At 37.8% G+C, this 72089-nt stretch overlaps 1 protein-coding gene and 1 pseudogene across 1 annotated transcript; both read right to left on the reverse strand.

Annotated features, from left to right (window-relative positions):
• Window positions 1-27028: 27028 nt before the first annotated feature.
• Window positions 27029-30915, reverse strand: LOC115714524 (MLP-like protein 28). Its single transcript, XM_061113439.1, has 2 exons — window positions 30669-30915; window positions 27029-27464 (listed from the first exon to the last, which is right to left on the reverse strand). Exons 1-2 carry the CDS (start codon window positions 30853-30855, stop codon window positions 27193-27195), a joined length of 459 nt encoding a protein of 152 aa, XP_060969422.1. The 5' UTR covers window positions 30856-30915; the 3' UTR covers window positions 27029-27192.
• A 14655-nt stretch (window positions 30916-45570) lies between these two features.
• On the reverse strand, window positions 45571-46030 carry LOC133036477 (chlorophyll a-b binding protein CP24 10A, chloroplastic-like; annotated as a pseudogene).
• Between the last annotated feature and the right edge of the window lie 26059 nt (window positions 46031-72089).

The raw sequence follows: 72089 nt of genomic DNA on the forward strand, positions 1-72089 counted from the left end.
ACACAAACTTCTTTGGCATCTCGACCAATGAAATGGCATCAAAACAAAGGGTGAGTCAGTAAAACTGCTAGGCGGACTTTTCTTTATTGGTTTTGGAACCCCTAGGATACGTTGGATCATTACTTGCATCCCTTCAAACCTCCGAGCGATCGCTTGTTCAATCAAATCCTCCTGAGTTAGAGTACGAATGGTTGTATGACTTACATCAACAAAAGATGGAATCAGATTGGAGTTTAGCATAACCTGTGAGGCAGTTACATGTGATAGTGGGAGTCCTTCAAAAGGAGACGTTGTTGGAGGATCAGATGTTGTATGTAACACCCTAAGTAGCATAGGCGTATTACGTGATTTTTAAACATGCTGTGCAGCTCGTTGCTAATCAACGAGGTTTATGGAAAACGTGATTAATTAAAATTTTTACTTTTTAATTAAACTTGTAAAATATTTATACAAAAGACTCGGGATCCCGATTACAAAATCATTTACAAAAGTTTACTGTTCATACAAAATAATTGTCGCCTAGCGACTAGTTACAAAAATAGCCTTGTTGTCCCGAGGATCGTACGCTCCAGGCCTAACCGCCCCGACATGTACAATCTTCATAGGCTCGTTCACGGTCCATCAGCTCTAGCCTTGCCTTTACCTACACATAAACATAGCACTGTGAGTCGACAGACTCAGTAAGAAAAGAATAATAATATTCATACATAAAACCCCGGTCATGATCAGACGCCCATACCCCTGATCATAACCCTAACTGCAGTGTCCAACACGATACTGAGTCCCCCTAACTGCCGTGTCCAACACGGTACTGAGTTCTGAACGTTCATAGGGACGGTACTATTGACAAGTAACAGCCTGATCGGTCGAACCGGTCATACTCCGGCTGCTGGTAATACTCCAGCCTGTACCGACGTGTTACAGTATCAGCCTCATCGGTCGAACCGGTCATACTCCGGCTGCTGGTCATACTCCAGCCTGTACCGACGTGATACGTCAATAGTACGGAACCACCAACCTAAGTGTCAGCCTGATCGGTCGAACCGGTCATACTCCGGCTGCTGGTCATACTCCAGCCTATACCGATGTGACACAGTTGGATGGTTCGAAACCAACATACATAACTAATGTAATCTAATAGGCTTCCTACATCCACGCTAAACATGTAATCTACATATGCATACTGTTATACTAATCTTACCTGGATTCCGAATTCAGGTGTGCCGGTCAACCTGAATGGAACTATCTGCGCGGCGGATTACAAGCTCCTAAACCATAAAAATCACAACACTATAAGTGATACGCTAAATCACTTCCCGGGGACTTAAACTAGGAACTAAAAGTTTCCCTATCGATAAAAAAGCATGGCAATACCCCCGAAAACATAAAATTGAGGAAAACTAGGGTTCCTAAATTTTCCCCAACTGGTAGACCGGTTGCCCAACTGGAATTCCGGTTCTGGGAAATTTCAAAACCCCATCTGGAATTCCGGATGCACAACCGGAATTCCGGTTCCTCGCAGGCAGATTTTCAAAATTTCACACTTTGCTCAAATCAACTCCAAACCATACCAAAACTTCCACACCTGTTCTATATAACCCCTAGAACATTTCTAAAGCATCAAACTCACCCAGATTGCACATAAACAAAAATCACCATTAAAGTTTCAAGCTTTGAGTTCTAAACTCAAACTTGATCAAACACTATCAACATGCAATCAAACCAGTACAAACCTACTTAAACATGCATAAAATAGCCTCTGAAAACAACTACAAACTTCAACAACATCACAGCAACAGATTTTAACCATTTCTCTATGAAAACCATAGTTTTGAGCTAAAAACTACCAAGCTTAAAATCAAAGCAAATAACATGCATTCACTAGCCCTAAGCAGCTTAAAATAACAAGATTAATCCACTGAAAATAACAACAATTCACAGCAGCAAGAACATATTAAAAATCAAGCATGCATCATCATCTTTTCAAACATTTTCTAAAAATTACAAAAGGAAAAGGGTTAGAAACTTTACCAAGGATTGAAGAACACTTAGAATGAAGGAAAAATAGCTTGAAAATCAGAAATTCCAGCCCTAGAAACACCCTACCAGCCGAGAGAGAAAGAGAGGAAAAGAGAGAGCCTTTTCGAAATTTTTTTCTATTTTTCTAAGTTTTGAATGAAAATGAGATAAATGGAATACTTAGGCAATGATCTATTTCAGCCAACACATAGTTAAAATAAACACATAAAATTCATTTACTAAGTCCACTAAAGGACAAAATATCATTGGGGCAAAAAGACCATTTTGCCCCTCCACACTAAAATAACATAATTAACACTAAAGGGGTATTTTTGGGAAATTCTAAATTCCCGGCCATTCCCGACATTCCCAATGTCTAATAAACCGTCCCAAACTACTAACATACTAAGTTGTGATTTTACTGAGCCAAACACCGAGTTCCATGTTACCGGGCACCGGAAATGCAAAAATATGAAAACTACTGAATTACATAGAAATGCATCTCTGAATTCAATAATAACAGTATAATAATTATTTAAATAGCTATAAATAATTTTCATAATTAAACGTGATTAACTGCTAATTTCCAAATTAAACTAAGCGGCTTTACAACTATTCCCCCCTTAAAAGGATTTCGTCCCCGAAATCTAATCTGAATAACTCTGGATATTGAGCTCTCATATCAGACTCTAGCTCCCAGGTGGCGTCCTGCACCTTGCTGTTTCTCCAGAGAACTTTGACCAATGCTATGGTCTTATTCCGAAGGACTTTATCCTTTCTATCCAGGATCTGCACTGGCTGTTCTTCATAAGTCATATCAGGCTGCAGTTCTAGGCTCTCATAACTGAGTATATGAGAGGGATCTGAAACGTATTTTCTCAACATCGAGACATGGAATACGTTGTGAACTGCTGATAAAGCTGGAGGCAACGCTAACCGGTATGCCACTTGACCTATCTTCTCGAGAATCTCGAAAGGTCCTGTAAATCTAGGGCATAACTTGCCTCTTTTCTGGAAACGTTTGATCCCCTTCATCGGAGATACCCGTAAAAACACATGGTCCCCAACTTGGAACTCAACATCTCTGCGTTTCGGATCTGTGTAACTCTTCTGTCTACTCTGTGAGGCAAGCATTCTAGCTTTTATCTTCTCTATTGCCTCATTGGTCCGCTGCACTGACTCTGGACCTAGGTATTTCCTCTCCCCTGTCTCATCCCCGTGAATGGGAGATCTACACTTCCTGCCGTATAACAGTTCATAGGGAGCCATCCCTATCGTACTCTGATAAATGTTGTTGTAAGAAAATTCTATCAACGGTAGATATTTATTCCATGAGCCTTCAAAATCCATAACACAGGCTCGCAACATATCCTCCAATATCTGAATTGTCCTTTCGGACTGACCATCTGTCTGAGGATGGAATGCTGTACTAAATTTTAGCTTTGTACCCATTGCTCGCTGCAAACTCTGCCAAAATTTGGAGGTGAACTTTGGATCCCTATCTGAAACTATAGACTTCGGTACCCCATGAAGTCTTACGATCTCTCTGACATACAACTCTGCCAACTGATCCACGGTAAATGTTGTTCTAACCGGCAGAAAATGAGCAGATTTCGTAAATCGATCCACCACTACCCAGATGGAATCAAGTAAACTCGTAGTCCTAGGTAACCCGACCACAAAATCCATTGTGATATCTTCCCACTTCCATTGTCGTAGGGTTAGAGGCTGCAACAACCCTGCTGGTCTCTGATGTTCAACCTTAATCTGCTGACAAGTGAGGCATCTTGATACAAATTCTACCAAATTCTTCTTCATACCGCTCCACCAGAAGTACGGTTTAAGATCTTGGTACATCTTAGTGGTGCCGGGATGCAGAGAATACGGGGTAGAATGAGCCTCCTCAAAGATCTCACTCCTGAGTTCCACACTATTCGGAACACAAACCCTAGCTTTATACAAAAGCATGCCGCTGTCTGACACTGAAAAGTCCCTGGCTTGATTAGCCAAAACCTCAACTCTGATCTTCACTAACTCTGGATCAGTCATCTGAGCGACTTTGATTCTTTCCAACAATTCAGATTCTAGCGTTAAGTTGTGAAGCTGACCTACCACAAACTTAATGCCGGATCTAACCATGTCCTCTGCTAGCTGAGGCGAGATCTGAACCATACTAGCTACTTGCCCGGGACCCTTTCTGCTCAGGGCATCGGCCACTACATTGGCCTTCCCAGGGTGATAGAGGATCTCACAGTCGTAATCTTTCACTAATTCCAACCAACGCCTTTGTCTCATATTCAAATCCTTCTGAGTAAAGAAATACTTGAGACTTTTATGGTCGGTATAGATCTCACACCTTTCTACGAAAAGGTAATGCCGCCAAATCTTCAATGCAAAAACCATCGCGGCCAACTCTAAATCATGAGTCGGGTATCGCTGTTCGTAATCCTTTAACTGACGAGAGGCATAAGCGATGACCCGATCGGCTTGCATCAACACACACCCCACACCCTGTCTGGATGCATCACAGTAAACTACAAACTTCTCGTTGTCTGAAGGCAAAGCTAGCACTGGAGCGGTAACCAACCTCTGCTTCAGCTCCTGAAAACTAGCTTCGCACTTGTCTGACCAGACAAACCGCTGATTCTTCTTTGTAAGTTTGGTTAGGGGCATTGAAATTTTAGAAAACCCTTCCACGAACCTACGGTAGTACCCAGCTAAACCCAAAAAGCTTCTGATCTCTGTCACAATCTTCGGTCTCGGCCAATCCCTGGCGGATTTGATTTTCCCGGGATCCACCTTGATCCCATCTTTGCTCACAATGTGCCCTAGGAAGGACACCTGAGATAACCAGAATTCACATTTCTTGAACTTGGCATAAAGCTTGTGTTCCCGAAGCCGTTGCAGTACCATCTGAAGATGTAATTCATGCTCCTCTTCTAATTGAGAGTACACGAGGATGTCGTCGATAAACACAATCACACAGATATCGAGGAAATCCTTGAATACTCTATTCATCAAGTCCATGAATGCTGCAGGAGCATTGGTTAGTCCGAACGACATAACTAGGAATTCGTAATGTCCATACCTAGTGCGGAAAGCCGTCTTCGGAATGTCCTCCTCTCGGATTCTCAGCTGATGATAACCCGAACGGAGATCAATCTTAGAAAAGACCGTCTTTCCCTGAAGCTGATCGAACAAATCATCGATCCTAGGTAATGGATATTTATTCTTCACCGTCAGCTTGTTCAATTCTCTGTAGTCGATGCACATCCTCATAGTTCCATCTTTCTTCTTGACGAATAAAACTGGGGCTCCCCAGGGTGACACACTAGGCCGAATAAACTTGATGTCGAGCAACCCCTGGAGCTGAATCTTTAACTCCTTAAATTCAGCTGGACCCATTCTATAGGGGGCTTTGGAAACCGGTTCCACCCCTGGTGCCAAGTTTATCACGAAGTCAATCTCTCGCTGAGGTGGTAACCCTGGAAGTTCTTCGGGAAAAACATCCAAAAATTCCCGAACCACCTTGATGTACTCTGGCCGAATGGTATCTGGCCGAGTGGTGTCCACCACCACGGCCAGAAACCCTAAGCATCCGCCATGTAACAATTCTCTAGCTGACATGGCCAAGATTACCGGGATCCGAGATCCCTGAACTGAACTAGCAAACACAAATGGTTCTTCACTTTCCGGTTGGAAGATCACCATCTTCCTTTTGCAATCAATACTCGCCGAATATTTAGATAGGAAATCCATTCCTAAAATAATATCAAATTCTACTAAACTCATCTCTATCAAGTCAGCACTTTACTCTCTACCATCTATCCTGATCGGAATAGACCTAATCCACCTGTTGGAGATAACCAATTCTCCGCCAGGTAATAGGGTTCCAAACCCTGATTCATAACTATCGTACGGTCTATCCAATTTACTAAAGACTTTGGCTGCCACATAAGAATGTGTAGCCCCAGAATCAAACAGCACTGAGTAAAGCGAGTTATTAACAGAAAGCTGACCTGTCAAAACTGATGGGCTGGCATCTGCATCAGCCTGAGTGATGGCGAACACCCTGGCTGGAGTGGGTATTGCTGGAGCTCTCGGTGCCGCTGAACGGAGCTGGGGACAGTCCCTCTTGAAGTGTCCGGGCATGCCACAGTGAAAGCATCCCTAACCTTTGCACTCACCCCGATGGTGCCTTTTGCAGCTAGGGCACTCGGGATAGGAGAATCGGGTCTCAGTACCACTGGAACGACTACCTCTATTCTGGTTCCCCCGAAACCTCTTGTTTTGACTCGAGCCACCGGATCCAGTGGATGCTCTCTTCCTCTGATCCATGGCCGAACCACTACTCCCCCTGCTAAAGCCTGATGCAGGAGGGGTAGGAGCCCCGCCACTCGCCGGAGTACTGGCCGACTCCGACATACACCCAACTGCACCCTCAGCTCGCAGCGCCTTCTCCACCATCTCAGCATAGGTGGTCTTGTCGTCGGTGGTGATCATCAAATCATGTTTAATCTTCGCATTTAACCCGTCCAGGTACTTCTCTTTCTTGCTGAAGTCAGTTGGCACAATTCCCGAGGCTAACCTCGCCAACCGGTCGAACTGAGTAGTATACTCGGTCACGCTCATATTCTCACGCTGGGTCAGGTGAGCAAACTCTTTCCTCTTGGCGCTTCTGACCGCCTCATTATAGTATTTGGCGTTAAAGAGTTCCTGAAACCTTTCCCAGGTCATGGTGGTGACGTCATGAATCTGAGACACCATGTCCCACCAGACCAGAGCGTCCTCCTGGAACTGGAAAGTGGCACACACCACTCTGTCATTATCGGTGACACCCATGAAGTTCAGGATTTTGGTGATCACCGTCAGCCACTGCTCGGCCTTCATCACGTCTGGACCTCCCAAGAAAACCGGAGGTGCCACTGGAACTACTGGCACCGGAACTGCAGGAGCACCCTGCTGTCTCAACCTCTGAATCTCGAGGTCTTGCTCTTCTATTCTGGCTTGCATTTTTGCAAACCTAACCTCCTAGTTCTGAGCTCCCTGATCGGCTGGGGGAGCCTGGGCAGCTTGTGGCGGGTTCTCATCACCCCGACCACAAGCCCTGCCCCGGGGACCTCTGACTCGGCCCCTAACTGGCGGGGCAAATTGAGCTCCCTGTCCTTGATTCGACCCCACTGAATTGCCCTGACTCCTGGTAGTCCGCCTGGCGTACATCTAGTCAGAACCGCCTGCGAAACCAAGAGTTGGCATATCAGGTCGTATACAAGGAGAGCTTACTAATGCCACTTAATTTGGAAATTAAAAACGAAACATGCGCCTACTGTACTATCAGGCTACTAACATGCTTCCTATCAGGCTTTTCCTATTCATAAATAAATAAATAAACTACTAAAGCAATAAAGACTTACTGAACCGTGGAACGAGCTAACTGCTGATGATGATTGTACATGTCGTGACGATCTTCGAAAGACAACCTAGCGGCTCTGATACCAAATTGTAACACCTTAACTAGCATAGGCGTATTACGAGGTTTATGGAAAATGTGATTAATTAAAATTTTTGCTTTTTAATTAAACTTGTACAATATTTATACAAAAGACTCGGGATCCCGATTACAAAATCATTTACAAAAGTTTACTGTTCATACAAAATAATTGTCGCCTAGCGACTAGTTACAAAAATAGCCTTGCTGTCCCGAGGATCGTACGCTCCAGGCCTAACCGCCCCGACATGTACAATCTTCATAGGCTCGTTCACGGTCCATCAGCTCTAGCCTTGCCTTTACATACACATAAACATAGCACTGTGAGTCAACAGACTCAGTAAGAAAAGCATAATAATATTCATACATAAAACCCCGGTCATGATCAGACGCCCATACCCCTGATTATAACCCTAACTGCCGTGTCCAACACAATACTGAGTCCCCCTAACTGCCGTGTCCAACACGGTACTGAGTTCTGAACGTTCATAGGGATGGTACTATTGACAAGTAACAGCCTGATCAGTCGAACCAGTCATACTCATTCTTGGTCATACTCCGGCTGTCCGACGTGTTACGATTATCGGCTGATCGGTCGAGCCGGTCATACTCATTCTTGGTCATACTCCGGCACATGTACCGATGTGATACGTCAATAGTACGGAACCACCAACCTAAGTGTCAACCTGATCGGTCGAACCGGTCATACTCCGGCTGCTGGTCATACTCCAGCCTGTACCGACGTGACACAGTTGGATGGTTCGAAGCCAACATACATAACTAATGTAATCTAATAGGCTTCCTACATGCACGCTAAACATGTAATCTACATATGCATACTGTTATACTAATCTTACCTGGATTCTGAATTCAGGTGTGCCGGTCAACCTGAATAAAACTATCTACGCGGCGGATTACAGGCTCCTAAACCATAAAAATCACAACACTATAAGTGATACGCTAAATCACTTCCCGGGGACTTAAACTAGGAACTAAAAGTTTCTCTGTCGATAAAAAAGCATGGCAATACCTCCAAAAACATAAAATCGAGGAAAACTAGGGTTCCTGAATTTTCCCCAACCGGTTGCCCAACAGGAATTCCGGTTCTGGGAAATTTCAGAACCCCATCCGGAATTCCGGATGCATAACCGGAATTCCGGTTCTTCGCAGGCAGATTTTCCAAATTTCACACTTTGCTCAAATCAACTCCAAACCATCCCAAAACTTCCAGACCTGTTCTATATAACCCCTAGAACATTTCTAAAGCACCAAACTCACCCAGATTGCACATAAACAAAAATCACCATTAAAGCTTCAAGCTTTGAGTTCTAAACTCAAACTTGATCAAACACTATCAACAAGCAATCAAACCAGTCCAAACCTACTTAAACATGCATAAAATAGCCTCTGAAAACAACTACAAACTTCAACAACATCACAGCAACAGATTTTAACCATTTCTCTATGAAAACCATAGTTTTGAGCTAAAAACTACCAAGCTTGAAATCAAAGTAAATAACATGCATTCACTAGCCCTAAACAACTTAAAATAACAAGATTAATCCACTGAAAATAACAACAATTCACAGCAGTAAGAACATATTAAAAATCAAGCATGCATCATCATCTTTTCAAACATTTTCTAAAAATTACCAAAGGAAAAGGGTTAGAAACTTTACCAAGGCTTGAAGAACACTTAGAATGAAGGAAAAATAGCTTGAAAATAAGAAATCCCAGCCCTAGAAACACCCTACCAACCGAGGGAGAAAGAGAGGAAAAGAGAGAGCGTTTTTGAAATTTTTTTCTATTTTTCTAAGTTTTGAATGAAAATGAGATAAAAGGAATACTTAGGCAATAATCTATTTCAGCCAACACATAATTAAAATAAACACATAAAATTAATTTACTAAGTCCACTAAAGGACAAAATATCATTGGGGCAAAAAGACCATTTTGCCCCTCCACACTAAAATAACATAATTAACACTAAAGGGGTATTTTTGGGAAATTCTAAATTCCCGGCCATTCCCGACATTCCCAGTGTCTAATAAACCGTCCCAAACTACTAACATACTAAGTTGTGATTTTACTGAGCCAAACATCGAGTTCCATGTTACCGGGCACCGGAAATGCAAAAATATGAAAACTACTGAATGACATAGAAATGCATCTCTGAATTCAATAATAACAGTATAATAATTATTTATATAGCTATAAATAATTTTCATAATTAAACGTGATTAACTGCTAATTTCCAAATTAAACTAAGCGGTCTTTACATTGTAGCGCCAATCCCCAAGTTACTAGTCGTTGGGAGGCTGACTGTAGGCAAGCTAGTTGTAGGAAGGCTGACCGTAGGTAGACCAGTTGCAGGAAGGCTGACCGTAGGCAGGCCAGTTGTAGGAAGACTGACCGTAGGCAGGTCGGAGGCCACATTGTTGGTCGTTAGACCTCCAGAGTTTGTCCCATCTGTTTTCATATCAGTATGTTCAGATTGTTGAGCTTGAGAACCTCCTACGACAAAATGACTTCCTAACGTTGGAGTCGATGTCCTTCCAAGCTTCCGAGTGTTTGTTAATCAGAGACTTGGGTCTTTGTTCTTATAGGAGTTGAGTCTAGTGATGCCATTGGTGTAATTGGAACTCATAACTGACTTTGAGCAACACTAAGAGTCATCATGGTAGCCTTCAGTGAGTCCATTTGTGATTTTATTGCAGCATTTTCACTCTGAAATGTTGCGTTGTCCTCCTTAATGGTTGCATTTTCTAGCTCCATAACTCCACTTCGCTCAACCATCTCGCGCATCTGGGCCATTATTGTGGCAAATTGTTCATTGACATTGGGTTGTTCTTGGGCAACAAACTCTCCTTCTTCTACCATCTGAAGTGTGGTAATAATAGATCGTCTTGCTCACAGTCAGTTTCTCATGGCCCCACGGTCGGCGCCAAATTGTAGACGCTAAAATCTACAATGATCGAAATGAGTGTTTGTGGGCACCGACAACCTGCACTATAAAGAGAAAGGATGATAGTGACACCTTGGGAAACCGGGGTGGCGCTGGCCGAAGGCACTCTGACGTTCAAGTCAGTAAACTTAAAGTGCGAAGTAGAAAAGAAAATAAGAAATGTAAATAGATACTTCATGTGTCAATGGTTATGCGATGATCGACGATCAAACCTTGCTCACCAGAATGAGACAGAGTACGTCAGATCGTAGAGAAATGATAAGTTTTGTTGTAAAACTATAGAAAGAGAGAGAGAGAGAGAGAGAGAGAGAGTGAATATTCGTATATCTTTTGATCCCCCACTCAGTCCTAGTGTGGGCCTATTTATTATCTTAGGAAAACGGCTACCTCTTGAAACGTGGTCCGTCCCTAGAGAAACGGTCTTCCTCCACTTATCTAAGGATGAGCGTCATCTTTAAGGTTCGTTCCTGGATGAGCATCCTCCCATTAGCGTATCACTTAGAGGGTTGATATTCTCGCTCCGCTACGCTAGGGAAGCTCGCTATTTTTGTGGGTTAGTTGGGAAACTTAACGTTGTTCTTCCTCCACATGTCAACCCTAACATTACACTTTAAGATCAAGCTTTATTGTGGGTTGGACATTTGAATATCGGTATGACCCAAAAGGCATGAATTGGGCGTGGCCCATGAGAGACATTGGGCTTATGGGTTCCTTGTTTCTGACTTATAAGTGGGCTTTGTAAGTACTTCAATCGTTGGGCCTTTTCGTTGGGCTTAGAGCAATTTTTGGCCACTACACATAGCACTGATCTACAGTCTTGTTTCCTGTTAATACAACACACCCATTAGTTGAAACTAAGCACTGAGTTTTAGAAAAACTTACAGAGAAGTTGTTATCACATAGTTGACTAATACTGATGAGATTGGCTTTGAGCCTTTTTACATACAGGATATCTGTTAAATGAGCCACTCAATTTAGGTTTACATCACCTTTGCCAACAATCTACCCTTTGTTTCCATCACCAAATGTCACGGTCCCCTCCTTTTCTTCTTTGTAATTAACTAGCAATTTTTTATTTCCAGCCATGTGTCGAGAACATCTACTGTAAAAATACCACTCCCCTTCAACAAAAGCAAACAGAGACAGCTTAGCCAGCAATCCAACATTTGGACTTATGTTAGATTTTATTTTTTGTTCTCGATGAGGTTCGCGCCCTTGAGGTCTATTTGGTTGAGGAAAACTATTTGGTCGATTAATCATTGCTTTCAAGTAGTTTTGCAATTTATTGCACTTGGGGCGAATGTGATTTTCCTGTTGCAGAAATGACAGGTTGGAATGAATTTGTCATTTTGTGGCAGATTTCCAGCACCAATCCTTCTCCCTTCAAACTTCAGTTTAGTGGGTCCAAATGGAACTTGTCTCCTCTTAGAGGGATCTGGTTTGTTAACGGTGGTCGGTCCTTTTTACTCAGATCTACAGTTGATGTAACACCCTAACTAACATAGGCGTATTACGTGATTTTTAAACATACTGTGCAGCTCGTTGCTAATCAACGAGGTTTATGAAAAAACGTGATTAATTAAAATTTTGCTTTTTAATTAAACTTATAAAATAATATTACAAAAGACTCGGGATCCCGATTATAAAATCATTTACAAAAGATTTAACTGATTAACTGATACATAAAATAAATGTCGTCTAACGACCAGTTACAAAAATCAGCCTCGCTGTCCAGATGATCGTACGCTCCAGGCCTAACCGCCCCGACATGTACAATCTTCACAAGCTCGCTCACGGTCCATCAGCTTTAGCCTTGCCTTTACCTACACATAAACGTAGATCTGTGAGTCGATAGACTCAGTAAGAAAAGCATAATAATACTACATAATCCCGGTTATGATCAGACGCCCATACCCCTGATCATAACCCTAACTGCCGTGTCCAACACGATACCGAGTCCCGCTACTGCCGTGTCCAACACGGTACTGAGCCACTACTGCCATGTCCAACATGGTGCGAGTTACGAACGTTCATAGGGACGGTACTATTGACACGTAACAGCTGATCGGTCGAACCGGTCATACTCCGAGTCTTGGTCATACTCCGGCTGTACCGACGTGTTACTATATCCACTGATCGGTCGAGCCGGTCATACTCATTTCTTGGTCATACTCCGGCTGTACCGACGGGATACGTCAATAGTACGGAACCACCAACCAAATGTCACTGATCGGTCGAGCCGGTCATACTCATTTCTTGGTCATACTCCAGCCTGTACCGACGTGACAGGGTTGGATGGTTCGAAGCTAACATACATAACTAATGTAATCTAACAGGCTTCCTACATGCACGCTAAACATGTAATCTACATATGCATACTGTTATACTAATCTTACCTGGATTCCGAATTCAGGTATGCCGGTCAACCTGACTGGAACTTTAGCTGAGCGGCGGATTACAGGCTCCTAAACCATAAAAATCACAACACTATAAGTGACGCTAAATCACTTCCCGGGGACTAAAACTAGGAACTAAAAGTTTCCCTATCGATAAAAAGCATGGCAATACCCCTTAAAACATAAAAACGAGGAAAAACACGGGTTCTAAAAATTCCCCAACCGGTAGACCGGTTGCCCAACCGGAATTCCGGTTCTGGGAAATTCAGGACCCCCATCCGGAATTCCGAATGCACAATCGGAATTCCGGTTCCTCGCAGGCAGCAACAATCAAATTTTCATATCTTGCTCAAATCAACTCCAAATCACCTCAAACTTTCCAGACCTATTCCATATATCCCAAATAACATTTCCAAGGCATTAAAACAACCCAGAAACCTCAAACACGAAAAATGCCATTGGAGCTCAAGCTTTGAGTTCTAAACTCAAACTTGAGCAAAACCACCTAATCATGCATTCCACTAGCTTAATTCTACTTAATCAAGCTTAACTAAGCCTCTGAAAACAATTAAAAACAATAACAACAACACAGAAATAGATTCACTACATTTTCACCAAAAAATCATATTTTTGAGCTAGAAATTCCAAACTTGAAACAAGGTACTATACATGCATTTCTAACAGCTTAATTCACCTCAAATTAACATGCTTACACCACAGAAATTAATAATAAAACACAGCAATAACAACAGCCACAAAAAGCATGCATTTACTCAACTTTTCACCATTTTTAATCAAGAAAATGAAGGAGGAAAATTAAGAAACACCTAGCACAATCAAGAGTTCCCAAAGTTATGATGAATCTAGCTTGAAATTTGATGAAAAACCCAGCCTTTGAATCACATGCACCCAGCCGAAAAAGAGAAGGAAAAGAGAGAGGTTTTCCTATTTTCTAAGTTTGTGATTTTTTTGATAAAATGAGAAAATGAAATAAACTAACATGCATCATTCATTTCAGCCAAGTTTTATTAAAATAAACCTTTATTTTCAAATCATCAAGTCACTAAAAGACAAAAAGTCATTGGGGCAAAAAGACCATTTTGCCCCTTCACACTAAAATCACATAAAAATCACTAAAGGGGTATTTTTGGGAAATTCTAAATTCCCGGCCATTCCCGACATTCCCAATGTCTAAAAACCCGTCCCAAACCACTAACATACTAAATTGTGATTTCTACTGAGCCAAACGCCGAGTTCCAAAATACCGGGCACCGGAAATGCAAAATATGAAAACTACTGAATAACATAACCATGCATTTCCGAATTCCATAAATAACAGTATAATAAATTATTTAAATAGCTATAATTAATTTCATAATTAATCATAAACAACTGCTAATTTCCAAATTAACAAAGCGGGCTTTATAGTTGAGGTGAGTGAATTCTCAATAGATAGATTGTTACACTGTATATACAACATTTTGTAACCTAAGGAGGTTTGATCACCATACGGTTTCTAAAGTTGTAGGGTCTGATTGATAGCAGTTGTGCCTAGGGGAATAAATTGTAATGCTTACTTAGTTTTAAACAGATCAGCAGTGAGTTTATAAATCTCATTCTCCTTCTCATCAAGAAGTCTGTTGAGATTATTAGTAGTGTCCTCTAACTTGCCTTTTTCAATCTCCACTTGCTCTAAGGAGCTCTTTAGACCTCTGATCTGTTTAGTCATGTACTCCCATTGGGCAAACATTTCCTCGTAAGCATTTTGTCTACCCACGCTGTCTGCTTCTGATGTAGTGGAAAATCCATTCATCTCCATACTCAATTGAGTGACAGCTTTGGACCATGAACGCTAACACTTGCTTATCCCCATTCGTGCTTTCACTGGCAGTGGAGTTCTTTTCTTCTTCATTGTCAGTGCATGTTGCTACAAGGGCCTTCTTCTTTTTGAGAGTGTTTGCGCACTCTGCCTAGATATGGCCATATCCGTCACACTCTCTGCACTTAATTGATTCCTCGATTCTTTTGATCAGCAAATGGTTGTCCTTGTTGGAAGTATCCTCCGTTGTTCTTCTTGAGAGCATTTTCTTTATCAGTAGGAAAATTCTTCTTGTAGTTCTTTTTCAAGAACTTGGCATAATATCTCAGTAACAGGGCAACAGTCTCGTCAGGAATACCATTAATTTCCTCTAGTCGGTTTCTTGTTTTCTTGATGAATGAGAGCTATACTCACATCAGATTTATCCTTGTCCGCATCTTTCTGTTTCTTTGTTTTCTTCCATCTGGAAAGTGACAGCTCATAATTCTGCAACAAACCAATGAGCTCATCGAGATTAAGTACCTCAATGTTTCTCATTTCTTCAATGGAGGTCACTTTAGACATGAATCTTCTTAGGAGAACTCCAAGTACTTTTTGAACCAGTTTTGAATTGGAGTAGGTTTTTCTCAGGGTATAGGACTCATTAGAGATATCACACAACATTGCATGAAATTCTGTAACTGTTTCATTTTCCTCCATGGTCAGATTCTCAAATGCCTTGGCCAAAGCACGCAGCCTTGATTTATTTACTACATTTGTTCCCTCATTTTTTTTATTTTTAGCTTCTCCCATGCTTCCTTTGCAATTTCACAATTAGCAATGACCTTTAACTGGTTTGTGGAGACAACATTAAGCAGTGCATGTAAGGCCTTTGAGTTGAAGTTAGCCCTTTCCATTTCGTCAGTGGTCCATCGGCTCATGAATTTAGGAATAACCACTTCATTCTCCATCATTGTAGGTCTAAACCATCCTTCTTCTATGGCCATCCAGACTATTTCATCAACAACTCTCAAGAATGCACGCATCTTGGTCTTCCGTACGGGTAGTTAGCGCCCTTTAACATCAGAGGTCTCGAGGTTGATCCACCTTACCTAAACATTTCCATTCTTCACAGAAGAGAAAAAATAGACTCTTATACTATAGTTCTCTGAGAAAGAACTCAGAGAGGGAGTGTGTAAAGCCCGCCTAGTTAATTTGGAAATTAGAAGTTGTTTATGATTAATTATGAAATTATTTATAGCTATTTAAATAATTTATTACTGTTATTTATGGAATTCAGAAATGCATGGTTATGTTATTCAGTAGTTTTCATATTTTGCATTTCCGGTGCCCGGTATTTTGGAACTCGGCGTTTGGCTCAGTAGAAATCACAACTTAGTATGTTAGTAGTTTGGGGACGGGTTTTAGACATTGCGATAGTCGGGATTGGTCGGGAATTTAGAATTTCCCAAAGATACCCCTTTAGTATGATTTATGTGATTTTATGGTGGAGGGGCAAAATGGTCTTTTTGATCCATTAGTGTTTTGTCTTTTAGTGACTTGTTTATTTGAAAATAAATATTTATTTAATTGTTATTTGGCTGAAATGGATTTAATATATGTTATGTGATTTATATTCCTTTTTCACAAAATTCTACACTTAGCAAAAATTAGAAAAACTTTGAAAAAGAAAACACTCTCTCTTTCTTTCCCCTCTATTTTCGGCTGAAGCTTTGGGCAGCAAGGAGCTTTTTTCTCCTTTGATTTTTGCTTGATAATTCATCTCCTCTTAAGGTCCTTTGCAAGCTAGGTTAGCTCATCTTCTTCCTTCTTTAATTTCTTGAGTTTTTGATGAAAAAAGTTGAGTAAATGCATGATTATTTGAGTATGTTGTTGCTGTGTTTAATTTTTGTTTACAGAAGCTTAATTAGGTTTAAAATGAATGGATTATCTAGGTTTTAATGCATGCTAGTTGTGTTGTTCAAGGTTTGGAATTTTTAAGCTTAAAAATGTGATTTTGAAGAAATGGAGAAATTGGTTGCTGTGTTTGTGGTGGTTGTTTTCTATTGTTTGCAGAGGCTTATTTATGCTTGTTTTAGTATATTCTAGCTTGTTTGAATGCATGTTTGTGGGAATTGCTCAAGTTTGAGTTTAGAACTCAAAGCTTGAGATTTAATGGCAATTTGTGTATCTGTGAATTCTGGGTTAGTTTGATGCCTTGGATTTGTTCTTTGGGGTATTTAGAGCAGGTCTGGAAGATTTGGAATAAATTGGGTTTGATTTGGTTGAGTTAGGAATTTTGAAAAATTCTGAGGAACCGAATTCGGTTGTGCAACGGAATTCGGATGGGGTCTTTGAATTTCCCTTAACCGGAATTCGGTTGGGCAACCGGTCTACCGGTTGGGGAAATTTCAGAACCCGTGTATTTCCTCGTTTTTATGTTTTTAGGGGTATTGCCATGCTGGTTATCGATAGGGAAACTTTTAGTTCCTAGTTTAAGTCCGGGAAGTGATTTAGCGTGTCACTTATAGCGTTGTGATTTTTATGGTTTAGGAGCCGATGTCCGCCACTCGGCTACGAGTTCCGGTCGGGTTGGCCAGCACACCCGAATTCGGAATCCGAGTAAGATTAGTATAACGGTATGCATATGTAGATTACATGTTTAGCGTGCATGTAGGAAGCCTGTTAGATTACATTAGTTATGTATATAGGCTTCGAACCATCCAACCTGTCACGTCGGTACGAGCTGGAGTATGACACACGGCGGAGTATGACCGGTTCGGCCGATCAGTCGACATTTGGTTGGTGGTTCCGTGCTATTGACCTATCCCGTCGGTACGAGTGGAGTATGACCGGCGGCAGTATGACCGGTTCGACCGATCAGGAGGATACTTGTCAATAGTACCGTCCCTGTGAACGTTTAAAACTCAGTACCATGTTGGACATGGCGGTAGTGGCTCAGTACCGTGTTGGACACGGCAGTAGCGGGACTCAGTATCGTGTTGGACACGGCAGTTAGAATTATGTATGAGTATTATTATGCTTTTCTTACTGAGTCTGTCGACTCACAGTTTACGTTTATGTGTAGGTAAAGGCAAGGCTAAAGCTGATGGGCCGTGAGCGAGCTTGTGAAGATTGTACATGTCGGGGCGGTTAGGCTTGGAGCGTACGATCCTCGGGACAGCAAGGCTGATTTTTGTAACTGGTCGTTAGACGACCTTTATTTTATGTAACAGTTAAACGGTTAAAACTTTTTGTAAATAATTTTATAATCGGGATCCCGAGTCTTTTGTAACATTGTTTTATAAGTTTAATTAAAAAGCAAAATTTTAATTAATCACGTTTTTTCATAAACCTCGTTGATTAGCAACGAGCTGCACAGTACGTTTAAAAATCACGTAATACGCCTAAGGTAGTTAGGGTGTTACAATTTGGTATCAGAGCCGCCAGGTTGTCTTCCGAAGATCGTCACGACATGTACAATCATCATCAGCAGTTAGCTCGTTTCACGGTTCAGTAAGCCTTTATTGCTTTAGTATTTTATTTTATTCAGTTATGAAAAAGAAAAGCATGTTAGGAAGCATGTTAGTAGCCTTATAGTAGAATAGGCGCATGTTTCGTTTTTAATTTCCAAATTAAGCGGCATTAGTAAGCTCTCCTTGAATACGACCTGATATGCCAACTCTTGGTTTCGCAGGCGGTTCTAACTAGATGGAGGCCAGGTGGACTACCAGGAGTAAGGGCAACTCCGTAGGGTCGAACCAAGGACAGGGAGCTCAGTTTCCCCCACCTGCTAGGGGCCGAGGTAGAGGTCCCCGTGGCAGGGCTCGTGGTCGGGGTGATGAGAACCCACCACAGGCTGCCCAGGCTCCCCCAGCCGATCAGGGAGCCCGGGCGGGAGTTACGGTTTGCGGAGATGCAAGCCCGGATCGAAGAACAAGACCTCGAGATTCAGAGGTTGAGACAGCAGGGTGCCCCTGCAGTTCCAGTGCCCATAGTTCCAGTGGCACCTGCCCCTGCTGCCTATGCCGAGATAGTGGTGGCGGCCCATAGATTGGAACCTGTGTATGAGCGGTTCCGGAAGCAAGCACCTCCAGTTTTCCTGGGAGGTCCGGATGTAATGAAAGCCGAGTAATGGCTTACGGTGATCACCAAGATTCTGAATTTCATGGGTGTCACCGGTAACGACAGAGTGGTGTGCGCCACGTTTCAGTTCCAGGAGGACGCTTTGGTCTGGTGGGACATGGTGTCTCAGATCCATGACGTCACCACCATGACCTGGGAAAGGTTCCAGGAACTCTTCAACGCAAAGTATTACAATGAGGCGGTCAGAAGCGCCAAGAGGAAAGAGTTCGCTCACCTGACCCAGCGGGAGAACATGAGCGTCACTGAGTATACTACTCAGTTTGATCGGTTGGCGAGGTTAGCCTCGGGAATTGTGCCGACCGACTTCAGCAAGAAGGAGAAGTATCTGGACGGGTTGAATGCCAGGATCAGGCATGACTTGATGATCACCACCGACGACAGCACCACCTATGCTCAGATGGTGGAGAAGGCACTGCGAGCTGAGGGCGGAGTGGGGTGTATGTCAGAATCAGCCAGTACTCCGGTGAGTGGCGGAGCTCCTACCCTTCCTAGATCAGGCTATAGCAGGGGGAGTAGTGGTTCAGCCATTGATCAGAGGAAGAGAGCACCCGCTGCTTCCGGTTGCTCGAGTCAGAACAAGAGGTTCCGGGGGAACCAGAGCAGAGGGAGTCGTCCTGGTGGTACTGAGACACGATTCTCCTATCTCGAGTGCCCTAGCTGCACGAGGCACCATCGGGGCGAGTGCAAAGGTCAGGGATGCTTTCATTGTGGCATGCCCGGACACTTCAAGAGGGATTGTCCCCAGCTCCGACCAGAGGCACCGAGAGCTCCAGCGATACCCACTCCAGCAAGGGTATTTGCTATCACTCGGTGATGCGAGATGCCGGCCCATCGGTAGTCACGGGTCGGCTTTCTATTAACAACTCGCTATATTCGGTCTTTGTTTGATTCTGGGGCTACACATTCTTATGTGGCGGCCAGAGTCTTTAGTAAATTGGGTAGACCCTATGATAGATATGAATCAGGGTTTGGAACCCTGTTACCTGGCGGAGAATTGGTTATCTCCAATAGGTGGATTAGGTCTATGCCGATCAAGATAGATGGTAGAGAGTTAAGTGCTGATCTGATAGAGATGAGTTTAGTCGAAATCGATATTATTTTAGGAATGGATTTCCTATCTAAATATTCGGCGAGCATTGACTGTAAAAGGAAGATGGTGGTCTTCCAACCGGAAAGTGAAGAACCATTTGTATTTGTTGGTTCGGTTCAGGGATCTCGGATCCCGGTTATCTCGGCTATGTCAGCGAGAGAATTGTTGCACGGCGGTTGCTTAGGGTTTCTGGCCGTGGTGGTGGACACCACTCGGCCAGATACCATTCGGCCAGAAGACATCAAGGTGGTTCGGGAATTTTTAGATGTTTTTCCCGAAGAACTTCCATTGTTACCACCTCAGCGGGAGATTGATTTTGTGATTGACTTGGCACCAGGGGTGGAACCGATTTCCAAAGCCCCGTATAGGATGGCTCCAGCTAAACTTAAGGAATTAAAGATTCAGCTCCAAGGGTTGCTTGACATAGGGTTCATTCGGCCCAGTGTGTCACCCTCGGGAGCCCCGGTTTTATTCGTCAAGAAGAAGGATGGATCTATGAGGATGTGCATCGACTACAGGGAGTTGAACAAGCTGACGGTGAAGAATAAATATCCATTACCTAGGATCGATGATTTATTCGATCAGCTTCAAGGGAAGACGGTCTTTTCTAAGATTGATCTCCGTTCGGGTTATCATCAGTTGAGAATCCGAGAGGAGGACATTCCAAAGACGGCTTTCCGCACTAGATATGGACATTACGAATTTCTGGTTATGTCATTCGGACTAACCAATGCTCCTGCAGCATTCATGGACCTGATGAATAGAGTATTCCAGGATTTCCTCGATATCTGTGTGATTGTGTTTATCGACGACATCCTCGTGTACTCTCAATCAGAAGAGGAGCATGAGTTACATCTTCAGATGGTACTGCAACGACTTCGAGAACATAAGCTTTACGCCAAGTTCAAGAAATGTGAGTTCTGGTTGTCTCAGGTGTCCTTCCTAGGGCACATTGTGAGTAAAGATGGGATCAAGGTGGATCCCGGGAAGATTGAATCCGTCAGGGATTGGCCGAGACCGAAGACAGTGACAGAGATCAGAAGCTTCTTGGGTTTAGCTGGGTACTACCGTAGGTTCGTCGAAGGGTTCTCTAAAATTTCAATGCCCCTAACCGAACTTACAAAGAAGAATCAGAGATTTATTTGGTCAGATAAGTGCGAAGCTAGCTTTTAGGAGCTAAAACAGAGGTTGATTACCGCTCCAGTGCTAGCTTTGCCTTCGGACAAGGAGAAGTTCGTAGTCTACTGTGACGCATCCAAACAGGGTTTGGGGTGTGTATTGATGCAAGCCGATTGGGTTATCGCTTATCCCTCCCGTCAGTTAAAGGATTATGAACAGCGATACCCGACTCATGATTTAGAATTGGCCGCAGTGGTTTTTGCACTGAAGATTTGGCGGCATTACCTTTATGGAGAGAAGTGTGAGATCTATACCGACCATAAAAGTCTCAAGTATTTCTTTACTCAGAAAGATTTGAACATGAGACAAAGACGTTGGTTAGAATTAGTGAAGGATTACGATTGTGAGATCCTCTATCATCCCGGAAAGGCCAATGTAGTGGCAGATGCCCTGAGCAGAAAGGGTCCCGGGCAAGTAGCTAGTATGGTTTAGATCTCACCTCAGCTAGCAGATGATATGGTTAGATCCAGCATTGAGTTTGTGGTAGGTCAGCTTCACAACTTGACGCTGCAATCTGATCTGTTGGAAAGAATAAAAGTCGCTCAGATGACAGATCCGGAGTTAGTGAAGATCCGAGATGAGGTGTTGGCTGGTCAAGCCAAGGACTTTTCAGTGTCAGACAATGGGATGCTTTTGTATAAAGCCAGAGTTTGTGTTCCGAACAGTGTGGAACTTAGAAATGAGATCTTTGAGGAGGCTCATTCTACCCCGTATTCTCTGCATCCCAGCACCACTAAGATGTACCAAGATTTGAAACCGTACTTCTGGTGGAGCGGTATGAAGAAGAATTTGGTAGAATTCGTATCGAGATGCCTCACTTGTCAACAGATTAAGGCTGAACATCAGAGACCAGCAGGGTTGTTGCAGCCTCTAACCCTACCAGAATGGAAATGGGAAGATATTACGATGGATTTTTTGGTCGGGTTACCTAGGACAACGGGTTTATTTGATTCCATCTGGGTAGTGGTGGATCGATTTACGAAATCTGCTCATTTTCTGTCGGTTAGAAAAACATTTACAGTGGATCAGTTGGCAGAGTTATATGTCAGAGAGATAGTGAGACTTCACGGGGTACCGAAGTCTATAGTTTCGGACAGGGATCCGAAGTTCACCTCCAAATTTTGGCAAAGTTTGCAACGGGCAATGGGTACAAAGCTGAAATTCAGTACAGCATTCCATCCTCAGACAGATGGTTAGTCCGAAAGGACAATTCAGATATTGGAGGATATGTTGAGAGCCTGTGTTATGGACTTTGAAGGCTCATGGAATAAGTATCTACCATTGATAGAATTTTCTTACAACAACAGCTACCAGAGTACGATAGGGATGGCTCCCTATGAACTGTTGTACGGTAGGAAGTGTAGATCCCCTATCCACTGGGATGAGACAGGGGAGAGGAAATACCTAGGTCCAGAGTCAGTTCAGCGGACCAATGAGGTGATAGAGAAGATAAATGCTAGAATGCTTGCCTCACAGAGCAGACAGAAGAGTTACGCAGATCCGAAACGCAGAGATGTTGAGTTCCAAGTAGGGGAACATGTGTTTTTACGGGTATCTCCGATGAAGGGGATTAAACGTTTCGGGAAAAGAGGCAAGTTATGCCCTAGATTTACAGGACCTTTCGAAATTCTCGAGAAGATAGGTCAAGTGGCATATCGGTTAGCATTGCCTCCAGCCTTATCAGCAGTTCACAACGTATTCCATGTCTCAATGTTGAGAAAATACGTTTCAGACCCCTCTCATATACTCAGTTATGAGAGTCTTCAGCTACAGCCAGACATGACTTATGAGGAACAGCCAGTGCAGATCCTGGATAGAAAGGATAAAGTCCTTCGGAATAAGACCATAGCATTGGTCAAGGTTCTCTGGAGAAACAGTAAGGTGGAAGAAGCCACCTGGGAGCTAGAGTCAGATATGAGAGCTCATTATCCAGAGTTACTCAGGTTAGATTTCGGGGACGAAATCCTTTTAAGGGGGGGATAGTTGTAAAGCCCGCTTAGTTAATTTGGAAATTAGCAGTTGTTTATGATTAATTATGAAATTATTTATAGCTATTTAAATAATTTATTACTGTTATTTATGCAATTCAGAAATGCATGGTTATGTTATTCAGTAGTTTTCATATTTTGCATTTCCGGTGCCCGGTATTTTGGAACTCGGCGTTTGGCTTAGTAGAAATCACAACTTAGTATGTTAGTAGTTTGGGGACGGGTTTTAGACATTGGGAATGTCGGGATTTGCCGGGAATTTAGAATTTCCCAAAAATACCCCTTTAGTATGATTTATGTGATTTTATGGTGGAGGGGCAAAATGGTCTTTTTGCCCCATTAGTGTTTTGTCTTTTAGTGACTTGTTTATTTGAAAATAAATATTTATTTAATTGTTATTTGGCTGAAATGGATTTAATATATGTTATGTGATTTATATTCCTTTTTCACAAAATTCTACACTTAGCAAAAATTAGAAAAACTTTGAAAAAGAAAACACTCTCTCTTTCTTTCCCCTCTATTTTCGGCTGAAGCTTTGGGCAGCAAGGAGCTATTTTCTCCTTTGATTTTTGCTTGATAATTCATCTCCTCTTAAGGTCCTTTGCAAGCTAGGTTAGCTCATCTTCTTCCTTCTTTAATTTCTTGAGTTTTTGATGAAAAAAAGTTGAGTAAATGCATGATTATTTGAGTATGTTGTTGCTGTGTTTAATTGTTGTTTACAGAAGCTTAATTAGGTTTAAAATGAATGGATTATCTAGGTTTTAATGCATGCTAGTTGTGTTGTTCAAGGTTTGGAATTTTTAAGCTTAAAAATGTGATTTTGAAGAAATGGAGAAATTGGTTGCTGTGTTTGTGGTGGTTGTTTTCTATTGTTTGCAGAGGCTTATTTATGCTTGTTTTAGTATATTCTAGCTTGTTTGAATGCATGTTTGTGGGAATTGCTCAAGTTTGAGTTTAGAACTCAAAGCTTGAGCTTTAATGGCAATTTGTCTATCTGTGAATTCTGGGTTAGTTTGATGCCTTGGATTTGTTCTTTGGGGTATTTAGAGCAGGTCTGGAAGGTTTGGAATAAATTGGGTTTGATTTGGTTGAGTTAGGAATTTTTGAAAAATTCTTGCGAGGAACCGGAATTCCGGTTGTGCAACCAGAATTCCGGATGGGGGTCCTGAATTTCCCAGAACCGGAATTCCGGTTGGGCAACCGGTCTGCCGGTTGGGGAATTTTCAAAACCCGTGTTTTTCCTCGTTTTTATGTTTTTAGGGGTATTGTCATGCTTTTTATCGATAGGGAAACTTTTAGTTCCTAGTTTAAGTCCCCGGGAAGTGATTTAGCGTGTCACTTATAGCGTTGTGATTTTTATGGTTTAGGAGCCGATGTAATCCGCCACTCGGCTACGGTTCCGGTCGGGTTGGCGCACACACGAATTCGGAATCCGAGTAAGATTAGTATAACGGTATGCATATGTAGATTACATGTTTAGCGTGCATGTAGGAAGCCCGTTAGATTACATTAGTTATGTATATAGGCTTCGAACCATCCAACCCCCGTCACGTCGGTACAGTCGGAGCATGACCGGGGCGGAGTATGACCGGTTCGACCGATCAGCCGACATTTGGTTGGTGGTTCCGTGCTATTGACCTATCCCGTTGGTACAGCCGGAGTATGACCGGCCGGAGTATGACCAGGTTCGACCGATCGGGAGGATACTTGTCAATAGTACCGTCCCCGTGAACGTTCAAAACTCGCACCATGTTGGACATGGCGGTAGTGGCTCGCACCGTGTTTGACACGGCGATGGCGGACTCCGCATCGTGTTGGACACGGCAGTTAGAATTATGTATGAGTATTATTATGCTTTTCTTACTGAGTCTGTCGACTCACAGTTTACGTTTATGTGTAGGTAAAGGCAAGGCTAAAGCTGATGGGCCGTGAGCGAGCTTGTGAAGATTGTACATGTCGGGGCGGTTAGGCCTGGAGCGTACGATCCTCGGGACAGCAAGGCTGATTTTTGTAACTGGTCGTTAGACGACCTTTATTTTATGTAACAGTTAAACAGTTAAAACTTTTTGTAAATAATTTTATAATCGGGATCCCGAGTCTTTTGTAACATTGTTTTATAAGTTTAATTAAAAAGCAAAATTTTAATTAATCACGTTTTTCCATAAACCTCGTTGATTAGCAACGAGCTGCACAGTACGTTTAAAAATCACGTAATACGCCTAAGGTAGTTAGGGTGTTACAGAGTGGCAACAAGATCAACTGATCAAATCTCGAACACATATCAACTGACTTTTTCAGAATCAAGAATCAGACAAGCATATGATCTATCACAAAATTTTCAGAAAATTTCAAGCTCTGATACCAAATGAAAGAACAACTTATCCAAATTTCATGATTCAAGTTTTCGAGTTGTTCAAGATTAGATTGATTAATTACAACATAAACATATAGGAATCAGATTGAAGTGTATGCAGTAAAGAACACTATGACTTACAAGCTTCGTCTGCACTGAGAACAAATCTCAGCCGACTAGTGCTTGGGTTTCCTTAACCAGGGTAATAACATCCACTAAATCCAAAAGATTTGTATTACAATCTCCAGTTCACAATTAGGAATTTAATACAATCTTTACGACAATTAGTAATGTATTATCAACAACAACCAAGATTCTTAGTTGTACGCACAAGATTCCCTGTGCAGTACCTAAGTTCTTCTTCGACACTTTTCTTCAATCTGAAATCCCTTCAGATCTGATGACGAAGATGACACTGAACTCCCTTCAGTCTGAACTTAGCAACACCAAGCTCTGATCTTTCTGCAATGGATATCCATCACCAAGCTATGCAATCAGACCTAAAAAACAGCAACGAACAATACAAGATACCTCGCACAAACCCACACGATATATCTGAACCAACCAAGATTATGAATTAGCTAGCTAACTCGTTTACAGAATGAAACTAGCTATTTATAGACAATAGTTCAACCAACCTAAGAACAATTTATACCAATAGTTAAAACATAACCGACTCACAAGGATTTTAACGAAAAACTGGTATGCAGTTATAACAGATTAAAACCACATATAAGACTGGACTCACAATTAAAATAATCTATCAAAACAATGAATTTTACACTTAGTTTATTTTTTTGCAATTGATAAAATAATTGATTTCTTTACATATATAATTAGATGAAGAATGTACATTTATACATATTAATATTGAAAAATCTAATGCTAATTCAATTGTTCAAATGTTATACATATTTTTTATGTTTATGTAAGTTATTATTTGATTATGAAGATATATAATTGACTATGCTTTTTTGAATTTACCTGAAGAGTTTTGATATTTGATATAGAAGTCGGTCGTGTGAGTTGGTTGCTCTGCTTCTGATGGGGTTGTGGTTTTGTTCCTTTTTTTATCGAATGTAATTCATTTTGTAATATTTGATGCACGTTTAGTCAGGCTTTATGAATTTTGCAGGTTACTGGATGTGGAGATGATAATCGACAGTGAAGTCGCAAGTTGACAAAGCCACCAAAGCTGTGGAATAACTAGTTGAACAATTGAAATATGATAGATTTGCTGAAGTAATTGATCAACGATGGAGTGAGGGAGAATGGCTAGTAAAATTGTGACGTGTTTTTGGAGAGAATTGCAAAGAGAGAATCCGATTGGAGAAGGTGGATGAGAAAATTTTACAAATTGTTATGGTACGTTTGTTTATATAGTTTTTGTTCTCCATAGGTTTATCCTTTTTTTCCTGTTTAGTCTCATTTTATTTTTTGGCATTATTTTGTTATATTATATAAATATTCTTTAATATTTTGTCCCATAATATGAAAAAGTATCGGTTATTATTATGGTTTTTTATTTTTCATCCATGAACAATTAGATAAATTTACGATAATTGAATGCATAACTTGGCAATACATTTTTTAATTAATCTAGTATAGATAAGAAAGGCAAGTATTGGAATTATTATTAGGTCACACAATCACTCCACAATAATTATAACCCATACATTATAGAAGGAAGAAAATAGTAATTAGGTAGTAGATATATGCTTCCTAATATCATCATCATTTATTTAGTATTTAGTCCCATTTGTACAGATAATTAAGCCGTTTTGGAGAGGCAAGCATCGATCTTTTGAGAAATGAGCTGAACAAAATCAATATACTTAGAAGGATCAGGGAGATCACGATTCTTCTTCTCATAAGGAACAGTCCATTTGATAGAGCAGCCTGGTCTACTACTACCACTCACCTCAAGTATGGCCTTGGTGTCATTGTAATCCTTTGTGATATCTCCCTCTAATGTTGTAAAAGTAATACTCTTCTTCTCATCATCTATTGCTTCAACTATCTCCCTCATTCTCTCACAACCACCTATATTTATTTATATATAATAAGATATCATAGATCATTTTTAATGATGAGAATTAAGATAATAAATATATAGTTGATTTATTAATATCAATAAAAATTACTTGAAGAAAGAAAATCTACTTATGAAAAGAAACTATCAAATTATAACCGTCGGAATATATGATGATAATTGGTAGATGCTACCTCTATTGTCCATTTATTCGATTTACTGTTACAGTAATAATTAATCCTGTTATATTTTATTTTCTGATCTTCAATTATCTTTAAAATCATTTTGAAGAATGTCATCAATACATATTACAATCACAATATACTAATATGTACATAGTAATATCTATATGATTAGAGTTTAATTAGTGAATTAATTACTTTCAAAATATATTTTATATATAATGTCGAAACATATATTTTAAAAAAAATAATGAAAGTTATAGATACATTCTTAATTTGTAGTTAGGAGAGTGTGGTTACAATAAAATGTACAAATTATTAAAAGTATACATATATCATTAATCATTTTTTAAATAAAAAGTTGTGATGAAATTGATGTTTAAATATATATATTTTATAGTAATTTTTATTTTTGATTATATGTAATAAAATTAAATTTTTCCGTTAAAAAATTTTATTTTTTTTATAAAATATATATATATAATTTTTATTTTTAAATATTATAATAATATTATAAAATTAATAAAATATATTTTGTTGTGAGGCAGCTTGAATCGATTTGCAAAGCCTTTCACTGAAAGGGCCAAGCTATCTCAAATGGACCTAGTCTAGTAGCATGGGATACTCTTTGTCAATCTAAAGTTGCAGGTGGTATTGGCTTAGGAAGATTTAAGAGTGGAATCGAGCAGCTATGGGGAAATACATTTGGGAAATTGCTCAAAAGCAGGACAGTTTATGGTTGAAGTGGGTTCACAGTGTTTATCTCAAGGATTGTGACTGGTGGAGTTACAAGGCTTTAGCACAAAGTAGTTGGTACTGGAGAAACCTTGTAAATTTGAAGGAGCAGTTCAAAGACATAGCAGGGCAGCAACTGTTTGTACAGAGTTATCAAATATCCAAGGGATATGTTTTGCTCTGTCCAGTCCAGACCAAAGTGCTTTGGTAGCAGGTTTAGGGTAGACTAAATACCCCCAAACACAGCTTTATTACTTGGTTGGCAATGCAAAATAGACTCGAAACCAAAGATAGATTGAGAATAATGGGGATGACAATTGCTACACTGTGAACTGTGTTTAGCACATAATGAAAATGCAGACCATCTGTTTTTCGACTGCAACTTTGTTGTTGCTTGTCTTCAGGGTTTAAAAAGCTGGTTGTCATGGCATGTATCAGCTAATACACTTCACAGCCTCACCAAGTGGATTGGAAGATCCAAGCTCCGGAAGTTTAAGAAAAATGTGTTATCAGTTGCTTTCAACTGTCTGGTATACTCATTATGGAGAGTTCGAAACCTCAGCATTTGAGAAAAAACAAAACTTGATGCAGGAAAGCTAATTGAAGGAATTAAAAAGAAAATTACACACAAAATTAGTGTAGTTTGGCCAAAGAAAGTGAACTGAAATGACACTAGTTGGTTTTCAAAAATTGTAAAGACGGATGTTTGTTAGAGTATAGAGATTAAAGGAATGTAAAGATTTTTTTTTAATGTTATCTTTTGGCCCTATGGGGTGCTATATGGTTGTAAAAATTTTGTTGTGATTAATACAAAGCTTTCCTGATTCATCAAAAAAAAAAAATATTTTGTTAAGTAATTGAGATATTTTGCTAAAGTTAACGTAAAAAAAATCAAAAAATACCGTTAAACTAAAAATTCTTTATATAACCACATTTCATATTTTATATAGAAGAGATATATATTAAAAAAACAACTTATTTTAAAAATACCCAAAAAAAAACAAAAAGTTTCAACTATTACGAAATACTATTTTACTTTTTTACGAACTCTTTTTTATTACTAACTGTTTTTTTTAAGTTATTTTAAAAAGGTATTTACACATTATGAAAATATTTTATATTATTGCAAAAATATAAAAAATAATGTTTTTTTTCTTCTAAAAAACACCAATATGTAAAAATGTAAAGTAAAAAAAATCATAAAACCACAAAAAGAAATTCAATTTTACGAACTTTATATAAATTTTACTAATTTAGTTTTAATAGTTATATATATCTCTTTTAGATGAAATAAATATATGACCTTCTAATTTATTTTATATATTTTCATTTATTTTGATTATCTAATAATATAATAAATATAAAAAGATAGTGTGATTATCTCTCAATTATGTTAACCTTGTTAGTCTAATATCGGTGAAAGCTAATGAAAAAGATTAAATTACCTTAAATTAACCGACAACTTTTTATTCTGTCCTTTAGGAAAAATAATGATAAAAAAAAAAAAAAAATTCTATCCTAACTGTAGTGTTTTTCACGAATAATTTAGTTTTGAAAAATTCTATAATATACCATTTAAAAATTAAAAGTAGTGTATGATACACCTTTATTTATTTTAGTATTTACAAAAGAAAATTAGTCAAATTCTTTTTATAATCATCTATATTGCAATTATTTAAGACATCTTATAAAATTTTGAGAAATAAAAAAAATATACGCCGAAAATAATATTCAAAGAGTCCATTTCACACATTTATATAATGAAAAAATTACCAATGCAATAGACTGTTTGAATCTTATTTTGAGTATGTTAAATTTTTTAAAATTTTGTAAGAATTCTTAAATAACTACAACATTTACGATTATGAAAAAAAAAAAAAAAAATTGATTAGAAAATTATCATGCGTGCCAAAATAGATATGTTTATTGTTTGCTGAATTGGATTAATTCCTTGTTTGTTGAAGTGGTTTAATTCTTCTTACAAGCGCACACATATGTTTGTTAAGTGTTTTTCGATTAAAAAAAATAAGAAAGGAAAAAATGCATACATGTTATGTTAGTGATCTATGTATGTTAACATGTTATCTTAGTGATCTATGTATATTAGCCAAATTTATAAAATTTATTTATTAAACAGAAAGTTGTAATTTTTTTTTTTTTGAACTGGTGTTAATTGTTATTAAGATGTATAGCTTTATACATTTCAGTGAAAGATCAAAGAGAATATTAAAATATTTTCGTTGAACCAATAAAAATGGTGCGATAGTCTGGTGTTATAGATAGTAGATATAATTGTACCTGTTACCAAAGTCCATTCCTTGATTGAACCCACAGACTCCCAATCACCCTTAATTACCTTCACATTTTTCACCAAGTCCGGACACATTTCAGGAATCAGGTATCTTTTGCTACGAAAGATCCCATAAAACCTTTCAGCTGAGGACTTGAGCTCAATCTGAAGCTCCATCTTTGCTATTTGGGCCATATTTTGTCTCTAGCTATATTAATGATATTTAGAAAGGCAGATGTACTTGGGAAATTTCATGTCTTCATCTAGGGTTATTTATAGAAACAAAAAAGCTACTGAGCATTATGCAGTATATAGTATTTTCTTTTTATTATTGTTTAAATATTCAATTAATAATTACGTTTTCATCAACTTGAATTTATATTACAATTAACTAAAATTCTATATCAAAAGCATTCCCACAATTTCTTTTAGTTTTCTCCTAAACATATAGTCTTGATATATATAACAAATTTATTCTTAATCTCTTATTAAACAATATTAAAACATAGGGAATTCTAGAGCATCATATTCTAACACTATATCCACCACACAAACTTTAAGTAATATATAATAAATAGATGCGTATAATACCAAAGCATGTAAAAAAAATAAACATGAAAATGAAAAATGTTGTGTAGAACACAAATGGAAATACAGAATTTGGTAGTGTAGGAATATATATTTATTTGTTATGTAGAGAAATGTACGCGTACCTATGTCCGGCGGCTAACTGATTAAACTAGAGGGTTGTCAAGCACCTTTACACATGTCGCTTTACAATTAACTAAAGATAATTTTTAAAACTTATTATATTAAATTATATGAGATTCAATATTTAAATAGACTAATAATGATATTAATATATACGAGAGTGCTATGCACCACTGGTGCCTTTTAGCATTTATCATTAAACTAAGATGGCTATTGGTTTACATGGCTGTCTCAAGGTGTTGAGAGGCCTAAGGTGAATTTGAAACGGGGCCTTTTTTTCTTTTACAAAAAATTAAAATAAATATTTTTTTTTTGAGATAGTATTTACCATTTAAATTTTGACACAATATAATTTAACTTTTTTATCTCCATATAACAAATAATTTTTCTCACCACACAAGCTAATTTAAAGTAATATTTGGTTATAATAGCATCTCTATAGTGTTATATATTTTAGAAATTTTGTGAAAAAAAAAGCCTCAATAGAATGTCAAATTTTTTGTTATTTTTTTAATGTATGTTATAAGTTGTATAAATGTAAAGCCCGCTTAGTTAATTTAGAAATTAGCAGTTGTTTATGTTTAATTATGAAACTATTTATAGCTATTTAAATAATTTATGATACTGTTATTTATGGAATTCAGAAATGCATGATTATGTCATCAGTAGTTTTTATATTTCGCATTTCCGGTGTCCGGTATTTTGGAACTCGGCGTTTGGCTCAGTAGAAATCACAACTTAGTATGTTGGTAATTTGGGGACGGGTTTAGACATTGGGAATGTCGGGAATGGCCGGGAATTTAGAATTTCCCAAAAATACCCCTTTAGTATGATTTTTGTGATTTTATGGTGGAGGGGCAAAATGGTCTTTTTGCCCCAATGACTTTTTGTCTTTAGTGACTTTTTATTTAAAAAAATTAAATGTTTATTTCATGGTTTATTTGGCTGAAATGAATAGTGCTTAGTTAGTTTAATTCTTTTTCATTTTCTCAAAATACTAAGTTTAGAAAAAAGAAAGAAAATTTCAAAAACTCACACACACAAAACTCTCTCTCTTTTTCGGCCAAAGCTTGGGCTGCTAGGGCTGGGATTTTTCTACTCAAAGCTTGTGATTTTCAACTCATCCTTGTGTAATTCTAGTCAAGGTGTGATCTCTTGTAAATTCCCTTTTGTGTTTTCTTGAAATTATGTGAAATTGATGAAATGCATGCATGATTTTGGTATATGTTGCTGCTGTGATTTTCTTGTTGATATATGTGGTTTAAAGCATGATAATTGATATTAATTGAGCTATGTTGAAAGCATGTAGGTTAGATTGTTAAAGCTTTGAGTTTTCTTTGCAAAAGTTATAAATTTTGAAGGAAATGATTCATTTTGTTCTGTGAAGTTGCTGGATGTTCTTGTATGTTTTCAGAGGTGTTATTATGCTTAGTTAAGTAGAATTAACTAGGTTTGGATGCATGTTAGTGGATTTAACCAAGTTTGAGTTTTGGAACTCAAAGCTTGGTCTTTAATGGTGATTTTTGTATATGTGTTTTCTGGGTGGTTTTGATGCCTTGGATTTGTTCTAGGGATAGTTTAGAACAGGTCTGGAAAGTTTGGGACCAATTGGGGTTGAATTGGTCAAGTTTTGAGAATTTTAGTTGGCTGCCTGCGAGGAACCGGAATTCCGGTTGTGCATCCGGAATTCCGGATGAGGGTTCGATAATTCCCAACCTAATTCGGTTGGGCAACCGGTCTGCCGGTTGGGGAATTTTTCCGAACCCTAGTTTTCCTCGTTTTTATGTTTTTAGGGGTATTGCCATGCTTTTTATCGATAGGGAAACTTTTAGTTCCTAGTTTTAGTCCCCGGGAAGTGATTTAGCGTGTCACTTATAGCGTTGTGATTTTTATGGTTTAGGAGCCAGTAATCCGCCACTCAGCTTCAGTTCCAGTCGGGTTGGCCAAGCACACTTGAAATCGGAATCCGTGTAAGATTAGTATAACAAAGATGCATATGTAGATTACATGTTTAGCGTGCATGTAGGAAGCCTGCTAGATTACATTAGTTATGTATTTAGGCTTCGAACCATCCAACCCCGTCACGTCGGTACAGCCGGAGTATGACCAAGAATGGAGTATGACCGGCTCGACCGATCAGCCGACACTTGGTTGGTGGTTCAAAGGTCTTATTGACCTATCCGTCGGTACAGCCGGAGTATGACCAGCGGCGGAGTATGACCGGTTCGACCGATCAGGAGGATACTTGTCAATAGTACCGTCCCCTGAACGTTCAAAACTTAGTACCATGTTGGACATGGCAGTAGTGGCTCAGTACCATGTTGGACATGGCAGTAGCGGGACTCAGTATCGTGTTGGACACGGCAGTTAGTTTTATGTATGATATTATTATGCTTTTCTTACTGAGTCTGTCGACTCACAGTTTATGTTCATGTGTAGGTAAAGGCAAGGCTATAGCTGATGGACCGTGAGCGAGCTTATGAGATTGTACATGTCGGGGCGGTTAGGCCTAGAGCGTACGATCCTCAAGACAGCAAGGTTGAGTTTTTGTAACTGTCGTTAGACGACTTTTATTTTGATGTAATAGTTAATCAGTGAAACTTTTTGTAAATATTTTTATAATCGGGATCCCGAGTCTTTTGTAATATGTTTTACAAGTTTAATCAAAAAGCAAAATTTTAATTAATCACGTTTTTCCATAAACCTCGTTGATTAGCAACGAGCTGCACAGTACGTTTAAAAATCACGTAATACGCCTAAAGTAGTTAGGGTGTTACAATTTGGTATCGAGCCGCTGTGTTGTCTTCCGAAGATCGTCACGACATGTACAATCATCATCAGCAGTTAGCTCGGTTCACGGTTCAGTAAGCCTTTATTGCTTTAGTAGTTTATTTTATTCAGTTATGAAAAAGAAAAGCCTGTTAGGAAGCATGTTAGTAGCCTGATAGTAGAATAGGCGCATGTTTCGTTTTTAATTTCCAAATTAAGCGGCATTAGTAAGCTCGCCTTGAATACGACCTGATATGCCAACTCTTGGTTTCGCAGGCGGTTCTAACTAGATGGACGCCAGGCGGACTACTAGGAGTCAGGGAAACTCCGTAGGGTCGAATCAGGGACAGGGAGCTCAGTTTCCCCCACCTGCCAGGGGCCGAGGTAGAGGTCCCCGAGGCAGGGCTCGTGGCCGGGTGATGAAAACCCGCCACGGGCTGCCCAGTGCTCCCCGCCCAATCGGGGAGCCCCGAATCGGGAGTTGCGGTTTGCGGAGATGCAAGCCGGATCGAAGAACAAGACCTCGAGATTCGTAGGTTGAGACGGCGGGGTGCTCCTGCCGGTTCAGGTGCCGTAGTTCCGGTGGCACCCGCCCTCGCCGCCTGTGCCGAGATAGTGGTGGCGGCCCATAGATTGGAACCATTGTATGAACGGTTCCGGAAGCAAGCACCTCCGGTATTCCTGGGAGGTCCGGATGTAATGAAAGCCGAACAGTGGCTGACGGTGATCACCAAAATTCTGAACTTCATGGGTGTCACCGGTAATGACAGAGTGGTGTGCGCCACGTTTCAGTTCCAGGAGGACGCGCTGGTATGGTGGGACATGGTGTCTCAGATCCATGACGTCACCACCATGACCTGGGAAAGGTTCCAGGAACTCTTCAACGCGAAATATTACAATGAGGCGGTCAGAAGCGCCAAGAGGAAAGAGTTCGTTCACCTGACCCAGCGGGAGAACATGAGCGTCACTGAGTATACTACTCAGTTTGATCGGTTGGCGAGGTTAGCCTCGGGAATTGTGCCGACCGACTTCAGCAAGAAGGAGAAGTATCTGGACGGGTTGAATCCCAAGATCAGGCATGACCTGATGATCACCACAGACGACAGCACCACCTATGCTCAGATGGTGGAGAAGGCACTGCGAGCTGAGGGCGCAGTGGGGTGCATGTCAGAATCAGCGAGTACTCCGGTTAGTGGCGGAGATCCTACCCCTCCTGCATCAGGCTATAGCAGGGGGAGTAGTGGTTCGGCCATTGATCAGAGGAAGAGGGCACCCACTGCTTCCGGCGACTCGAGTCAGAACAAGAGGTTCCGGGGGAACCAGAACAGAGGGAGTCGTCCTGGTGGTACTGAGACCCGATTCTCCTATCCCGAGTGCCCTAGCTGCAAGAGGCACCATCGGGGCGAATGCAAAGGTCAGGGATGCTTTCATTGTGGCATGCCCGGACACTTCAAGAGGGAATGTCCCCAGCTCCGACCAGAGGCACCGCGAGCTCCAGCGATACCCACTCCAGCCAGGGTGTTCACTATCACGCAGGCTGATGCAGATGCCAGCCCATCAGTAGTCACAGGTCAGCTTTTCATTAACAACTCGCTTTATTCAGTGCTGTTTGATTCTGGGGCTACACATTCTTATGTGGCGGCCAGAGTCTTTAGTAAGTTGGGTAGACCCTTTGATAGATATGAATTAGGGTTTGGAACCCTGTTACCTGGCGGAGAATTGGTCATCTCCAATAGGTGGATTAGGTCTATGCCGATCAGGATAGATGGTAGAGAGTTAAGCGCTGATCTGATAGAGATGAGCTTAGTCGAATTCGATATTATTTTAGGAATGGATTTCCTATCTAAATATTCGGCGAGCATTGACTGTAAGAGGAAGATGGTGGTCTTCCAACCGGAAAGTGAAGAACCGTTTGTATTTGTGGGTTCGGTTCAGGGATCTCGGATCCCGGTGATCTCGGCTATGTCAGCGAGAGAATTATTGCACGGTGGGTGCTTAGGGTTTCTGGCCGTGGTGGTGGACACCACTCGGCCGTACACCATTCGGCCGAAGAGGACATCGAGTGGTTCGGGAATTTTTGGACGTCTTTCCCGAAGAACTCTGTGGTTACCACCTCACGGGAGATCGATTTCGTGATTGACTTGGCACCGGGGGTGGATCCGGTTTCCAAAGCCCCGTATAGGATGGCTCCAGCCGAACTTAAGGAACTAAAGATTCGGCTCCAAGGGTTGCTTGACATAGGGTTCATTCGGCCCGGTGTGTCACCCCGGGGAGCCGGTTTTGTTCGTCAAGAAGAAGGACGGATCTATGAGGATATGCATCGACTACGAGAGTTGAACAAGCCGACGGTGAAGAATAAATATCCATTACCTAGGATCGATGACTTGTTCGATCGGCTTCGGGGAAGACGGTCTTTTCTAAGATTGACCTCCGTTCGGGTTATCATCGCTTGAGAATCCGAGAGGAGGACATTCCAAAGACGCGCTTTCCGCACTAGGTATGGACACTACGAGTTTCCGGTTATGTCATTCGGACTAACCAATGCTCCCGCAGCATTCATGGACACGATGAATAGAGTATTCAAGGATTTCCTCGATATCTGTGTGATTGTGTTTATCGACGACATCCTCGTGTACTCTCAATCAGAAGAGGAGCATGAGCTACATCTTCAGATGGTACTGCAACGACTTCGAGAACATAAGCTCTACGCCAAGTTCAAGAAATGTGAGTTCTGGTTGTCTCAGGTGTCCTTCCTAGGGCACATTGTGAGTAAAGATGGGATCAAGGTGGATCCCGGAAGATTTAATCCGTCGAGGATTGGCCGAGACCGAAGACGGTGACGAGAGATCGAAGCTTCTTGGGATTAGCCGGGTACTACCGTAGGTTCGTGGAGGGGTTCTCCAAAATCTCAATGCCCCTAACCGAGCTTACAAAGAAGAATCGCCGATTTATCCGGTCGGATAAATGCGAAGCTAGTTTTCGTGAGCCGAAACAGAGATTGATTATCGCACCGTACTAGCTTTGCCTTCGGACAAGGAAAAGTTCGTAGTCTCATCGTGACGCATCCAAACAGGGTTTGGGGTGTGTATTGATGCAGGCCGATCGGGTCATCGCTTATGCCTCCCGTCAGTTAAAGGATTATGAACAGCGATACCCGACTCATGATTTAGAATTAGCCGCAGTGGTTTTTGCACTGAAGATTTGGCGGCATTACCTGTATGGAGAGAAGTGTGAGATCTATACCGACCATAAGAGTCTCAAGTATTTCTTTACTCAGAAAGATTTGAACATGAGACAAAGGCGTTGGTTGGAATTAGTGAAGGATTACGATTGTGAGATCCTCTATCATCCCGGAAAAGCCAATGTAGTGGCCGATGCCCTGAGCAGAAAGGGTCCCGGGCAAGTAGCTAGCATGGTTCAGATCTCACCTCAGCTAGCAGAGGATATGGTTAGATCCGGCATCGAGTTTGTGGTAGGTCAGCTTCACAACTTGACGCTGCAATCTGATCTGTTGGAAAGAATAAAAGTCGCTCAGATGACAGATCCGGAGTTAGTGAAGATCCGAGATGAGGTATTGGCTGGTCAAGCCAAAGACTTTTCAGTGTCAGATAGTGGGATGCTTTTGTATAAAGCCAGGGTTTGTGTTCCGAGCAGTGCGGAACTTAGAAATGAGATCTTTGAGGAGGCTCATTCTACTCCATATTCTCTGCATCCCGGCACCACCAAGATGTACCAAGATTTGAAACCGTACTTCTGGTGGAACGGTATGAAGAAGAATTTAGTAGAATTCGTATCGAGATGCCTCACGTGTCAGCAGATTAAGGCTGAACATCAGAGACCAGCAGGGTTGTTGCAGCCTCTAACCCTACCAGAATGGAAATGGGAGGATATTACGATGGATTTTGTGGTCGGGTTACCTAGGACCACGGGTTTGCATGATTCCATCTGGGTAGTGGTGGACCGATTTACGAAATCTGCTCATTTTCTGCCGGTCAGAACAACATTTTCAGTGGATCAGTTGGCAGAACTGTACGTCAGAGAGATAGTGAGACTTCACGGGGTACCGAAGTCTATAGTTTCGGACAGGGATCCGAAATTCACCTCCAAATTTTGGCAAAGTTTGCAACGGGCAATGGGTACAAAGCTAAAATTCAGTACAGCATTCCATCCTCAGACAGATGGTCAGTCCGAAAGGACAATTCAGATATTGGAGGATATGTTGAGAGCCTGTGTTATGGACTTTGAGGGTTCATGGAGTAAATATCTACCGTTGATAGAATTTTCGTACAACAACAGTTATCAGAGTACGATAGGGATGGCTCCCTATGAACTGTTGTACGGTAGGAAATGTAGATCCCCTATCCACTGGGATGAGACAGGGGAGAGGAAATACCTAGGTCCAGAGTCAGTTCAGCGGACCAATGAGGCGATAGAAAAGATAAAAGCTAGAATGCTTGCCTCACAGAGCAGACAGAAGAGTTACGCAGATCCGAAACGCAGAGATGTTGAGTTCCAAGTAGGGGAACATGTGTTTTTACGAGTATCTCCGATGAAGGGGATTAAACGTTTCGGGAAAAGAGGCAAGTTATGCCCTAGATTTACAGGACCTTTCGAGATTCTCGAGAAGATAGGTCAAGTGGCATATCGGTTAGCATTGCCTCCAGCCTTATCAGCAGTGCACAACGTATTCCATGTCTCAATGTTGAGAAAATATGTTTCAGACCCCTCTCATATACTCAGTTATGAGAGTCTTCAGCTTCAGCCAGACATGTCATATGAGGAACAACCAGTGCAGATCCTGGATAGAAAGGATAAAGTCTTTCGGAATAAGACCATAGCATTGGTCAAGGTTCTCTGGAGAAACAGTAAGGTGGGAGAAGCCACCTGGGAGCTAGAGTCAGATATGCGAGCTCAATATCCAGAGTTATTCAGGTTAGATTTCGGGGACGAAATCCTTTTAAGGGGGGAATAGTTGTAAAGCCCGCTTAGTTAATTTGGAAATTAGCAGTTGTTTATGTTTAATTATGAAATTATTTATAGCTATTTAAATAATTTATGATACTGTTATTTATGGAATTCAGAAATGCATGATTATGTCATCAGTAGTTTTTATATTTCGCATTTCCAGTGTCCGGTATTTTGGAACTCGGCGTTTGGCTCAGTAGAAATCACAACTTAGTATGTTGGTAATTTGGGGACGGGTTTAGACATTGGGAATGTCGGGAATGGCCGGGAATTTAGAATTTCCCAAAAATACCCCTTTAGTATGATTTTTGTGATTTTATGGTGGAGGGGCAAAATGGTCTTTTTGCCCCAATGACTTTTTGTCTTTAGTGACTTTTTATTTAAAAAAATTAAATGTTTATTTCATGGTTTATTTGGCTGAAATGAATAGTGCTTAGTTAGTTTAATTCTTTTTCATTTTCTCAAAATACTAAGTTTAGAAAAAAGAAAGAAAATTTCAAAAACTCACACACACAAAACTCTCTCTCTTTTTCGGCCAAAGCTTGGGCTGCTAGGGCTGGGATTTTTCTGCTCAAAGCTTGTGATTTTCAACTCATCCTTGTGTAATTCTAGTCAAGGTGTGATCTCTTGTAAATTCCCTTTTGTGTTTTCTTGAAATTATGTGAAATTGATGAAATGCATGCATGATTTTGGTATATGTTGCTGCTGTGATTTTCTTGTTGATATATGTGGTTTAAAGCATGATAATTGATATTAATTGAGCTATGTTGAAAGCATGTAGGTTAGATTGTTAAAGCTTTGAGTTTTCTTTGCAAAAGTTATAAATTTTGAAGGAAATGATTCATTTTGTTCTGTGAAGTTGCTGGATGTTCTTGTATGTTTTCAGAGGTGTTATTATGCTTAGTTAAGTAGAATTAACTAGGTTTGGATGCATGTTAGTGGATTTAACCAAGTTTGAGTTTTGGAACTCAAAGCCTGGTCTTTAATGGTGATTTTTGTATATGTGTTTTCTGGGTGGTTTTGATGCCTTGGATTTGTTCTAGGGATAGTTTAGAACAGGTCTGGAAAGTTTGGGACCAATTGGGGTTGAATTGGTCAAGTTTTGAGAATTTTAGTTGGCTGCCTGCGAGGAACCGGAATTCCGGTTGTGCATCCGGAATTCCGGATGAGGGTTCAGTAATTCCCAGAACCGGAATTCCGGTTGGGCAACCGGTCTGCCGGTTGGGGAATTTTTCCAAACCCTAGTTTTCCTCGTTTTTATATTTTTAGGGGTATTGCCATGCTTTTTATCGATAGGGAAACTTTTAGTTCCTAGTTTTAGCCCCCGGGAAGTGATTTAGCGTGTCACTTATAGCGTTGTGATTTTTATGGTTTAGGAGCCGATGTCCGCCACTCGGCCTTCGGTTCCGGGCAAGTTGACCTAAGACACCCGAAATCGGAATCCGTAAGATTAGTATAACGGTATGCATATGTAGATTACATGTTTAGCGTGCATGTAGGAAGCCCGCTAGATTACATTAGTTATGTATTTAGGCTTCGAACCATCCAACCCCGTCACGTCGGTACAGCCGGAGTATGACCAAGAAATGGAGTATGACCGGTTCGACCGATCAGCCGACACCGGGTTGGTGGTTCGATGCTATTGACCTATCCGTCGGAGACAGTGCCGGAGTATGACCAAGCACCGAGTATGACCGGCTCGACCGATCGGGAGGATACTTGTCAATAGTACCGTCCCCTGAACGTTCAAAACTCAGTACCATGTTGGACATGGCAAGAGTGGCTCGCACCATGTTGGACATGGCGTAGCGGGACTCGCATCGTGTTGGACACGGCAGTTAGTTTTATGTATGATATTATTATGCTTTTCTTACTGAGTCTGTCGACTCACAGTTTATGTTCATGTGTAGGTAAAGGCAAGGCTATAGCTGATGGACCGTGAGCGAGCTTATGAGATTGTACATGTCGGGGCGGTTAGGCCTGGAGCGTACGATCCTCGGGACAGCAAGGCTGAGTTTTTGTAACTGTCGTTAGACGACTTTTATTTTGATGTAATAGTTAATCAGTGAAACTTTTTGTAAATATTTTTATAATCGGGATCCCGAGTCTTTTGTAATATGTTTTACAAGTTTAATCAAAAAGCAAAATTTTAATTAATCACGTTTTTCCATAAACCTCGTTGATTAGCAACGAGCTGCACAGTACGTTTAAAAATCACGTAATACGCCTAAAGTAGTTAGGGTGTTACAATAAACTTAAGAAAATACATGATAATTAATAAATATATATTTTATTTAAGTTATAATATTGTCATTAAATTTTTAAATTATTGTTAGTTATTTTAAAATATATATATATATACTATATGAAACGTAAATATTAGTTTTATTTAAGTTTTAGTGATTTTTTTTTAAGAATTCAATAACTAATTGTAAATTATTTTTTAAAAGATTTATTTTATAAAAGTAAACTTGTTAAGAATGCCATAATTGTATATATAAACCTATGATATATATATTGTTATTAATAATACTAAAAAATTAGAAATATTAGAAATTAAAATAAATAACCTATATAAAAATGAAAAATAGTAAGAAAAAAGAATGAGTAACATGTTAAATTAGAAGAAAAATTCTTTTAAAGAAGAAGAATAAAATTTGCATAAAATAATAAATAAAAAATATTTTGAAAAAGAAATTTTACAAAAATAATAAATAAATACTATAGGAATGAAAAGTAAAATTAATATATAAAACATGAGAAATAATTAAAATTAAATAATTAATAAATATAAATTAAAAAGTTGAATTATAAGAATAAATAATTGATTAATAATAATAATAATAAATAGTTGAAGTTACCAAAATATATGAGATCATATCTTTGCCATGAAATGATTCCAACAAAAAACTAATTTTAAAATTTTAGATCAAAAATTAAAAAGCATACTTGATGTAATTGAAAGTTGAAAAGAAGACTCAATTCCATTTTGACAAAATTTTCTCACCGGAGATACCTTTTCTTCTCTTTGCTGATTAGAGAATAAGGTCAATTTAACTCTGTAAATGAGTTTATGTAAACAAAAAATTACAGGCCAATAGAGTTCACCCAAATTCAAAGGTCTATAAACTCTATAATCTAGAAATTAATCACAATAAAATAACACAAATTATAACAAAAAAAAAAAAATAGTATCTTGTGAAACCTAGAATCCTTCCCATTTGGAGGAGAACGAGCCATAGCTGAGCAGAAAAGCAAAGATCACTCTTTTTTCTTAATCTCACTTAAAAAAGAAAATTGTAGGTGGAAAAATTAGGCAACAAAAACAATATTCTGTTTTTTATTTTAGAAAAGGAAAAAGGGTTATAAAGAAAAAAGAAAATGTGACATTGTAAAATGTGGCTTAAATAAAAAAAAAAAATTAAAGCGCAAAATATATACACACAAAATAAGATAAAATCATATCTATGATAATGCATGCATTTATTAAAAACCAAGGATTTATCAAATACTTTTATCTATTTATATATTTATTCTTTTATTTTTTTTAACGGTTGTTTTAAATTTTTATTATTATCACTTAGATCAAGCAATAAAGCATTATAGCAATATAAATATGTGAAAAATATGAAAAAGACTTTGAATATCAAAGTAAGAAAATTCAAACCTTTAAAGTCTCATTTTCTATATTTTTTTAGCTATTATTGATAATATTCTTAGGTATCATGATATATGAAGTTTAAGGTCCGATCAGTAAAATACGTGTTTTTGTTCTTTTTCTACTTGATTATACTGGCCTTAATTTTATGTAATTTAATTATTATATTATTTATAAATTATTCCTATACATTTATCTTATTATACTATTTTAATGTCGATTTTCATTATTAGAAATACTATACTCTTTCTTCTTTTTTTTTTTTTTCATTTTACTTACCGCATTTTTTTCTTCTCTTTATTTATTTATTCATTTTTTTCAGCTAAATTATACCATGTGGATTTCTTAAAAAAAAGTAGATAAACAGATAAATATAAAAATTTAAGCAATTAATTAACGATTTTTGAACAAAATAACAAAATCATAAATGAAGAATCAATACCTTTTGAACTGACATCAAGTAAAAAATTAATGAGTGTGCAAAAATTACTATCAAGCAATTAATATATGTCATATAATATTATGTAACAAGTGTAAATAAAATAATATATATCTATCTAAAGGAGAAGTATGAGGCGATGACGTGGCGGTTTAAAATCATTTCAAACAGCATTATCTCTTCTCTCCCTAATTCTCCAATTTTTTAATTTTTTATTAATTTATAAATATCAATTAATCTAAAATATATTTTATATATATATCATAACTCTAAATTTAAATCAATTATCACATTTTGATTTTTTTTTTTTGTTTAAAAAGGATATTTTTTTTTTCAAAAAATTAATATATATATATATTTTTAAGTTTATAATAATGTGTTATTAATTAATTAAAAAATAAAAATTTAAATGAGAAAAAACTACACGTGTAGTTATTATTTTTTTTAAATGATATTTTTTAAAAAATAATTATATATATTATTAATTTTATAATATTATGTTACTAATTAATTAAAAAATAAAAATTTAAATTGAAAAAAAAACTACACACGTGCAGTTATGATTTTTTTTACTATTATAAATATCTATTATAATCAATATATTCTAAAATCACTCTAAATTATTTTTCTCTTATCTCCTTAATTCTTTCAATTTTAATATTTTATTAAAGCATAAATCTATAAATTGATATTTTACTATTATTTTAATAATTTTTCTATAAAAAGCATAAATCTACAAATTGATTTTTGCTATTTTTTTTTAATATTTTTCTATAAAAATACAAAATATTTTAAAAAATTAGAAAATAAAAAATAAATTCCAAAAAAAATATTAAAACATAAAGTATAATGACTCTAATGTGTAAGTTTTTGTTTTTTTTTTTAAAAAATAAGATAAAATAAAAATAATAATAACAATAACAATAATAATAATAATAATAATAATAATAAAAGAATCAGGTGTATATGATACTTAAAATAATATTTTAATTGCTTTTTACCATGTTTAAATTTTTTATTAAAGAATATTAATTAATTTTTAACAAAAGCCTACTTTACATCATTTTTTGAAATGATAACTTTAATGTCAAGTATTCCATAAACTTTCCACTAATATTTTTCAATTAATGAAATGAAAAGACAAATTTTAATTCCCGTATGAAAAATCAAACTCTCAATCCCAATAATCAATAGAAACAACATCAAATTTTAAGTTCTCAAAATCTATAAAAATAAATAAATAAAAAAACAGATTTCATAAACACAAACTTAAACATTAGAACTCCAGCAAAACACTAAAACTCAAACATTAAAAACACATACAATAAAATTCAAACCCAGAACTTAACACACACACATCAGAATAAAAATTAAATCATAAATGAAGATTTATGCTACTATTTCTCGATTTTCGGTATTTATTAGCAATAAATTTAATATTTTAAGTATTTATGTCACAAATTTTTTAATATTAAAATAAAAATTTTAATATAATTTTACTAAGTAATTATTATTAATTACAATACACAATTTATTTTTTTATATATAATTTAAAATATTTTATATATCCGCCGCGAAGCGCGGGATGTTTACTAGTAGAATATATATATATATATGGAACAGGTTTTAATGGTTACATTTTTATTGTAACCACGTGGTTTTATTTTTTTTAGCCATTAGATCACTATTAAATGGTTGTGATTAATTTAGAAATTAAATAAAAAAAATTAAAAATGACCTGTAACCTGATATTAACCTGTTAATTTATTTCCTGTTAAAACTTTAATTAAGATTAATTATATTTTAAAATTAAATTAAGTATAATTATTAATTAATTTTTTGTAATTTATTATTAAATAAGGATCTTTTAGCAATTTATTTTTTTTACACTTAAATTATTTTAATTTATATAACAAAACTCTTAATAATTTAAAATTATACACATATAATTTCATAATTAAAATTTTATTATACTTGTAATATTAAGGGAAATTTGCGGCAAAAGTCCCCAAAAAGTTCACGTTGATGCAGATTAGTCCCCAACCTCCAAAAATAGCGGCAATAGTCCTCAAGGTCACACTTTTTATTTGTCCGTCGATACCCAGTTTGACAGCCTCATTAAGTACTGGCAAGAATGCCACGTGTTGAAGTATTATTGGTCCAAATTTTAATTTTAATTAAAAATAATTAAAAATAAAAAAAATAATTAAAAAATAAATAAATAAAAAGTTTAATATTATTTTTATTTTCTTATTTAAAATTAATTTCTTTTTCTTTTTCTTTTTTTCTTTTTTCTTTATCCTTTTTCTTTTTTTTTTTCTTTTTCTTTCTTTTCTTCTTCATCTTCTTCGTCTTCTTCTCCTTCTTCTCACTGCCCTCACCATCAACCCCCAACCTTAATCTCAGCAAGCTTCAATCTCTCCAGTTTCTCCACATCGGGAATATACTCACCGTTCTGCAGTGTTCCGGCCGGTCCCAATGGGTCGAAGAATTTTCCACTGGGGTATCCCTGGTCTCCGGTGGCATTGGCGAAGTTCTCGGCAGTCCTCGACCATGGCGTCGCCCACTCCACCGATTGTGATTCAGGGTTGAAGAAGTCCACCCATCTCTTGCTCTCTACCCAACGAGAATGGAGCTATGGCTGATGGGTCAGCTCCAGCCTCGAACCATGGCACACCACTCCATGCTTGACCGACGAAGATTCCAAGCACGGCAGCCATGGCCCACCTTCCGTGGATGAGCTCAGCTTCTTTGTACCACTTGAGAAAAGCTGGGTCCTTGCCTAATCCCAATGGGTCGAAACCATAGTCACCTGGAAGCCTGTAAGATTAAAAGAAAAGAGATAAAGACTCAGTCTTGCTTTTATGGTGTTCGACGAAATGAGCGGTCAGAGATTCCCGAGGCCGGAGCGGTCGGAGATTCTCAGTGGAGTGATGATAGGCCGGTAGGCGCATCGGTTTCCGTCCCTGATTACGGAGGATTTGGTGTTATAGAGCTAACAATTTATGGGTTTTGATTTGGGGTTTTTGATTGAGGGTTTGATTGAGGATTTGGGGTTTTGATTTGTTTTTTTGATTTAAATTATTTTTGGGGTTTTGGGATTTTTTATTTGTGCGGTAGAAATTTATTAATGCATTGGAAATTATTTGAAGGTGGTGGTGCAGCTGATTTGGGGTTAAGGTTAGGGGTTGATGGTGATGGCAGTGAGAAGAAGGAGAAGAAGACGAAGAAGATGAAGAAGAAAAGAAAGAAAAAGAAAAAAAAAAGAAAAAGGAAAAAGAAAAAAAAGAAAAAGAAAAAAGAAATTAATTTTAAATAAGAAAATAAAAATAATATTAAACTTTTTATTTTTTATTTTTTAATTATTTTTTTTATGTTTAATTATTTTTAATTAAAATTAAAATTTGGACCAATAATACTTCAACACGTGGCATTCTTGCCAATACTTAACGAGGCTGTCAAACTGGGTATCGACGGACAAATAAAAAGTGTGACCTTGAGGACTATTGCCGCTCTTTTTGGAGGTTGGGGACTAATCTGCATCAACGTGAACTTTTTGGGGACTTTTGCCGCAAATTTCCCTAATATTAATTTAAAATGATTACACTTCCTTATACTTCTTGTATTTCAATGTATCTTAATAATATCCTCTCTTGTATTGTCAATATTGTATTTCATTTGGGTTCTGACTATATTTGTTATCTTATTCTTGTTTAGATGTGTTTCGTCATCAACTATGTGTGTTTGAAAAGTATGTTTTTTTATCGATCCAGCTTGGGTACAGTTTATGATTGCAAGATAATGTGCCATAGGAATGGGAGTCAATTTTAAATGTTATTGTTGTTGCTATCACTTTCTTTCTAGAACTAGTTTCCATTGATGAGTGCATTTCAATGTAATTTTAATTAAAGATTCGGGCTCAAGGCTGAATGGTATTTCATTATGTATAGGGCAAAAAGGTTAAAGTTCCAATATTCCTTGTCCCAGCTACCCAAAAGGTTTGTCTCCCAAATGCAATGCTAAAATAATTGGTTGCTTAAAGTTGTCCATAAGAGGAGAGAAATTTGTCTAACACATCCTAATCTACAGGTGTGGATGGACTTATATAGTTTTCTAAATTTTTATCAATCTGCAAAAAATTTAAAAAATCACTCCAAACAGCTACATCCATTCATGGCTAACATCTTCAGTGTCATGCTCAATTCCACTGTTACTTATGTCAGAGACATCTTCTTCACATTTATTTTTCACAAAACTCATGAAATAAAAATAATTATCTTCATCTTCGGACAAATTTGCTATAGGTTCTATGTTTTCGTTGTCAATCATTTTCAATGTAAGTGTGGTGGAGAGTGAATGAAAGAAGATAATTGCGAGTAAGACTTTAGTTAATTAAAATTTTTAATTAAAAAAATAAAAATCAAGACTTTAAAGATTAATTAGGTTTTAATTAAGTGTCAATATAATATCATGTTTTTTAATTTATAAGGACACATCCTGCAAAAAAAAAAAAAAAAAAAAAGCAAGGTGTGTTCTTATAAAAAAATCATTATAAGGATAACATTTTAATTTATATAAAAACAACTTTAATTTTTGTAAAAAAAAATTGTAAATATTATAATTAAATAGTTCAATTGTTAAAATAATTAAGCTAAGAGATTTATATATAAATAAATAAAATTTATTTATAAATTTTAATTGCTAATTAAGATCTTCTTAAATATTTATTTAATTACTTAAAATATAGTAAATTATAATTAATTAAATTTAAAAATGGAATTTTTACCTATTGGTAACCTTCTATTATAGGTAAAAAAAAAATGTAACCATATGGTTACAATAAAAATGTAACCATTGAATAGTTACCCATATTTATATTTAATTTATTATTATTACAATAGATTTTTTATCCGTACGTTTAATTATACCTCGAGTAATTTTTAAAAAATTGTTTACTAAACATAATCTTTGTTCCTTACCAAAAATATTTATAACATAATCTTTATTTTTTTTTTTATAGATAATATACCTTTTCTAAGAAGAAAATTCTAACATTTCTCTATGGATCTATCCCTAAAATAGTATGTTATATATTTTTTTAATTAATGCATTGAATATGTTTTAAAATATTGTATTCTTATCAAATAAATAGAATAAATAAATAAAATTTATATAATCTCTACAATTTTAACCAGTACATAAAACTCTTACAAAAACTAAACATATATAGATCCCTTGAAATTTTAAAACAACCAAAATGTAAGAGAGGCAAGAATCAAACCTAGCATCCACACATTTTTATAAACTCTCTCTTACTAATTGTGTTGTAAGACTTGAAAATTATTGAACCAAAAACTATATATATTATATTGTTATTTTCATATATATAATATTAATTTTAATTTTTGAGGGCCTCTAAAATTGTGGGGCCTGGACCTAGGCCCCGACTATCCCACCCTTTGGGTGGCCATGATTGGTTAAGGTAATAAAATTAAATAGAATGAAAAATAAATAATTGTTATTATTGATTTTATTGTATTAAATTAGGTGAACAGCTAAAACATCTAATAATTATTATTATACTATCCCAAAAATCTCTCATATGTATATATATACTAATTAGGTGCACGTGAGCCGTAGTTTAAATATTTTTTTCAATAAATTTGTAATATGTTGATTTTTTGTCTTGGTCTTCAATGATTTTTTTGTAAATTAATAAGGGCTAAAATTATTTATTAACTTTGTATCTATTAAAAGTATTTAGGATATTTTACACATGTTCTATTTTTGTAAAATATAATACTTTAAATGTTTTTTTATGAGAGAAATAATTAATATATAAAATACCTAATTAATTTTATAAAATAAATAATTATATCAAATGCAAAATATTCAACAATAAAAGAAATCTTATTAATTTAAATTATATTTTTCATTGAGAGACTTTGATAAAATAATTACTTCCACAACTATTTTACATAAGACAAAATATCAATTGGAGGGCAGAGCTTATTTAGCATTGACCTTAATAAGTTGTGTAGTATAATGTGGTACTTGTTTTATCAATTGGCTAGTTTATGTTTTTTTTTTTTGTAATTTAATATATATTGAAGGCTAATAATATAATTTAATAAGTGAAACCCTAAAAACATTTTTATTTTTTTATATAGGTTAAAGATATTGTTATCCCAATTTTTGCACTCTGGCATGGCATCATATGTTGGTGACACGTGGAATTGATTCTCCATACCTGCCCGAAGGAGATGTTCTGAGCAGAACACCGCATATACCTGCACGGACAAGGTCCTCCTAGCCGAACAGTGGACAATCCAAATAACATATCAACACTTAGCAATTTTAGCATTTGTATCGTGAAGCACAAGATAATTCCTATAAATCTGGAATCGTATCACAGAGATATGGCAAGTTGTCCAAATGTCACAATTTGTGCATTCAATATATGTAATATGTATTCTTACCAATTATAGATATTGTAAGTAAAAGGAAAATCTTCCCTCAAACATGTATCCCTATAAATAGTGATCCATTCTCACTACAAACGGGGTCAAGAGAATTCCTTGAGAAAGATCTAAGAGAGCATACTCAGAGATTTCATTATAAGAGCTTTAAGAGAGGAATCACTGTCCTCTTTGTTCTTAAGTCAATACAAATCAAGGGGAGTAGGCTATTACCGAACTACTCGGGGTCAAACCTTTTTAAAAGACCTTGTGTTCTTTATTTATCTTTTCATATTGTGCCTGAATTATATCCTTTATCGCTTAATATTAAGACTCGCTATCATTGGCTAGAAGCGAGGTCAACATTTTGGTGCTTTCATTAAGAGCAAGAATCACAAATTTGCTCTCTACTTCAAATTTAATAATAAACATGATGGTGCTACAAACTCGTGGAGGCGTGGTCGATCAGGTAGATCCACCGGCAGTGAATCCCGCACTGCAAACTCCAGAGAATGCAAGGGTCCCACCATCCACAAATCCTGAACAACCAATCACGCAACCACCAACCGTGGGTCATGTTGTGACTGTTGGGTTTTGTGCCCTAAATAAAACCTATTTCAATATAATTAGATTTACTTGTTAATAAAGATCAGAAATAACATTTTATGTTGCATGGTTCACATGATTTATTTCATGATTATATGTATATAATGTATGAATTCTATTTAAGTCCAGAACATATGAATTTGTTAATGATTATAGTATTGTCAGTACAGTGGAATATAATCTTAATTATATGTTCGAAAGTTTATTCCCTGATTTGTCAGTTCATTGGATTTAGACTGACATGATAATCAGCGATAGGTATTCTTACACCTTGGATAAGTGTTATGTGTTGGAAATTATTTTACCAAGATCTTAGATCTACTCACAAGTATGTTGATTAACACCCTAAATGTGAACTTTCTAAAACGATGAAATAAACACATATAAAGTTTATTAAACCTTACATTGGGTGCAGAGGAATATAATGACTCATTCGGTTCAGATATCTAGCCCTTGATTCCTTTCTGTAGCAGAGCATTATCAATATCTGAACCTGGATCTCTTTCTCTGATTCTTTAGTGTTAGTTGTAAAGGTCGCTTAGCTTTAATTTAGAAATTAGCAGATAATCAGGAGTTAATTATGAGAATTATTTATTTATGCTTAATTATTAAATTATGATGATTTATTTGAATTCAAAATGCATTCATATGTCACATATAGAAATTTCATAATTTTGCTTATTTTGGTGCCCGACAACATTGGAACGCGGTGTATGACTTTTTGAATCACATCTTAATATTTTTAGTAGAGCGGCACAATAGTTAGACTTTTGGAGTGTCGGGAATTAACGAAATTTTAAAGTTTCCTAAAATACCCCTAAGTACCCTTTTATGCCTTTTAGTGTGGAAAGGGCAAAATGATCTTTTTGCCCATTCTTGTTTTGTCTTATGTGAGTTTTAATTGATTTAATAAAATTAGTTTTTTTTTTAAATTATTTTGGCTGAAATGGTTTAATAAAACAAAGTTTATTTATTCATTTTTCAAAAAAAAAAAAAAATAGAAAAATTAGAAGAAGTGAAAAACTCTCTCTTTCATTCTCTCTCTCTCTCTCACGAAATCCGTAAGCAGCTAGGGTTCTGGGTGTCTTCAATCGTGCCATTTTACAGCAGATTTTAGTGATTACAAGCAAGGGTAAGCTTCTAGACAACCTCCCTATAGTTTTCTTGAAAATTAAGTGATGAAATCATGCAAGTTTTGAGAGTTTGAGTCCTTTATTTGCTGTTGATATTTGATTTGAGTTTCTGCAATTAAATTATGATAGAATATGTTGATTTAGGCTTGAATTGTTAGTTGTTTGAAGCTTTAGTCAAGCTTTGAGTTTTAGAACTCAAGCTTGAAGCTTCAATGGTGAATTTTGATTCTAAGCTTTGATTGTTGTTCTGTTGCTTGGAAAATGTCTATTGGGGTCTAATATGCAGGTGAGGAAAGTTTGGTTGGGTTTGGAAACGTTTTAGTTGGGGGTTTCATTGTTGTTGGTTTTCAGGGTAAAACCGGCTAACCGGTTTTACAGTGCATGTAAAACCGGTTACCCGGTTTTTGCAGCAGGGGGGTGAAACCAGTTTTTTCAGCTGGTTATTTTGTGTTAGTTTCAGGTTTTTAGGCAGTTTATTCCCTGCTAGTTTGAGATATTGTGGTATAAAGTTACAGTAGGTTAAGTTTTGGTTTTAAACCTTTCTCCCGATTGTGATTTAGTGGATCACTTATATGTTTTAAATCCGATGTGATTTGGGAGCCTATAATTAGCCGAACTGTTGTTCCACTCAGGTTGACCGGCACACCTAAATTCGGAATTGAGGTAAGATTAGTATAATATCATGCATATGTTATTACATGTTTAGCGTACATGTGTTATTGCCTGTTAGATTACATTGATAGCAATAATAGTATACATAGAGTTGTACTGATTATTGATAAATGTATGTTGGCTAGAATACTGATCGATGCTGTCACATCAATATGGCTAGAGTATGACTAGCATTTTGAGTATAGGATGACATTATGATCGATAGTATTGTCTTATGAACGTTCTAGACTCAGTACCGTGTGGGACACGGGGATTAGGGTTATGATCGGGTGTATGGGCGCCAGGTTATAACCCGGGTTATTAGTATGTTTTATGTTATGCTTTTCTTACTGAGTCCGTCGACTCACAGTGCTATGTTTAGGTTTAGGTAAGGGCAAAGCTAAAGTTGAGGAATCGTGAGAACGAGCAGATGGAGGTTGTACATGTCGGGGCGGTTAGGCCTGGAGCGTACGATCCTCGGGACATCAGGGCTTTTGTTAAGTAGTCGCTGGGCGACAAACTTTTGATATTATGTATAGCAAACTTTTATAACTGTATTTTATAAACGGAATCCCGATATTTTATTAATATAATATGCTAAGTTTTAATCAAAAAGCAAAATTTTAATTAATCACGTTTTCCAATAACCTCGTTGATTAGCAACGAGCTGCACAGTAAGTTTAAAATCACGTTAGCACGCCTATGCTAGTTAGGGTGTTACAATTTGGTATCAGAGCCGCCAGGTTGTCTTCCGAAGATCGTCACGACATGTACAATCATCATCAGCAGTTAGCTCGTTTCACGGTTCAGTAAGCTTTTATTTCTTTAGTAGTTTATTCTAATAAGTATGATTTAAGAAAAGCCTGATAGGAAGCATGTTAGTAGCCTGATAGTAGAATAGGTGCATGTTTTTATTTTATTTTATTTTCTATTTTCAAATAAGCGGCATTAGTAAGTTTCTCTTTGATCACAATCTGACCAGACTAGCTCTTAGTTACGCAGGCTGTTCAGACTAGCATGGACGCCAGGCGAAATACCAGGAGCCAGGGCAATTCGGTTGGATCTAATGTTGGTCAGGGAGCTCAAAATCCCCCAAATGTCCGTGGCCGAGGTAGAGGTCTCAGGGGCAGGGCACGTGGCCGAGGTGACGTTAACCCGCCACAGGTTGCCCAAGCTGCTCAAGGTGCTCAGAATGCCCAAAATTGGGAAAATAGGTTTGCAGCAATGCAAGCCCGAATTGAGGAACAAACTAATGAAATTCAACAGTTACGTCAGCAGGGTGCTCCTGCAATGCCTGCTCCAGAAATTCCAGTGGCACCTGCCCCTGCTGTACAGGCCGAACCAATGGTGGCAGTGAATCAGATGGAACCCCTGTATGAAAGGTTCCGCAAGCAAGCACCTCCAGTTTTTCTGGGAGGTCCTGATGTCATGAAAGCCGAGCAATGGCTATCCGTAATTACTAGAATTCTGAACTTTATGGGTGTCACCGGAAATGACAGGGTGGTCTGTGCCACTTTCCAGTTTCAAGAAGATGCACTGGTCTGGTGGGACATGGTGTCTATGATACATGATGTCATGACAATGACCTGGGAAAAGTTCCAGGAACTTTTTAATGCAAAATATTACAATGAAGCAGTTAGGAGTGCTAAGAGAAAGGAATTCACTTATCTGACTCATAAAGAAAATATGAGTGTTACTGAATATACAACGAAATTTGACCGATTGGCGAGGTTGGCCTTGGGAATTGTGCCAACTGATTTCAGCAAGAAAGAAAAATATCTAGATGGATTAAATGCGAAGATCAGACATGACCTGATGTTTACTACTGACGATAGAACCACCTATGCTGAAATGGTGGATAAGGCATTACGAGCTGAGGACGCAGTGGGATGCATGATAGAGTCTGGTGCGACTCCGGTGGTTGGCGGGACTCCTACCCCTCCTGCATCAGGTTTTAGCAAGGGAGGTAGTGGTTCGGCCATGGATCAGAAAAGAAAGGCATCCACTGCAACCAGTGGCTCGGGTCAGAATAAGAGGTTCCGGGAGAACCAGGGTCGGGGCAGTCGCCAGAGTGGCACCGAAACCCGATACACTTACCTAGAGTGCCCCAGTTGTAAAAAGCATCATCTGGGGGAGTGTAAAGGGCAGGGATGCTTTCAATGTGGCATGCCAGGGCATTACAAGAGAGATTGTCCCTAGCTCAGAATTGAGGCACCGAAGACTGCAGCAAAACCCACTCCAGCAAGGGTGTTTGTGTTTACTCAGGTTGATGCAGAAGCCAGACCCTCTGTGGTAACAGGTCATCTCTCGGTCAACAACTCTTATTTCTCTGTGTTGTTTGACTCTGGAGCCACTCATTCCTATGTGGCGGCTACAGTTTTTAGTAAATTGGATAGACCGCATGATAGTAAATTGGAACCCTACTGCCTGGCGGAGAGTTAGTTATCTCCAACAGGTGGATTAGGTCTATGCCAATCAGAGTAGAAGATAGAGAGTTGAGCCCTGATTTGATAGAGTTGAATTTAGTGGATTTCGATATCATACTGGGAATGGATTTCTTATCCAAATATTCAGCCAGTATTGACTGTAAGAGGAAGATGGTAATTTTCCAACCTAAAGGCGAAGAACCGTTTGTTTTTGTTGGTTCGGTTCAGGGATCTCGGGTCCCGGTGATTTCGGCCTTATCAGCTAAAGAATTGTTGTGTGATGGATGTCTAGGGTTTCTGGCCGTGGTAGTTGATACCATTCGGCCATAAGACATCAAGGTGGTTCGGGAATTTCTAGATGTTTTTCCTGAAGAACTTCAGGGTTTACCACCTCAGCGAGAAATTGATTTCATACTTGACTTGGCACCGGGAGAGGAACCGATTTCCAAGGCTCCTTACAGAATGGCTCCAGCAAAACTTAAAGAATTAAAAATTCAACTTCAGGGATTGCTTGACTGAGGGTTTACCCGACCCAGTGTGTCACCCTGGGGAGCTCCAGTATTATTTGTTAAGAAGAAAGATGGAACTTTGCGAATGTGCATTGACTACCGGGAATTGAATAAGCTAACAATCAAGAATAAATATCCTTTACCTAGGATAGACGATATTTTTGATCAACTTCAGGGGAAGACTGTCTTTTCAAAGATTGATCTCCGATCGGGCTATCATCAGTTGAGAATCCGAGAGGAGGATATCCCAAAGACAGCTTTCCGCACTAGGTATGGACATTACGAATTTCTGGTTATGTCTTTTGGACTGACCAATGCTCCTGCAGCTTTCATGGACTTGATGAATAGGGTACTCAAGGATTTCCTCGATATTTGCGTTATTGTATTTATTGACGACATCCTTGTATACTCTCAATCAGAAGAGGAGCACGAGCAACATCTCCGGATGATTCTACAACGACTTCGAGAACATAAGTTATATGCCAAATTCAAGAAGTGCGAATTTTGGCTGTCACAGGTGTCTTTTCTGGGGCACATTGTTAGCAAAGAAGGGATCAAAGTGGATCCAGGAAAGATAGAATCCGTCAGGGATTGGCCAAGACCGAAAACAGTAACTGAAGTTATAAGTTTCTTGGGTCTGGCGGGCTACTATCGTCGATTTGTTGAAGGGTTTTCAAAAATTTCAACACCTTTAACCGAGCTCACCAAAAAAAATCAGCGTTTTATATGGTCAGATAAATGTGAGGCTAGTTTTCAGGAGCTGAAACAGAGGTTGATTACAGCTCTAGTGCTAGCTTTGCCTTCTGACAAAGAGAAGTTCGTGGTTTATTGTGATGCATCCAGACAGGGTCTGGGATGTGTGTTGATGCAAGCCGATCGAGTTATCGCTTATGCCTCCCGGCAGTTGAAAGATTATGAAAAGCGATACCCGACTCATGACCTAGAACTTGCCGCAGTAGTGTTTGCTTTAAAAATTTTGCGGCATTATCTCTATGGGGAGAGATGTGAATGTTGGGTTTTATGCCCTAAATAAAACTCATTTCAATATAATCAGATTTACTTATTAATATAGATCAGAAATAACATTTAATGTTGCATGGTTCACATGATTTATTTCATGATTATATGTACATAATGTATAAATTCATCTGAAACCCTTTTCACATACTTGATCTTGTTTATTGTGCCGTCAACACATTGGAAAGTAAACATGACTATGTGAATAAAGTTTCCTAGATTTATCAGACACAGGGTATTACTGATATGATAATCTACAACAGAGTTTACTTGCATTTGGAGAAGTGCTATGTTCTTTCTAGAACATTGGTTAAAGTAAAGCTCAGGTTGGATGCATGGCGTATGCATCAGAAGGGACCGATATTGAACTTTGACTTAGATTTAATTAAACTTACCGTAAAATCTATTCAAGTCAATATCGCCTAGTTGATCCTAGATCAAATGATCTTAATCCTGCTATGATTAGGCTCAATCTTGAAAGGCTATTCGTGTTCCTTGAATTGTTAGTTAAGCCTACCTTTTGGTCAGGGTGATACGTACTTTTTGGGAACATGGTAGTGCAATTGAGTGGGAGCGCTACCATAAACATGGAATCTATAGCTTCTATCTGGCAAATAGTAAGCAAAGGATGATCTCCTTCGAGCTTGACCAAACGAACATAAATGGTGGAGTACTCATTTCACATAAGCTGAAATATCATTTATACGGGGTCAAGTGTTTTAAGGAATAAATACATTGTAGGGTGTAACGGTAATTTAATCCCTTTACAGTGTAGATCATTCATATAGAGGATCATTGATCACATTAGGATTATAACAATGGATAACTAATGATGTGTCTATATGGTGGAACATATAGAGCATTCTATATACTGAGAGTGCAATTCTAAGTTCTATGCGTGGATTCAACGAAGAATTAATAAGTTAGTGAATTTTAGTGCTAAATTCTTGATCTACTTATTGGAAGCTCGGTTATATAGACCCATGGTCCCCCCACTAGTTGAGATAATATTGCTTGTAAGACTCATGTAATTGGTTTTGATTAATCAATTATAATTCTTTAGACTATGTCTATTTGTGAATTTTTCACTAAGTAAGGGCGAAATTGTAAAGAAAGAGTTTATAGGGGCATATTTGTTAATTATGATACTTTGCATGGTTCAATTAATAAATATGATAAATGACAATATTATTTAATAATTATTTATAGTTATTAAATAGTTAGAATTGGCATTTAAATGGTTGAATTAGGAAATTGGCATTTTTGAGAAAATCAGATACAAAAGGTGTTAAAATTACAAAATTCCAAAGCCCAAGGCCCAATCCATTAAAGGCATGGCCGGCCACCTTTGTAGCTTTTTTAAATTGATTTTTTCATTATTTTAATGCCATATAATTCAAATCTAACCCTAGTGAAATGCTATAAATAGATAGTGAAGGCTTCAGAAAAATAACACTTTTCTTCAGACTTCTTCTGATTCAGAAAAACTGAGCCTTCTCTCTCCCTATCTTTAGCTGACCACTCTCTCTCTTCTTCCTTGATAATTTCGAAATCCTTAGTGTATGAGTAGTGCCCACACACATCAAGTGATACCTCAATCATAGTGAGGAAGATCGTGAAGAAAGATCATCAGCAAAGGTGTTTCAGCATCAAAGATTCAGAGAAAGAGATCCAGGTTCAGATATTGATAATGCTCTGCTACAGAAAGGAATCAAGGGCTAGATATCTGAACGGAAGGAGTCATTTAATTCCGCTGCAACCAATGTAAGGTTTCTTAAACTTTATATGTGTTAAATTTATCGCTTTAGAAAGTTCATATTTAGGATGTTAATAAACATACTTGTGAGTAGATCTAAGATCCTGGTAAAATAATTTCCAACAACTGGTATCAGAGCCATGGTAATTGATTTACTTGCAAGAAATTTGGACTTTAAAACGATTGTTTGTATGTTCTTTGGATGGTATCATGTTGTATTGAGTGTTATTTGATGATTGATTGATGTTTGTGAAATTTTCGTGAAAAATAATTGTGAATTCGTTTCTGAAATTATTTTTATTGGATAGTATGGAAAAAATTAAGCAAGTTAGTCTTTTACAGAACTCAATTTGGATTTTATTTGAATTAGTTATGATTTTTTGAAGATTTGACAAAATCGGGGCTGTGCTGATATTTTCCTGCGATCGCAGAACTGTCCGTACAGTTTCGAAATTTTTTGTTTTTCTTCAATTTTTCATGCTTTTTCATGGAATTAACTTCCAAATTTTTGTATGGCTTTGTATATATACTATTACTATTCCTAATTCAAATCTAATTATCATTTTGAATTAATTTAATTTTTTTTTTAAATTTAATTCAAGATATTAGTGTAATTTGAATTTGAATAGAATTAGTATTTATCTCTTTGCTTAAAAATCTATCTTATTTTTAAATTTGATTATATTTTTTTTAAATTTAAGGTCAGATTTTTTAAGATATTTATAATATCTTTTAAGATATTTATAATATCTTTTAAGATATTTAAAAATATCTTATCTTTTAAGATATTTATAATATCTTTTAAGATATTTTAAAAATATCTTATCTTTTAAGATATTTTGAAAATATCTTATCTTTTAAGATTTTTTAATTAAATCTTTTTAGATATTTTGACCATATTTAAATTTAAAATAAGATATTTATAATCATGTAATTTTAAATAGATATAAGATATTTTGCTAATTTTTAAATTTTGTTATTTTATTTATTTAAATTACATTTAAAATTTGAAAAAGATATTTATTTATCTTTTCTAATTTTTTATTTAATTTTTATTTATAAAATAATATTTAAAATTTAAAAGTAGTTAGCAAATTTTTGAAATGATATTTAGGTTGGTTCAAACCTAATTTTTCAAAATTGTGGGTTTAATTTTAAATTTAAATATTTAATTAATTTTCGAAATTTTTTTTAAATTTTTTTTCGAAAATCCATTTTAATAATATTTCGAAATTAATTATTTAATTTAAAATTAAATAAATCCTACATCCAACTATCCAGCTAACCTTGTTGCAGGAGTATGTGGTTTTAGCTTGTTTGTAAGTTTTCAAAACCTATTATTACTTGATTGCAAATAGCCATGGTTACCTTTTGCCAGATCTAATGATCTGATGGCTCCCTTGGTCAAGATAATAATTTGTAACAGGTATATTTACAATCTTCTTTCATCTGTGTATGACCTAGCAACATGATAGGACCTGTAACACCCTAACTAACTTAGGCGTATTACGTGATTTTTAAACGTACTGTGCAGCTCGTTGCTAATCAACGAGGTTTATGGAAAAACGTGATTAATTAAAATTTTGCTTTTTAATTAAACTTATAAAACTATATTACAAAAGACTCGGGATCCCGATTATAAAAATATTTACAAAAAGTTTAACTGTTTAACTGTTACATAAAAATAAGGGTCGTCTAACGACCAGTTACAAAATCAGCCTTGCTGTCCCGAGGATCGTACGCTCCAGGCCTAACCGCCCCGACATGTACAATCTCATAAGCTCGCTCACGGTCCATCAGCTCTAGCCTTGCCTTTACCTACACATCAACGTAGAACTGTGAGTCGACAGACTCAGTAAGAAAAGCATAATAATACTCATACATAATTCTAACTGCCGTGTCCAACACGATACTGAGTCCCGCTACTGCCATGTCCAACATGGTACCGAGCCACTTCTTGCCATGTCCAACATGGTACCGAGTTACGAACGTTCATAGGGACGGTACTATTGACACGTAACAACCTTGATCGGTCGAACCGGTCATACTCCGGCGCCGGGTCATACTCCGGCTGTACCGACGTGTTACTATATCCTCCCCGATCTGGCCGAACCGGCCATACTCCGGCCGGCCGGTCATACTCCAAACTGTACCGACGGGATACGTCAATAGCACGGAACCACCAACCAAGTGTCGGCTGATCGGTCAAGCTGGTCATACTCCGGCTGCTGGTCATACTCCGGCTGCATCATGCAGAAGCGTGACAGGGTTGGATGGTTCGAAGCCAACATACAACTAATGTAATCTAACAGGCTTCCTACATGCTCGCTAAACCTGTAATCTACATATGCATACTGTTATACTAATCTTACACGGATTCCGAATTCGGGTGTGGTCAACCCGACCGGAACCGAAGCTGAGCGGCGGATTACTGGCTCCTAAACCATAAAAATCACAACGCTATAAGTGACACGCTAAATCACTTCCCGGGGACTTAAACTAGGAACTAAAAGTTTCCCTATCGATAAAAAGCATGGCAATACCCCCAAAAACATAAAAACGAGGAAAAACATGGGTTCTGAAAAATCCCCAACCGGTAGACCGGTTGCCCAACCGGAATTCCGGTTCTGGGAAATTCAGGACCCTCATCCGGAATTCCGGATGCACAACCGGAATTCCGGTTCCTCGCAGGCAGCAACACTCAAATTTTCATATCTTGCTCAAATCAACCCCAAATCACCTCAAACTTTCCAGACCTGTTCTATACCTTCCCTAGAACATATCCAAGGCATCAAAACAACCCAGAAACCTCAAACCCGAAAAATGCCATTGGAGCTCAAGCTTTGAGTTCTAAACTCAAACTTGAGCAAAACCACCTAATCATGCATTTCACTAGCTTAATTCTACTTAATCAAGCTTATCTAAGCCTCTGAAAACAATTAACAACAACAACAATAACTCAGAAACAGATTCACTATATTTTCTTCCAAAAATCACATTTTTGCATAGAAAATTCAAAGCTTTGAACAACCTAACTAACATGCTTCAAAACAGCTCAATTAACATCAATTAAACATGATTTAAACCTCAGAAATCAACAATCAAACACAGCAATAACAACAGCCACAAAAGCATGCATTTTACTCAACTTTTCACCATTTTTTTCAAGAAAACAAAGGAGGAAAATTAAGAAACACCTACCACAAACAAGAGTTCCAAAGTGATGATGAATCTAGCTAGAAATTGATGGAAAAACCCAGCCCTTTGAATCCCATGCACCAGCCGAAATAGAGAGAGAGAATGAGAGAAAGTTCTCTTTTTCAAAGTTTTCTAATTTTTTACTAAGTGTAGAAATGAGAAAAATAAAAGAATAATGCCACATATCAACTTACATTTCAACCAACAATTAAATAAAATAACATTTATTTTTCATTTCATAAAGTGACAAAAGACAAAATACTAATGGGGCAAAAAGACCATTTTGCCCCTCCACCATAAAACCACATAAATCATACTAAAGGGGTATTTTTGGGAAATTCTAAATTCCCGGCCATTCCCGACATTCCCAATGTCTAAAACCCGTCCCCAAACTACTAACATACTAAGTTGCAATTTCTACTGAGCCAAACGCCGAGTTCCAAAATACCGGGCACCGGAATTACAAAATAGGCAAGCTACTGAATAACATAAATAACAGTATAATAAATTATTTAAATAGCTATAAATAATTTCATAATTAATCATAAACAACTGCTAATTTCCAAATTAACTAAGCGGGCTTTACAACTATCCCCCCCCTTAAAAGGATTTCGTCCCCGAAATCTAACCTGAATAACTCTGGATATTGAGCTCTCATATCTGACTCTAGCTCCCAGGTGGCTTCCTCCACCTTGCTGTTTCTCCAGAGAACTTTGACCAATGCTATGGTCTTATTCCGAAGGACTTTATCCTTTCTATCCAGGATCTGCACTGGCTGTTCTTCATAAGTCATGTCTGGCTGAAGCTGAAGACTCTCATAACTGAGTATATGAGAGGGGTCTGAAACGTATTTTCTCAACATCGAGACATGGAATACGTTGTGAACTGCTGATAAGGCTGGAGGCAATGCTAACCGATATGCCACTTGACCTATCTTCTCGAGAATCTCGAAAGGTCCAGTAAATCTAGGGCATAACTTGCCTCTTTTCCCGAAACGTTTAATCCCCTTCATCGGAGATACTCGTAAAAACACATGTTCCCCTACTTGGAACTCAACATCTCTGCGTTTCGGATCTGCGTAACTCTTACCGTCCGCTTCCGTGAGGCAAGCATTCTAGCTTTTATCTTTTCTATCGCCTCATTGGTCCGCTGAACTGACTCTGGACCTAGGTATTTCCTCTCCCCTGTCTCATCCCAGTGGATAGGGGATCTACATTTCCTACCGTACAACAGTTCATAGGGAGCCATCCCTATCGTACTCTGATAACTGTTGTTGTACGAAAATTCTATCAACGGTAGATATTTACTCCATGAACCCTCAAAGTCCATAACACAGGCTCTCAACATATCCTCCAATATCTGAATTGTCCTTTCGGACTGACCATCTGTCTGAGGATGGAATGTCGTACTGAATTTTAGCTTTGTACCCATTGCCCGTTGCAAACTTTGCCAAAATTTGGAGGTGAATTTCGGATCCCTGTCCGAAACTATAGACTTCGGTACCCCGTGAAGTCTCACTATCTCTCTGACGTACAGTTCTGCCAACTGATCCACTGAAAATGTTGTTCTGACCGGCAGAAAGTGAGCAGATTTCGTAAATCGGTCCACCACTACCCAGATGGAATCAAATAAACCCGTGGTCCTAGGTAACCCGACCACAAAATCCATCGTAATATCCTCCCATTTCCATTCAGGTAGGGTTAGAGGCTGCAACAACCCTGCTGGTCTCTGATGTTCAGCCTTAATCTGCTGACAAGTGAGGCATCTCGATACGAATTCTACCAAATTCTTCTTCATACCGCTCCACCAAAAGTACGGTTTCAAATCTTGGTACATCTTGGTGGTGCCGGGATGCAGAGAATACGGGGTAGAATGAGCCTCCTCAAAGATCTCATTTCTAAGTTCCACACTGTTCAGAACACAAACCCTGGCTTTATACAAAAGCATCCCACTGTCTGATACTGAAAAGTCCTTGGCTTGACCAGCCAACACCTCATCTCGGATCTTCACTAACTCCGGATCTGTCATCTGAGCGACTTTTATTCTTTCCAACAGATCAGATTGCAGCGTTAAGTTGTGAAGCTGACCTACCACAAACTCAATGCTAGATCTAATCATATCCTCTGCTAGCTGAGGTGAGATCTGAACCATACTAGCTACTTGCCCGGGACCCTTTCTGCTCAGGGCATCGGCCACTACATTGGCTTTTCCGGGATGATAGAGGATCTCACAATCGTAATCCTTCACTAATTCCAACCAACGCCTTTGTCTCATGTTCAAATCTTTCTGAGTAAAGAAATACTTGAGACTTTTACGGTCGGTATAGATCTCACACTTCTCCCCATAAAGGTAATGCCGCCAAATCTTCAGTGCAAAAACCACTGCGGCTAATTCTAAATCATGAGTCGGGTATCGCTGTTCATAATCCTTTAACTGACGGGAGGCATAAGCGATAACCCAGTCAGCTTGCATCAATACACACCCCAAACCCTGTTTGGATGCGTCACAGTAGACTACGAACTTCTCCTTGTCCGAAGGCAAAGCTAGCACTGGAGCAGTAATCAACCTCTGTTTCAGCTCCTGAAAACTAGCTTCACATTTATCTGACCAAATAAATCGCTGATTCTTCTTTGTAAGCTCGGTTAGGGGCATTGAAATTTTGGAGAACCCTTCGACGAACCTACGGTAGTACCCAGCTAAACCCAAGAAGCTTCTGATCTCTGTCACTGTCTTCGGTCTCGGCTAATCCCTGACGGATTCAATCTTCCCGGGATCCACCTTGATCCCGTCTTTGCTCACAATGTGCCCTAGGAAGGACACCTGAGATAGCCAGAACTCACATTTCTTGAACTTGGCATAAAGCTTATATTCTCGAAGCCGTTGCAGTACCATCTGAAGATGTAATTCATGCTCCTCTTCTGATTGAGAGTACACGAGGATGTCGTCGATAAACACAATCACACAGATATCGAGGAAATCCTTGAATACTCTATTCATCAGGTCCATGAATGCTGCAGGAGCATTGGTTAGTCTGAATGACATAACCAGAAACTCGTAATGTCCATACCTAGTGCGGAAAGCCGTCTTTGGAATGTCCTCCTCTCGGATTTTCAACTGATGATAACCCGAACGGAGATCAATCTTAGAAAAGACCGTCTTCCCCTGAAGCTGATCGAATAAATCATCGATCCTAGGTAATGGATATTTATTCTTCACTGTTAGCTTGTTCAACTCCCTGTAGTCGATGCACATCCTCATAGATCCATCCTTCTTCTTGACGAACAAAACCGGGGCTCTCCAGGGTGACACACTGGGCCGAATGAACCCTATGTCAAGCAACCCTTGGAGCTGAATCTTTAATTCCTTAAGTTCAGCTGGAGCCATCCTATACGAGGCTTTGGAAACCGGTTCCACCCCTGGTGCCAAGTCAATCACAAAATCAATCTCCCGCTGAGGTGGTAACCCTGGAAGTTCTTCGGGAAAAACATCCAAAAATTCCCGAACCACTCTGATGTCTTCTGGCCGAATGGTATCTGGCCGAGTGGTGTCCACCACCACGGTCAGAAACCCTAAGCAACCGCCGTGCAATAATTCTCTCGCTGACATAGCCGAGATCACCGGGATCCGAGATCCCTGAACCGAACCAACAAATACAAACGGTTCTTCACTTTCCGGTTGGAAGACCACCATCTTCCTCTTACAGTCAATGCTCGCCGAATATTTAGATAGGAAATCCATTCCTAAAATAATATCGAATTCGACTAAGCTCATCTCTATCAGATCAGCGCTTAACTCTCTACCATCTATCCTGATCGGCATAGACCTAATCCACCTATTGGAGATGACCAATTCTCCGCCAGGTAACAGGGTTCCAAACCCTAATTCATATCTATCAAAGGGTCTACCCAACTTACTAAAGACTCTGGCCGCCACATAAGAATGTGTAGCCCCAGAATCAAACAGCACTGAATATAGCGAGTTGTTAATAAAAAGCTGACCTGTGACAACTGATGGGCTGGCATCTGCATCAGCCTGCGTGATAGCGAACACCCTGGCTGGAGTGGGTATCGCTGGAGCTCGCGGTGCCTCTGGTCGGAGCTGGGGACAGTCCCACTTGAAGTGTCCGGGCATGCCACAATGAAAGCATCCCTAACCTTTGCAATCACCCCGATGGTGCCTCTTGCAGCTAGGGCATTCGGGATAGGAGAATCGGGTCTCAGTACCACCAGGACGACTCCCTCTGTTCTGGTTCCCCCGGAACCTTTTGTTCTGACTCGAGCCACCGGAAGCAGTGGGTGCTCTCTTCCTCTGATCAATGGCCGAACCACTACTCCCCCTGCTAAAGCCTGATGCAGGAGGGGTAGGAGCCCCGCCACTAACCGGAGTACTGGCTGATTCTGACATACACCCCACTGCGCCCTCAGCTCGCAGTGCCTTCTCCACCATCTGAGCATAGGTGGTGCTGTCGTCTGTGGTGATCATCAGGTCATGCCTGATCTTGGGGTTCAACCCGTCCAGATACTTCTCCTTCTTGCTGAAGTCGGTCGGCACAATTCCCGAAGCTAACCTCGCCAACCGATCAAACTGAGTAGTATACTCCGTGACGCTCATGTTCTCACGCTGGGTCAGGTGAGCGAACTCTTTCCTCTTGGCGCTTCTGACCGCCTCATTGTAGTATTTCGCATTAAAGAGTTCCTGGAACCTTTCCCAGGTCATGGTGGTGACGTCATGGATCTGAGACACCATGTCCCACCATACCAGAGCGTCCTCCTGGAACTGGAATGTGGCGCACACCACTCTGTCGTTACCGGTGACACCCATGAAATTCAGTATCTTGGTGATCACCGTCAGCCATTGCTCGGCTTTCATTACGTCCGGACCTCCCAGGAAAACCGGAGGTGCTTGCTTCCGAAACCGCTCATACAGAGGTTCCAATCTATGGGCCGCCACCACTATCTCGGCACAGGCGGCGAGGGCGAGGTGCCACTGGAACTATGGGCACTGGAACTGCAGGAGCACCCTGCTGTCTCAACCTCTGAATCTCGAGATCTTGTTCTTCGATCCGGGCTTGCATCTCCGCAAACCGTAACTCCCAGTTCGGGGCTCCCTGATCGGCTGGGGGAGCCTGGGCAGCCTGTGGCGGGTTCTCATCACCCGGCCACGAGCCCTGCCTCGGGGACCTCTACCTCGGCCCCTAACAGGTGGGGGAAACTGAGCTCCCTGACCTTGATTCGACCCCACTGAGTTGCCCTGACTCCTGGTGGTCCGCCTGGCGTCCATCTGATTAGAACCGCCTGCGAAACCACGAGTTGGCATATCAGGTCGTATTCAAGGAGAGCTTACTAATGCCGCTTCATTTGGAAATTAAAAACGAAACATGCGCCTATTCTACTATCAGGCTACTAACATGCTTCCTAACAGGCTTTTCTTTTGCATAACTGAATAAAATAAACTACTAAAGCAATAAAGGCTTACTGAACCGTGAACCGAGCTAACTGCTGATGATGACTGTACATGTCGTGACGATCTTCGGAAGACAACCTGGCGGCTCTGATACCAAATTGTAACACCCTAACTAACTTAGGCGTATTACGTGATTTTTAAACGTACTGTGCAGCTCGTTGCTAATCAACGAGGTTTATGGAAAAACGTGATTAATTAAAATTTTGCTTTTTAATTAAACTTATAAAACCATATTACAAAAGACTCGGGATCCCGATTATAAAAATATTTACAAAAAGTTTAACTGTTTAACTGTTACATAAAAATAAGGGTCGTCTAACGACCAGTTACAAAATCAGCCTTGCTGTCCCGAGGATCGTACGCTCCAGGCCTAACCGCCCCGACATGTACAATCTCATAAGCTCGCTCACGGTCCATCAGCTCTAGCCTTGCCTTTACCTACACATCAACGTAGAACTGTGAGTCGACAGACTCAGTAAGAAAAGCATAATAATACTCATACATAATTCTAACTGCCGTGTCCAACACGATACTGAGTCCCGCTACTGCCATGTCCAACATGGTACTGAGCCACTACTGCCATGTCCAACATGGTACTGAGTTCTGAACGTTCATAGGGACGTTACTATTGACACGTAACAACCTGATCGGTCGAACCGGTCATACTCCGGCTGCTCGTCATACTCCAGCCTGTACCGACGTGTTACTATATCCTCCTGATCGGTCGAACCGGTCATACTCCGGCTGCTGGTCATACTCCAAATTGCATCGACGGGATACGTCAATAGCACGGAACCACCAACCAAGTGTCGGCTGATCGGTCAAACCGGTCATACTCCGGCTGCTTGGTCATACTCCGGCCCTGTACCGACGTGACGGGGTTGGATGGTTCGAAGCCAACATACAACTAATGTAATCTAACGGGCTTCCTACATGCTCGCTAAACATGTAATCTACATATGCATACTTTGTTATACTAATCTTACCTGGATTCCGAATTCGGGTGTGCCGGTCAACATTTGGGAACTGAAGCTGAGCGGCGGATTACTGGCTCCTAAACCATAAAAATCACAACGCTATAAGTGACACGCTGAATCACTTCCCGGCGACTTAAACTAGGAACTAAAAGTTTCCCTATCGATAAAAAGCATGGCAATACCCCCAAAAACATAAAAACGAGGAAAAACATGGGTTCTGAAAAATCCCCAACCGGTAGACCGGTTGCCCAACCGGAATTCCGGTTCTGGGAAATTCAGGACCCTCATCCGAATTCCGGATGCACAACCTAATTCCGGTTCCTCGCAAAGAACACTCAAATTTTCATATCTTGCTCAAATCAACCCCAAATCACCTCAAACTTTCCAGACCTGTTCTATACCTTCCCTAGAACATATCCAAGGCATCAAAACAACCCAGAAACCTCAAACCCGAAAAATGCCATTGGAGCTCAAGCTTTGAGTTCTAAACTCAAACTTGAGCAAAACCACCTAATCATGCATTTCACTAGCTTAATTCTACTTAATCAAGCTTATCTAAGCCTCTGAAAACAATTAACAACAACAACAATAACTCAGAAACAGATTCACTATATTTTCTTCCAAAAATCACATTTTTGCATAGAAAATTCAAAGCTTTGAACAACCTAACTAACATGCTTCAAAACAGCTCAATTAACATCAATTAAACATGATTTAAACCTCAGAAATCAACAATCAAACACAGCAATAACAACAGCCACAAAAGCATGCATTTTACTCAACTTTTCACCATTTTTTTCAAGAAAACAAAGGAGGAAAATTAAGAAACACCTACCACAAACAAGAGTTCCAAAGTGATGATGAATCTAGCTAGAAATTGATGGAAAAACCCAGCCCTCTGAATCCCATGCACCAGCCGAAATAGAGAGAGAGAATGAGAGAAAGTTCTCTTTTTCAAAGTTTTCTAATTTTTTACTAAGTGTAGAATTGAGAAAAATAAAAGAATAATGCCACATATCAACTTACATTTCAGCAAACAATTAAATAAAATAACATTTATTTTTCATTTCATAAAGTCACAAAAGACAAAATACTAATGGGGCAAAAAGACCATTTTGCCCCTCCACCATAAAACCACATAAATCATACTAAAGGGGTATTTTTGGGAAATTCTAAATTCCCGGCCATTCCCGACATTCCCAATGTCTAAAACCCGTCCCCAAACTACTAACATACTAAGTTGCGATTTCTACTGAGCCAAACGCCGAGTTCCAAAATACCGGGCACCGGAATTACAAAATAGGCAAGCTACTGAATAACATAAATAACAGTATAATAAATTATTTAAATAGCTATAAATAATTTCATAATTAATCATAAACAACTGCTAATTTCCAAATTAACTAAGCGGGCTTTACAGGACCCATCCAAAGTGTGCCTGTGTGAGCCTATGTGTTTAATTTAATTATAGATGCATATAGGTTAATGTTGCTAAAATAAATTATCATAGTTTTTGATAGAATTTATTTAGGCCCATTTAGTTTTTGGGCCTATTCAATTAATAACAGTTGTTCTTATTAAGGTTAAGTTCCTCTCTTTTGGGCCTTGTGTGAGAGTTGGGAGCCATAGAAGTGGGTGCGACATACTGAACCCAGCACCCCCTCACACAAATCACCCCAATTGTGAAGGCCCATTTGCCTAATTTGAATGACTGTACTAGGTTAATTACACTAGTTTAACCTAATTAAAATTGATTAGCAACATAATTAATTTCATTTATTTTGAAATTAATTTAAGAAAAATATAGTTTAAAGAATTATTTTTTATTCTAAGCTAAACTATATGTATTTTCTTGTATTTAATTAAATATAGAATTATAACCATCTAGATTCTTTCTGGAACTTAATTTAAATTTTTCATTAAATATTCCTATTTAAGTTGATATTTAGTTATCTTCAACTAACCAACTTAAATCTGAATATCTTTTGAATTCAAAATTTCAAAATTAAGTTGAGGAATTTTAGGCATTGGTTATTAAGATTCTTTAGATATTTTTTAAGTTAATATCTTTTCGAATATTAACTTAAAATGGAATATTTTCAAATTAAGTGGTTACAACTTAATTTTTGATAATTAATTAAATTTAAATTTTAAAAATATTTAAGTTCTAGATTTTTTCTAATACAACTTAAATTAGATATTTTTTCAAATTTTGTGGAAAAGATACTTAGTCAAATAAGATATTTTCTAGATAGTTATTTCTAGACTACTTATTATTTCTAATATTAAATAGGAAAATATTATACATTGTGAAATTAATTATTTAAATAATTAATTTTGGTACAATTTATTTTAAGTATATTTTTCCTAGTATTAAACTAGACATTAATAATTAAGCCTTCTCTACACTTAATTATTTATTTCTTGAATTTAATACATTTAATTAATTTGAAAATTAAATATCTAAGTTGATTTTTATCATCATACTTAAATATTTCTTTTTCATGACATTTAATTAAATAGAAAATTATTTTTAGTTGAAATTTATTTTTTCAACTAAATTTAAATAATTTTCAAAATATATTTTTTTTATTTTTATTTTATTAATCAATTTTCGAAATTGCATTTCTTAAATGCTAGAATTTCGAATTTTATCTTGAAAAATAGATTAAGTTGTAAATTAATTATTTATTTTAATTAATTCTTGGATCAACTTAAATCAATGATTTTTTCATTTATTGATTAATTTAAAATAAATTGAATTAAAGTATAATTGAATTAATTAGTCAAAGGAAAATCTAGATAGATGATATTTTTGCTTGAAGTATTTTTCTAGTGTATTTAATTAAATAGAAAATTAATATTTAAGTTGATTTTTATCATCATACTTAAATATTTGAAATTTTTCTTATATATTTAATTAAATAGGAAAATAATATTTTTTGTTGTAAATTAATTTTATTAATTAATTTTGGGCCAACATTAAATTAGAATAATTTTTCCAGGATTTATTTTTTATTTTTTATTTTAATATGCATTTTTCAAAAATTGTATTCTTATATACTTTAATTTTTCGAAATGCAATATATATTTATAGAAAATTAAATTTGAGTTGTAAATTAATTTAAATTAATTTTGTAACAACTTAAATATTTTTTCTAAATATTTATTGGAAATTATTACTAAGATGGAAATAATTCATGTTATTTTCATATCCATCTAAGTAAAATTTATAAATATTAAATTAAAATTTATATTTAGAATTTTTCATTCTAAATTAGAAATTTTAATTAAATAAATATATATTTAAAATAAATAGAATAAATAAAGAGAATCAAAGAAAATACAACTCACTATAAATAATGAGCTTGATTATTATTAAGATATTCGATCTCCATTGTGGGTTTTACACCGCGTTTGTTTTAGTGAGTAATCCTCCCTAATGGAGGAACGTTCATTAGCAATTTCGCACCGTTTAACCTCGCATGATAAGTAGTTTGTAAGTGTTTTGTATGGTATGGATCACCCTAATGGTGGTGACCATACTTGACTTGCAAATTATGAAACAATGGTGGAAGCTCATAAGATAGAATTGCCTTGACTCTCGCCTAAACGGGACAACGCTGAATTCCAATCTTGATCGAATAAAAGGTTGCTAGAATGGTTATCATTTTAGATGAGCTGACAACTCTATTCAATGAATGGTAGCTTTGACTCTCGCCTAAACGGGACACTGATATCAGTTTGTTGAAAACCTTGGAAATTATTTAGGATTGTAAGTTTTAGTATTTTCACTTGTCATTCCTACCTGCTATATGCTTATAATTTCTGAATTGTGTATGAATTTATATTGAACCATGTTATTTTCTGTTATTAAGTTGTAGTTTAATTTCGAATCTTCATTGTTGGTCCAACATGTTTTTTTTATCTAATAAGATAAATCCCTAGTGGATTTTCACCATTAGACATACATAATAGTGTTAGATCTCGAAAGATAAATATTGTATATGCGACATCTAGCTGTTCATCAATTGATGACACCTTAGACTAGTATTTTTACAATATGAAACAAGAAGATTACATAAATAAGATTACTTTGTCATTCGCTAATCGAAGCATCGTTGGATTCTTATTTATAAACGAAATTATCCTAATTCCTCTTAGCTTATTCATTTCGAATTAGCTTCAAAACATATCATTGGATGAATGGTCTATAAATCATTTCATGTCATTATATTTTCTCTTAAGAAATTAAATGACGCTTATGATTATAATCCCGAAATTCTATTCCCAATTGATATAAATCCTCATTCTTAGAAATCTCCTACTTGTATGGGCAAATCAGACTTAGAGTTATATTAGTAGTGCTGGTCCAAGAAAGAATTACTCATTATATTTGGTTGAATTTAAGTCTTTGACTTTAATTTTAGAATCCAAACAGAAATTTTCTTATATTTCTAATTCCAGAATACAATACAGTTACACTTTCTCAAGTGTTTAATATCCATCTTTTATTAATGGATTAAAACTGTATGGAATATGAGTTAGGTATTCTGTGACCAGGATCCACTTGCAGTATTCTAAGAACTCTTTGATGTAACTATACCTAAGTCATCAAAACGACACAACCACATTTTTCTTAATCTATGGCATTTGTATCTTGTTCATAGTGGATTTGACAAGATCAATCTCT

Source organism: Cannabis sativa, chromosome 4 (genome assembly GCF_029168945.1).
Source record: "Cannabis sativa cultivar Pink pepper isolate KNU-18-1 chromosome 4, ASM2916894v1, whole genome shotgun sequence".
Lineage (NCBI taxonomy): Eukaryota > Viridiplantae > Streptophyta > Magnoliopsida > Rosales > Cannabaceae > Cannabis > Cannabis sativa.

What these genes read in the sequence shown, in the direction of transcription:
- LOC115714524 (XM_061113439.1), bottom strand. Translation starts at nt 30,855, where the DNA reads ATGGCCCAAATAGCAAAGATGGAGCTTCAGATTGAGCTCAAGTCCTCA. An exon ending in GGAATGGACTTTGGTAACAG is followed by an intron (nt 27,465 to 30,668) that starts GTACAATTATAT and finishes AAATAAATATAG; the next exon opens with GTGGTTGTGAGAGAATGAGG.